We start from the raw sequence: 72,089 nt of genomic DNA, 5'->3' as shown, positions 1-72,089 counted from the left end.
GTGATCAGTGGGAAGAATGTCCCTTACATTGGTGATCAGTGGGAAGAATGTCCCTTACATTGGTGATCAGTGGGAAGAATGTCCCTTACATTGGTGATCAGTGGGAAGAATGTCCCTTACATTGGTGATCAGTGAGAAGAATGTCCCTTACATTGGTGATCAGTGAGAAGAATGTCCCTTACATTGGTGATCAGTGGGAAGAATGTTCCTTACATTGGTGATCAGTGGGAAGAATGATCCTTACTTTGGTGATCAGTGGGAAGAATGTCCCCTACATTGGTGATCAGTGAGAAGAATGTCCCTTACATTGGTGATCAGTGGGAAGAATGCAATGGAGGCTGGACCCTGGGATCTCTGTGGCCTCATCCAGCCCACAGTAAGTTCTTATTATTCATTATTTATCTCCTCCAGTGAGTCCTTCAGCCCCATCCTTGGCTCCCTTCTCACCCCTCCTTTCCTCATCCTCACTCAATACCACTTTCATTTTTTTTTTGTTCCCATTCAGGTGTCACTGATAGGCTTCATTATCCAGAGGCCAGCTTGGGGTCCAACACGGTCCCCTTCCCTACTTGGTTCATCATCATCGACACTCCCTGCTGAGGTTACATGTGGTTTTATGCACATGTCCCAGTTTGGGCTCTCGTTCTCGGGGCTCCTACACGCATCACTTATTATCTTGCATCCAAGGTACATATCCTTCACCCCCCTCCCCTTTCCTTACTTCACCCCTCAGTCCTCCCCCCCCCCCTCCCTCTCCCCTGTCTCACCCCACCCCCTTTTCTTTTCAATCACTGTCCTTTCCTTCACCCTCACATCACCTCATTTAGACGTTTCATCACCGGTTTGACATCACATTTTTTGCACCCCCCAGTCCAAGGTCTGGGCTTCTTATACTAACGATTATTCTTCCTTATATAGCCGGGAAGTAGGTCCCTCCATACATAAGCGTGCCCCCTGGTTGCCCCACCCCCTTCTCTTTGGCTCTTTGGTTTGGAGACCTTAGATCCAATTGCTCTATATTCAAATTCTGGATGATGGTACGACTTCTTTAAGTGTCTATGGATCTTCACTTTCAGAGGTTATATTTCAAATAAATGGAAGGAAAGTGCAATTGTAATAACGATGGGTTAATGTAATGTTTTGAAATGAAACCAATAATGTTGCAGTAATTGGAAACGTTGTAGCAACAATAAACCATCATACTCATGAAGGCCAAGAAGATACTTCAGGTTGCTCAACCAAGGAAAGGACGTGTGGAAAGAGGTCCAGAGGTTTCAAACTTCTGATTCTCTTGGCAAACGAAGACTTTTGTCATCTCACTAATTGGAAAAAAAAAAAACTGAAGGATGTTTTGTAAAGCCTCGTCCACGTGATCGGTCCATCCGATGAGAACGGTCTGAAGGACCGTTTTCATAGGTTAACCGAAGAAGCTGACTGATGGTCCGTCGCGCCATAGGGGGAGTCCAAAAATCAGGAAATAGGAGCTAGGAGGACTCCGGTGGAGCGCGATCGGCAGTCGGCACACAATTTGTACAGTGCCACTGCCGTTGCTCGCGCTATGTACAGGTCTGGCGGCCAGTGTGTGTGTCTGGCGGTCTGCGTGTGCATAAGAACATTGCCCCCCTCTCGTAAACTAAATGGTACCACCCACAGCTACATTATCAGCAATTTTACTGTGTTTCGGTAGGGACCCAAAAATGCTAATTTCGGCCGATATGTATCGGCCGCCGATAATCGGTGCATCCCTAGTTTTTTCCCATCGGTTAGGAATCCATCGGTTAAATTTAAAACAAGTTGGCTTTTTTTTAACCGATGGATAAATAACCTATGGGGCCCACACACGATCGGTTTGGACCGATGAAAACGGTCCATGGTGGAGGGAGGGGGGGTAATGAGTGGGTACAGTGGGGGGAGGGGAGGGGTGATAAGTGAGGAAGGTGGGGGGGGTAATGAGTGGGTATGGTAGGAGAAGGGTTCATAAGTGAGGGAAGGGAGGGGGGTAATGAGTGGGTATGGTAGGGGGAGGGGTGATAAGTGGGAAGGTGGGGGGGGTTATAAGTGGAGGAAGGTGGGGGGGTGATAAGTGGTGGAAGATGGGGGGTGATAAGTGGAGGAAGATGGGGGGTGATAAGTGGGTACAGTGATGGGAGGGGGGTGATACGTGGGGAAGATAGGAGGGGTAATGAGTGGGTACGGTGAGGGGAGGGGAGGGGTGATAAGTCAGGAAGGTGGGGGGGTAATGACTGGGTATGGTGGAGGGAGGGGGGGTGAAAATTCAGGAAGGTGGGGGGGTAATAAGTGGGTATGGTGGAGGGAGGGGGGTGATACGTGGGGGAGGGGAGGGTGGTAATGAGTGGGTATGGTGGAGGGAGGGGGGTGATAAGTGGAGGAAGGTCAAGGGGTAATGAGTGGATATGGTGGGGGGAGGGGAGGAAATTAGTGGGTACAGTGGGGGGGGGGAGTACTGATAATCATCCTTTGTATTCCTGATTCTCTCTGTAGAAGATGGAAAATTTGAGTTTTGGGGACAATCAGCCTTTTGCATTCACAGAACTTTCACAACAACATCTCTGCCGAGGTGACGTGAGGATACCACTCCGACCCGGAATCCCCGGCCAAGTCCCGCCGCCTGCCAAGGCTCATTTCATAAATTACATTGGAACGCTGAGAAGTATTGTCCAGGAGGATGCTGGGAACTCGCAGCCCATCCATTCTCACGCCTCGCAATGTTTTGTCAGGAGATCTATAATTTGTATATATAAGTGTGGAGTCCATCGCTGGCTTCTGGATGCTTTTTAGAGTCTTGGGTGTCATCTAGCCCTTTTCTCCCCAGCCTGTCTGTCCCTGGCCCTCCCCTCTTCATTCATTGGTTTGCAGTTGTTTGAAACGCCCACTCCTCCAGGCTGACACCCACCAATCAAGGCATTGTGATATGTGCATAACTCCTTAAAGTGTACCGGTCTCCTCTGCAAAGCTGGTAAAACACCCCCCCACGCCGCAAACTGCGACTGGGGCAATAAAAATAAAGAAAGAAATTGTCTGGAGTTTCCCCAAAAAAACGCCACACTGGGTTTGTTTAGCATTTGTCACCTCGGTCACCGACCCCGCCCCCAACTTGTGATTGGACAGAGAAGGAGAAGCAGAGAACTGAACTCATCACTCTCCTTCTCATCCTGGTTCTGGGCACATGTGCTCTGCGGGACACCTGATTGGCTCATAGATACCCATCAGTAAAGCTTGATCACCTCCCCACCCCCAATTTGTGATTGGACAGAGAAGGAGAAGCAGAGGACTGAGATCATCACTCTCTTCTGCAGAATAAGTTATTCTACAGGATACCTGATTGGCTCCTAGCTGTCCATCACTTGGTCACAGCTCCGCCCCCCAACCTGTGATTGGACAGAGAAGGTGAAGCAGCAGACTGAGCTCATTACTCTTCTCCTGATCCTTGCTGTTGGCACATGTGCTCTGCAGGACGCCTGATTGGCTCCTAGCTGCCTATTAGTAAAACTTGGTCCCACCCCTGACCTGTGATTGGACAGAGAAGGAGAAGCAGCAGACTGAGCTCATTACAAAAAAAATAAAATGTTTGTTTTCCTTTCTTAGAGCCGGCCGCTGACGTCTTCCATCTGTAGGGCGCCGCAGCGTCATGTGTTTTGGTTTCACGCTGATGGCGAAAAAAAATAGACAGACGCCAAGAGGGACGGAATCCAGGGCCAAAAAAAAAAAAAGAGATTACCATTAAAGGGCAAGAAAAATATAAAATAAATAACCGCATCATAAAAGAAGGCAGCCAACAGAACGTGCAAACATTTTTATTTTTTTTATCATGGATAGAATGCGGAAGGGTTACAATCTCAGGCAGTCTGTGTCCCCAATGTGAAGATTCTTCCTCACATCCTGTCCCAGTGACACCCTTCTTCAGTTATACACAGGCTGCCAACAAGCACGCAAGCGTAGAAAGAAAATGCAATCTATTTTAGGCCAATATGTTTTTTTATATCATTACTTTGTATATAGATGGCCACTGGAGGGAGCATATACATTACTTTGTATTAAATACAGTAACCAGAATGAATAACAACCAGCAGAATTTAAGGCCCAGATTCACGTAGGACCGCATATCTTTGCGCGGGCGTAACGTATCCTATTTACGTTACGCCTCCGCAACTCTGACAGGCAAGTGCCGTATTCTCAAACCAAAGTTGCGGCGGCGCAGCGTAAATAGGCCGGCGTAAGCCTGCCTAATTCAAATGTGGTAGATGTGGGCGTGTGTTATGTAAATTTAATGTGACCCCACGTAAATGTCGCTCTTTACGAACGGCGAATTCGCCGTCCGTGAAAGTATCCCAGTGCGCATGCTCCAACATGCTCCAAATTAACCCGCAAGAAGCCAATGCTTTCGACGTGAACATAAATGACGCCCAGCCCTATTCGCGAACGACTTACGCAAACAACGTAAAACGTGAAAAATGTTACGCTGGCCCGACGTCCATACTTAACATTGGTACGCCTCATATAGCAGGGGTAACTTTACGCCGGGAAAAGCCTAACGTAAACGGCGTATCTGTACTGCGTCGGCCGGGTGTACGTTCGTGAATTGGCGTATCTAGCTTATTTACATATTTTAAGGCGTAAATCAGCGTACACGCCCCTAGCGGCCAGCGTAAATATGCAGTTAAGATACGACGGCGTAAGTCGGATCTAATACAAATCTATGCGTAACTGATTCTAAGAATCAGGCGCCAAGATACGACGGCTCGGACTCAGAGTTACGACGTCGTATCTGGAGATACGCCAGTGTAACTCGTACGAGAATCCAGGCCTATATGTGGAAACATTCTGGATCTGTGGCTTAGTCGGTTAAACACAGGCTAGCTGCAAGCATGTCGGCATGAAAAATAATGCAATCTGTTCTAGGCCAAAATAACTTTCTTTCAGAAAGGAAAATAAGAAACAGTCAGCAAAATTATGACGCAAACATATTCTAAAAAAAAGTGACTGGTGGGTAAATGTTACAATATTACAATAATGTCCCGAAAAAAAATAAACCAGTCTTAATTTAATTATTGCTGCCAGCATTCCAGTGTTGGGGCGCCCCCTGTCTAAAGGCTGCCATCAGGAATTATGGGGCCCCTTACACAGCCTCAGGCATGGGCCCCCTGGAGCAGGGAACCGGGGGGGGGGGGTGCTGCCGCCCTAAATTGAGAAGCGGGGGGGAGCCACTAATTGATTGAGAAACGGGGGAGGCCATGAATTGAGAAGCGGGGGATGCCACGAATTGGGGGGGGGGGGTTGCCATGGGCACCTCTGGGCCCCTTACAAAAAAATATATATAAAAAAAAGGGGGGGTAGCCATGTGGGGACCTCTGGGCCCTTTAATAAAAAAGGAAAAAGAAAAAAAATATATAAAAAATATGAAAAAAATGTATATATAAAAAAAAAGGGGGGTGTAGCCATGTAGGGACCTCTGGGCCCTACATGGCTACATAAAAAAGAAAAAAGAAAAAAAAAATATATAAAAAAATTTATAATAAAATGAAAAAAAAAAGAAATAAAAAAAATATATAATTAAGAAAAAAAAATAAAAAAAGGGGGGAAGGTTGCCATCCGGGACCCTGGGGACCTCTGGCCTGTTTAATAAAAACAAAAACAAAATATAAAAAAAATTAAAAAAAAATATATAAAAAAAATTATAATAAAATGAAAAAAAAAAGAAATAAAAAAAATATATAATTAAGAAAAAAAAATAAAAAAAAGGGGGGAAGGTTGCCATCCAGGACCCTGGGGACCTCTGGCCTGTTTAATAAAAACAAAAACAAAATATAAAAAAAATTATAAAAAAAAATTACAAAAAAGGGGGTTGCCACCTGGGGCCCTGGGGACCTCTGGGCCCTTTAATAAAAAGAAAAAAAGAAATAAAAAAAATATATAATTTAAAAAAAAATAAAAAAAGGGGGGAAAGTTGCCATCCGAGACCCTGGGGACCTCTGGCCTGTTTAATAAAAACAAAAACAAAATATATAAAAAAAAAATTTATAAAAAAAAAATACAAAAAAGGGGGTTGCCATCCGGGGGCCCTGGAGACCTCTGGGCCCCTTACAAAAAAAAGGGGGGGTTGCCATCCGGGACCCTGGGGACCTCTGGCCCCTTACAGGGGTACTGCCTGTACCCCCCTGATGCCGGTCCTGGCTGCCATTGTACCCGGCCATAGACCTTTTTGGAACTTGTGTCCCCCAATATTCCTCTTCTTCTCACACGCTGCAGCGTTTGTAGCGTCTCCGCAGTGCCAAGCCCCTTAGGCGCCTCCATCCGTGGCCTCGGGGGCCCGTGGCTGGGAAAGGCTTTTGATGGAACTCCAAGATACTCCAAGAATGTTGGGGGATGGAACTTTTTTTTTTAATTTCGGCGAGCCAATCAAATTGTTATTCTGCACAGCTGCTGAGAATCGGCCTCTTTCTTTCTGTAGAGCAATCTCCTCCAATACAAACATAAACACACATATTTGTCTTTAAAATAAAAGTTTTTTATTTTTTTTGTATCCCACGCGGTTTAAATTTAGATCGCAGTTTCGGTCCTCCGTTTAATGATGAAGCGCAGTGTAGTAAAAACGTATTCTTAGAGTTATTGTTGTGTTAACCACCTAAGGACCGGGCGTTTTCTGGCACTTTTTGTTTACAAGTAAAAAATCTGTATTTTTTTTGCTAGAATATTACTTAGAACCCCCAAACATTTTCTATATACAGTATCTCACAAAAGTAAGTACACCCCTCACATTTTGTGTAAATATTTCCCAGGTAGTTCCCAGGTCTGTACACCTGTAGTGCCCATTATGAGGGGTTCCCACCATCCCTGTGCTGAGTTCCTGGGTCTGTACACCCGCTGTGCCCATTATGAGGGGTTCCCACCATCTCTGTGCTGAGTTCCCAGGTCTGTACACCTGCTGTGCCCATTATGAGGGGTTCCCACCATCCCTGTGCTGAGTTCCCAGGTCTGTACACCTGCTGTGCCCATTATGAGGGGTTCCCACCATCCCTGTGCTGAGTTCCCAGGTCTGTACACCTGCTGTGCCCATTATGAGGGGCTCCCACCATCCCTGTGCTGAGTTCCTGGGTCTGTACACCCGCTGTGCCCATTATGAGGGGCTCCCACCATCCCTGTGCTGAGTTCCTGGGTCTGTACACCCGCTGTGCCCGTTATGAAGGAATCCCACCATCCCTGTGCTGAGTTGCTGGGTCTGTACACCAGCTGTGCCCGTTATGAGGGGTTCCCACCATCCCTGTGCTGAGTTCCCGGGTCTGTACACCACCTGAGCCCATGAGGGGTTCCCACCATCCCTGTGCTGAGTTCCCAGGTCTGTACACCCGCTGTGCCCATTATGAGGGGTTTCCACCATCCCTGTGCCGAGTTCCCGGGTCTGTACACCCGCTGTGCCCATTATGAAGGGATCCCACCATCCCTGTGCTGAGATCCCAGGTCTGTACACCTGCTGTGCCCATTATGAGGGGTTTCCACCATCCCTGTGCCGAGTTCCCGGGTCTGTACACCCGCTGTGCCCATTATGAAGGGATCCCACCATCCCTGTGCTGAGTTCCCGGGTCTGTACACCAGCTGTGCCCATTGTGAGGGGTTCCCACCATCCCTGTGCCGAGTTCCCAGGTCTGTACACCTGCTGTGCCCATTATGAGGGGTTCCCACCACCCTTGTGCCAAGTTCCCGGGTCTGTACACCTGCTGTGCCCATTATGAGGGGTTCCCACCACCCTTGTGCTGCGTTCCCGGGTCTGTACACCTGCTGTGCCCATTATGAGAGGTTCCCACCATCCCTGTGCTGAGTGCCCTGCTGCAAGATTTTTTATTTTTTATTTTTTTTTTATGCCTTGAGTTGGTCTTTAAAAGTGCATAAAGTAAAAAGTAAATTGATTTCAGGATGAAAGTTCTCTCCTTAAACAAAACGCCAAATGCCAAGGGGCCCCCCGGGGTCGGAGATTGGCATGGAGTGGCACAAAAATCCTGTGTTTATTCATCCAATCGGCAGCCAAGTTTCCGTGTGGAGTCAGGTGACTCCCCTCAGGGCGCCGGGGGAAGGAAAAGTCACACAACGTTTGGCTAAAAAAAAATTTGGTTGTAGCCAAAAAGATTTCATTCAAGTTTTACAAGCGGCTCATTGCGACTCGGGGAAGAGGGTGAGATCATAGAGGACGCTGGTGGGGCTAGTGAGGACCCGATGGGCATTGCGCAATCATTTATTTGCCTTTTTTGTTATTTGTATACAAAGAACTTTTCAAAGGATACAAATAATAAAAATAATTATGATACTTTTTACAATGTGTTTATTTTTCATCCTAGGAGGGAAGGAAGTATGGAGCTTACTTCTTATTGGCTGACAAAGAGATCTAAAGCTTCATTCACATCTCCACTACAAATCGCCTGAAGATCGAAAAAGTTCTGGAGCTTTTATTTTGGAGCTCAAATCAGGCAGATTGATTGATAATAATAAAAATTAACAAATTAATAAAATACTTAAATAATGAATAAAATGATAATAAAAAAAACCCTAACCCCAACCCTTATCCCTTATCATAAACCCTAACCCCTTAGCCTAATATTAACCCCTAACACTAATTTTACCCCTGACCTTAATCCTAAACCCTAACCCTAATATTAATCCCTAACCCCAACACTAATATTAAGCCCTAAACTTAATCCTAAACCATAGCCCCGATATTAACCCCTAACCCTACCACTAATATTAAGCCCTAACCCTAATATTAACCCATAACCTTAATCCTAAACCCCAACCCTAATAACCCCTAACCCTGAGACTAATTTTAACCCCCTAACCCTAATATTAACCCCTAACCCTAACTCTAATAATAACCCTAATTCTAAACCCTAACCCAAATATGACCCACTAACCCTAATGTTAACCCCCAACCCTAATAACCCTAACTCTAATATTAACCCATAACCCTAATCTTAAACCCTAACCCTAATATGACCCACTAAACCTAATGTTAACCCCTAACCCCAACCATAGGCGTGCGCACAGGGTGTGCCAGGTGTGCCTGGGCACACCCTAATCACCCTGTGTGGTGCAGATTGCATCAAAATATACTGCGTTAAACATCCAGTAACGCACAGAAAAATACAGCATTAAATGGCACAGAACACACCGAAATATACAACGTTAAACATGCACTAATGCACAGAAATATGCTGCATTAAACGTACAGTAACACACTGGAATATACTGCTTTAAACATGCACTAATGCAAAGAAATACACCAAAGCTCCCTAATGGGGCTCCTAAAATAAAATAAATATATAATACAAATAAAAAACTACCAACACTGTCCACTGCCCTACTGACACCATCCACCGCTCTGATGACACCATCAGTATACTGTATATACACACGCAAATATGTTTGAGCTTTGGGTGCACACCCTAATGCAATAGGCTGCGCACACCTATGACCCCAACACTAATAATAACCCATAACCTATAACCCTAAACTCTAACCCCTAACCCTAATAATATCCCCCTAACCTTAATCCTAACCACTAACTCTAATATTAACCCCTAAACTTAATCCTAAACCCTAACCATAATAACCCCTAATTCTAACACTAACCCCTAACCTTAACCCTAAAACAAACCCCTACCCTTAATCCTAAACCCTAACCTCCAATAACCCCTAACCCTAACACTAATATTAACCACTAACCCTAATATTAACCCCTAACACTAATATTAACCCCCTAACCTTAATCCTAAACCCTAGCCCCAAAATTAACTCAAAACTCTGCCACTAGTATTAACCCCTAACCCTAATCTTAAACTCTAACCCCAATATTAACCCCTAACCTTAATCATAAACCCCAACCCTAATATTAACCCCTAACTTTAATCCTAAACCCCAACCCTAATAACCCCCCAACCCTGAGACTAATTTTAGCCCCCTAACCCTAATATTAACCCTAACCCTAATGTTAACCCCTAACTCTAATAATAACCCATAACCCTAATCCTAAACCCTAATATGACCCATGACGTCATTCTACGCAAATCCCTATTCTCGAACGACTTACGCAAACGACGTAAAAAATTCAAAATGGCGGGAACGACGGCCATACCTAACATTGAGTACGCCACCATATAGCAGCCTTAACTATACGCCAGAAAAACCGAACGCAAACGACGTAAAAAAATGCGCCGGCCGGACGTACGTTCGTGGATCGCCGTAACTAGCTCATTTGCATTCTCGACGCGGAATTAGACGGAAACGCCACCTAGCAGCCCCCGAAAAAAAGGCATCTAAAATCCGACGGCGTACTAAGACGTACGCCTGTCGGATCGATCCCAGGAGCCGTCGTATCTTGTGTTGTAGATACAAAACAAAGATACGACGCAGGAAATTTAAAATTACGCCGGCGTATCTATTAATTCTTTTGTGGATCTGCCCCAAAGTGTTTGGCTGCGCCAAGTGGTAATATTTATGGGAGGTTTTGGAGACATATGGCTTGGGAGGAGGATTTGTGAGGAGGCTCAAATAACGGCTCTATATCAGATTTTTTTTTATTTTATCCAGAGGAACTAGGCATGGGTGCCCGTTATCTCCATTGTCGTAAAAAAATATATATTTTTTTTTAAAAATAAAGGAAATAAAAGCTTCTCTTTAACGACCTGTGTTCTTTTTTTTTTTCAAGAAGCCAACTTTCCCAACCATTGATGCTGGCTATCAGACCGATGACACCTAGTGGCAGAAAATGAGTACTGCAGCCATATCTCCATTGGTGACTATTGCAGCAAAAGCATTTTTTTTTGTTGTTTTTAGTTATTTCAGGACTAGATGGACAGAAATATAAATCTTTTGGCAAGCAAAAGACATCTCATATTCGTATTTTATCTGCGTATTTAGTTGTTTGCCTTGAGGTGGTGCAGGATTCTGCTGAAAGAAGAGGATTCTGCCATGTCCTACAGAGCACTGATTTCCTTTCATGGAAAAATAAAAAAAGTTTGGTGAGTGACATGTCAGTTTAGGTGGAGGGTGCGCACTCAGTAATATGAAGATATACTGGAAATAAAGACTTTCATTTGTGACATTTATATATTTTTGTGAAAGCAAATTTCCTTTACTACGTTTGCATTGGATACAATTCAGTGGCGGCTGGTGCTCAAAATTTTTGGGGGTGCAAACAAACTGGAAAGAAAAAGTGCAGCCACTGTGCCCATCAAGCGCAGCCACAGTACCCATACATTTCTGCCAGTGTGCCCCATCAATTGCTGCCACTGTGCCCCATCAATTGCTGCCACTGTGCCCCATCAATTGCTGACAGTGTGCCCCATTAATTTCTGCCACTGTGCCCCATCAATTGCTGCCAGTGTGCCCCATCAATTGCCGCCAGTGTGCCCCATCAATTGCTACCAGTGTGCCCAACAATTGCTGCCAGTGTGCCCCTTCAATTGCTGCCACTGTGCCTATCAATTGCTGCCAGTGTGCCCATTAATTTCTGCCACTGTGCTCATCAATTGCTGCCAGTGTGCCCCATCAATTGCTGCCACTGTGCCCATCAATTGCTGCCAGTGTGCCCCATCAATTGCTGCCACTGTGCCCATCAATTGCTGCCAGTGTGCCCCCTCAATTGATGCCAGTGTGCCCATCAATTGCTGCCAGTGTGCCCCATCAATTGCTGCCACTGTGCCCCATTAATTTCTGCCACTGTGCCCATCAATTTCTGCCAGTGTGCCCCACCAATTGCTGCCAGTGTGCTCATCAATTGCTGCCAGTGTGCCCCATCAATTGCTGCCAGTGTGCCCCATCAATTGCTGCCACTGTGCCCATCAATTGCTGCCAGTGTGCCCCATCAATTGCCGCCAGTGTGCCCCACCAATTGCTGCCAGTGTGCTCCATCAATTGCCGCTACTGTGCCCCATCAATTGCCGCTACTGTGTCCCATCAATTCCCGCTACTGTGCCCCATCAATTCCCGCTACTGTGCCCCATCAATTCCCGCTACTGTGCCCCATCAAATGCTGTCAGTGTGCATCTCCCGCCCACCGAGCACTTACCTGTCTCGGGTCACTGTGCTGTCCTCCATGCTCCGAGTCCTCATGTCTTCTCCCGTCCTCTGCTATGATTGGATGCCTGATAGTCGTCCAATCACAGCACCTGTTGCTTCAGCCAATCAGGTGACAGGTAACCAGACCCGAACACCTGATTGGCTGAGAGGCGGGTCGGTGTTAGAGCCGACAGCTCTAATCAGGCACTATTAAAAAAATGCTGCTGTAATTCAGATGCCCGGTGCCCGACAAGGGGCCGGACACCTGAATAGGGGGCAGCAGTAGCAACAATAGATAGATTCATGCAGTGCATGAATCTATCTATTGGTGATAGAGTGGTGCAGGAGAGAGGGGGGCTGTGCTCCTGCGCTCTTTATGGACGCACCGCCAGTGATACAATTAAAGTGGTTACATAGTTACACAATGGGAGAGATTTACTAAAACTGGAGCACACAGAATCTGGAGCAACTGTGCATGGGAGCCAATCAGCTTCTAAATTCAGCTTGTTCAATTAAGCTTTGATAATAAAACCTGGAAGCTGATTGGTTACTGTGCAGATTTTTTACACTCTCCAGTTTTAGTAAATAAACCCCATAGTTACATAGTTAGTCTGGTTGGGAGAAGACACAAGTCCGTCTAGTTCAACCAATAAACCCAAAAGCAAAAATATAATATATTGCAGCTCACCATTAGATGTGGTGGCTGCATTCGTTTTCTATTTTTTTATTTATTCCCACCCCCCTTCTGTTTTCACCTGGTGATCAGGCCAGTAACACACCTTCCTGAATTACAGCGCCCCATACTCTGCATTGTCAGTCTGGGGTTTAGCCAAAGGACGTTTGGTGGATGAAAAAAAAAAGGGTACCGGGAGGGGCAGCTGCAGCCACGATCAGGGTATTAACTGCATGTTGTCAGGTCGTTTAAATACGTACAACATATGGGAAGTAGATAAATAAAATGTTTCCACATATAAAATGCAACGTACGATTTGGAACGATTTGAGATGCGATTTGACATGTCAAATCGCATCTCAAATCGGCGGCAATTGTCGGCAATGGCACTGTCCTAATCAGTGCGACGCCGCATCTGCGATTTCAAAAAGTAGTTCCTGTACTACTTTTTGCGATTTCGGGCCGCGATTTACATTAAATTGCGGCCGAAATCGCGGCAAAATCGTGGCAAAATCCCGGCCGCGAAATCGCGGTAAAATCGCGATTTTGAATTCGCAGCAGTGTGAACCTAGGCTCAACTTTGCTGCTGCAGTTTCAACTACAAAGCGTGACCCCGTCCTGCAGTCTGCATATAATGGGCACAGAGGCTGCATTTCATGGGCACAGAGGCTGCATATGATGGGCACAGAGGCTGCATTTCATGGGCACAGAGGCTGCATATGATGGGCACAGAGGCTGCATTTTATGGGCACAGAGGCTGCATATGATGGGCACAGTGTCTGCAATTGATGAGCACAGAGGCTGCATATGATAGGCACAGAGGCTGTATTTCATGGGCACAGAGGCTGCATATGATGGGTACAGTGGCTGCATATGATGGGCACAGTGGCTGCATTTGATGGGGAACGGTGGCTGAATTTGATGGGCACAGTGGCTGCATTTGATGGGGCACAGTGGCTGCATTTGTTGGGGCACAGTGGCTGCATATGATGGGCACAGAGGCTGATTTTATGGGCACAGAGGCTGCATATGATGGGCATAGTGTCTGCAATTGATGGGCACAGAGGCTGTATATGATGGGTGCAGTGGCTGCATTTGATGGGCACAGTGGCTGCATTTGATGGGGCACGGTGGCTGCATTTGATGGGGAACAGTGGCTGCTTTTGTTGGGGCACAGTGGCTGCATATATACACTGTATATAAATATATTTTTTTAATTATATATTATTTGTTTTTTATTTATTTTTTCCACTGTATATAAATATATATATATTTAATTATATATATTATTATTATTATTATTATTATTTTTGTATATAAATATATTTTTTAATTATTATTATTGGTTTTTTTTTTAGGAAAAAGCGTGGAAACTTTTTGAAGAATATACTGTACAGTAAAACCTTGGTTTGCAAGCATTATTCGTTCCACAAACGTGCTTGTAATCCAAAGCAATTGTATATCAAAGCATTTTTTTTTTAACATGGTATAAGAGAAATGAGGCGCCTTTAAGGCCCCTTTCACATTGAGGAGTTTTTCAGGCGGTACAGCGCTAAAAATAGCGCTGCTATCCCGCCTGAAAAACTCCTGCCCAGCTACCTCAATGTGAAAGCCGAAGGGCTTTCACACTGAGGCGATGCGCTGGCGGGAGACAAAAAAATCTCCTGTCAGCAGCATCTTTGGAGCGGTGAGAGGAGCGGCGTGTATACCGCTCCTTCACCGCTCCTTCCCATTGAAAACAATGGGAAACCGCGGCAATACCGCCCGCAATGCGCCTCTATATAGGCGCATTGCGGGCGGTATTAACCCTTTATCGGCCGCTAGCGGGGGTTAATACTGCACCGCTAGCGGCTGATTTCCACGGCAATCCCAGCGGTATAGCGCCGCTACTTTTAGCGGCGTTATACCGCCACCGCGGCTCCCGCCCCAGTCTGAAAGGGGCCTAAGTGTAGCAATAAGTTGCTAAATGTTGTACCTTTGTTAAATGTAACCGTATTGCTACACTTAGAGGCGCCTCTCTTCTTTTTTTATACTCAGTTGTGACATGACGCTGCTCTTATATCAAGACATCGCTTGTATATCAAGGCATAATGTATTAAAACATTTTGCTTGTCTTGCAAAACGCTCTCAAACCAAGGTTTTACTGTGTGTGTGTGTGTGTGTGTGTGTGTGTGTGTGTGTGTATATATATATTATTTTTTTTTTGCTGGAAACTACAAGGGTAATTGCTTCTCCTTTTCACAGAAGAGCTAGAGGAGGACAGAAGTTGGAAAAGTTTTGTCTAGAATAAGGGAAGTAGCTTTTGGGAGGGGGAGGCAGGCAAAAAAAGAAAAAGAAAAAAAGAGGGGAACCAACTCCACCCTTTCTGTAGTAAACTCCACCTATGGAGCTGTTATAAAACTCTATCAAAAGTAAAGAAACTTCATTGCACAGCAGGGAAGGAGTAGAGACAAGAGTAAAAAAAAAAAAAAAAAGTTCCAGCATTTGGATTTGGCTACCTGTCCTGTGACGATGGCAATAACAAGGAACAAGGATTATCTCATCTGGTCCATTGTTAGCCTCATCTGTTGCTTCTGTCCCATTGGGCTGGCTGCCTTGATCTTCTCAATAAAGGTATGCTGCTAATATTTTAAAGATACACTCTGAACCCTTTTTTTTTTCGAACCTTTAAGATACGTTTAATCTCTCTCTGAATTTTTTATTTATTTTTTGCAAAAACAAAGTATTTACTACAAGTTTAATAAAAGTTACATTTTATATCAGCAAATCTATGTTTGCTTCAAAGAATGTGACATTGATTCTCCATTCCTGGCCACAAACCCATCAATTGTAGAGGCTTTTTTTTTTTTTTTTTTTTTTTTTTTTTATTTATTTATTTATTTTTTCAAATTAAGCTTGAATTTTCCTTGTATTTTGTAGTATTTATTTTTATTTTTTTATTATTATTTAAATGAGAATCACAAATTAAATGTATGGTTATTTTAGAATTTGTTTTCACAATAAAAAAATAAAAAAACTTATATTGATGACAAAAGAAATGTATTTTTTTTTTTTTTTTTATTTAAATGAGAATCACAATTAAATGTATATTTTTTTTAGGATCTGTTTTCACAATAAAAAAAAGAACTTACATTGATGACAAAAGAAATGTATTTATTTTTATTTTTATTTATTTTTTTATTATTTAAATGAGAATCACAATTTAAATGTATGGTTATTTTAGAATTTGCTTTCACAAAAAAGAAAAACTTACAATGATGACAAAAGAATCAGACAATGGCTGATTGCCCAATTTTTACATAATTACAAAAATAATAGTTACATTTTTATGAAAGAAGTTGGTACAAAAATGACTTTTAATGGTTACATTTTTATAAAAAGAAGTTGGTACAAAAATTACTTTTAATGGTTACATTTTTATGAAAGAAGTTGGTAAAAAAATGACTTTTAATGGTTAAATTTTTATAAAAAGAAGTTGGTACAAAAATGACTTTTAATGGTTACATTTTTATAAAAAGAAGTTGGTACAAAAATAACGTTTAATGGTTACATTTTTATGAAAGAAGTTGGTACAAAAATGACTTTTAATGGTTACATTTTTATGAAAGAAGTTGGTACAAAAATGACTTTTAATGGTTACATTTTTATGAAAGAAGTTGGTACAAAAAATTATTTATAGTTTAATGGAACTATGTTAGTGTAAAAATAAATAAATAACTAAAGTATCACAGACAGTACTGTATTTTCTCTAGTTTAATGGAAGATATTTTCATTTCCATTCTATTTTGCCTATTGTGGCTATTTTGGAGCATTTTCTGCACTTAGATTTTTTCTTTTTTTTTTTTCTTTATCAGACTCGCAAAAAAACATTTACAGTGATTTTAGACTTTTTTTACAATAAAAAAAAAAACTTTAATGACAAAGGACATTTTATTTTTCTCCATATGACAGTTATTCAATGGCTATTCCTCATAATATTGGTATAAAAAGAATTGAATTTTTATGAAAAATATTACTTAAAAATTATCTTCTAGCTTGTTGGAAGATTGATTATTCAATGGTGATGCTCATTTTCTTTGTATTTTAGAACTTTTTTTTTAATTGTACCTGATTTTTATTTTTTAAATCAGAGTTGCAATCACATTTATTTTTATTTTTGAACTGATTTTTACAAAAAAAAAAAGTTTTGCTACTGACAAAAAGTTTTTGTCCCATCTGACCTAGTTTATTGGAAGATAAGTCACTTTTGATTGCCATTTTCTTGTATTTTGGTGCATTTTCTGCACTTGGCTTTTTTATTTCTTTATCAGAATGGCATTTATGTTGATTTTAGAATTTTTTTACAAAAATTATTTTTTTACAAAAATTATTTTTTTTACAAAAATGTTTTTTTTACCAAAATTATTTTTTTTTAATGACAAAGGATTTTTTTTTTTTTTGATCCATATGACAATTATTCAATGGTTTATTCTCATAAGGATTGGTTAAAAAAAAAAAAAGATTTGACAATGGTTGACTTATTTTTATGAAAGATGCTGGTTTTAAAAATGACCTCATAGATTGTTGGAAGATTATTGTCATTTAAAAAATAAAATAAAAATTAGAACACGTGATCATTTAGATTACTTGGGATCTACTATCTATGACTTTTTTGGTTAGTCTGAAAAAAACAGGAAACGACACCCAATCACGTTACAATCATATTATTAACAGATCATTCTCTGTTGATGGTAATTTTCCTTGTATTTTGGAACCATTTAAAAATAAATATATATATATATATATATATATATATATATATATATATATATATATATATTATTATTGTTTTTTATTATTGCACCTTATTTTTATTGTATTTTTTTCAGAATTGCATTTTCATTTATTATTATTTTAGAACTGACTTTCATTATTCATTATTCCTCCCACTGATACCAACAAGGGGGCACTATTCCTCCCACTGACACCAATGATGGGGCACTATTCCTCCCACTGACACCAACGATGGGGCACTATTCCTCCCACTGACACCAACGATGGGACACTATTCCTCCCACTGACACCAATGATGGGTCACTATTCCTCCCACTGATACCAATGATGGGGCACTATTCCTCCCACTGATACCAATGATGGGGCACTATTCCTCCCACTGACACCAAGGATGGGGCACTATTCATCCCACCGACACTAATGATTGGGCACTGTTCCTCCCATTTTCTACTTTTACTGGCCACTAAAACCTGAAGGACAGTATTATTTACATCAGTCCTTACTCTCAAGGAGTTTACAGTCTGAGGTCCCCATGCATACATACAGGGGTCATTTTAGGCAGTTGCCACTTGGACCAGGTCTTCGGAGCACTGGTTAGTTTGGTTTCTTTTTTTTTTTTTTAAGAAAGGAGAATCCAAATTTTTACTACATAAAAAAAAAATGGGCAACTTTGGAACTGAAAAAATAAAGTTATCCCGAATGTAGGTGGACCTTTAAGTTGTATTTGCCGGACCACTGGTGCCGTTCTGTAGTAAAGTGTCGCCCCCCGAGGGTGGAGAACAGATGTTTATAAGACATGATGGAACTAATATAAAAAGTTTCTAGCAACCAAAAGCAATGTGGGGGTTAAGCTGCACCCTATGCCAAGTGCATCCCATGCCAAACTCATGTTGGGTCACATATTTCCATGCCGGGAAATTTGTTGTGTAAGAGGCATTGTTCTGGCTCAGCTATTTTGGTAAAGTGAAGACAAATTCAGGCTTGCTGGTACATCTGCCGAGAAGACTAGACTTTCCTCACACCTATTAGGTGTACATGTACTATCTGGTGTTGGGTGAAGAAGACGTAAACAAATATGTTCTGCCAAGCTGACACAAGTGTTATGTGAGGGATGGGGCGGATGCTACAGGCACTCCCAATCACAAGGAGAACAATAGAGATCGGTGCAGACATTCTACCTTGGGTATACACTATGGGCCAGATTCAGGTACAAATGCGGCGGCGTAACGTAACCCGTAACCCGTAACCGCCGCAAGTTTTCAGCGCAAGTGCCTGACTCACCAAGCACTTGCGTGTAAACTTACGGCGGTGTAACGTAAAACCGTCCGGCGCAAGCCCGCCCAATTCAAATGGGGCGTGTACCATTTAAATTAGGCGCGCTCCCGCGCCGGACGTTCTGCGCATGCTCCGTTCGCAATTTTCCCGCCGTGCTTTGCGTGAAATTACGGCGCCCCGACGTGTTTGTGAATGGCGACGTGCGTAACGTACTTACGCCAAAAAAAAAAAAAAAAATTCGACGTGGGAACGACGGCCATACTTTAACATGGAGGAGTAATTTTACACCATGTTAATAGCACTCTTAACTTTACGACGGGAAAAACCGTTGCGTACCTTCGTGGATCGCCGTAAAAGCTAATTTGCATACCCGACTCTAGAAAACGACGCAAACTCCACCCAGCGGAGGCCGAAGTATTGCATCCTTAGACACTGCCCTGACGGGTCAGTATTTGGCGCATTATAAATCTATTAAATCAATCAATCAATCCTAAGATCCGACGGTGTAAGTCAATTACACCTGTCGGATCTTAGGGCTATCTATGCGTAACTGATTCTATGAATCAGCCGCATAGATACTCTCAGAGATACGACGGCGTATCAGGAGATACGCTGTCGTATCTCTTATGTGAATCTGGCCCTATATTACCAAAAGTTTTGGGGACGCCTGTGGATGCTGACCCTACATGTCCTTCAGAGCTTAAAAAAATTACACTATATTATCAAAAGTTTTGGGACACCTGCCTTTACATGCACATGAACTTTAACGGCATCCCAGTCTTAGTCCGTAGGGTTCAATATTGAGTTGGCCCCGCCCTTTGTAGCTATAACAGCTTCAACTCTTCTGGGAAGGCCGTCCACAAGGTTTAGGAGGGTGTCTATGGGAATGTTTGACCATTCTTCCAGAAGAGCATTTGTGAGGTCAGGCACTGATGTTGGAATTTGCGAGGTCAGGCACTGATGTTGTAAAAACAACGCCACACCCTAATCCCCCCCCCCCCCACCAAATAATTTGGACCAGTGCACAAAGCAAAGTCCATAAAGACATGAATGAGCGAGTTTGGGGTGGAGGAACTTGACTGGCCTGCACCTTAACTCATAGAACACCCTTTGGGATGAATTAGAGCAGAGACGGCAAGCCAGGCCTTCTCGTCCAGCATTAGTGCCTGACCTCAGTGCCTGGTATAACTGCAAAGGGCGGGGCCAACTCAATATTGAACACTAGAGACTAAGACTGGAATGTCATTAAAGTTCATGTGCGTGTAAAGGCAGGTGTCCCAATACTTTTGGTACTTGGGCCTTCAGGTGGTGAATTGGTTCTCAGCTCCTGGTAGTTTTTGGCTAAGTAACTAGATATCACCCAGACTAAACCCTCCATTTTTCACCCTCTCATACCTGAACACAACCCAACTTCCACAAGGAACCCTAAAACGTAACCAATCATGTGTCATTACTTTTACCATACAACTTGTAACCCCAAACCTTGACCCTGTCCCATAACTTTACCACCAAACCTCTAACCTTGTCCATACCTCTTACCCCCCAAACCTTAACACTGTCCTGTAACTTTTACCACCCAACCTTTATCCCTGTCCATCACGCTTATCCTCAAACCTTGACCTTGTCCCATAACTTTTAGTACTCACCCTTAAACCCTTACCATTACTCTTACCCTCAAACCTTGACCCCAATCCATAACTTTTACCACCCACCCTTAAAACCTTACCATTACTCTTACCCTCAAACCTTGACCCCAATCCATAACTTTTACCACCCACCCTTAAACCCTTACCAATACTCTTACCCTCAAACCTTGACCCCAATCCATAACTTTTACCACCCACCCTTAAACCCTTACCATTACTCTTACCGCCAAACCTTAACCCTGTCCAATAACTTTTAACACCCAACCTGTAACCCTGTTCCATAACTCTTACCCCCATTCTAACACTAATCTCCTACCCTATCATTTAACCCAGTCACATTATCTTATCCAGGGGCGGACTGACAACTCATTGGGGCCCCCGGGCAATAGAAGATTATGGGGCCCCCGGGCTTACAGATGGCCACCAAGCCAGGAGGCAGTACAGAGGCGGGGCAGCTAAAATCTAAGGATTTTCACATCAAAAGCATGTCGGTTTTGGACATATCAGGGACAGATGTAAAAAAAACACAGATTTTTACATACTGTCCCTGGTTTTACTGAGCCTGGCAACCCTGATGGGGCCCCCTAGTAGCATGGGGCCCTCAGGCAGTGCTCGAGTGCCTCAATGGTCAGTCCGCCCCTGATCTTATCCGTAATGACCCTAACCCCACCCCAACTTCAACCCTAGCACTTTATCCAGTTGCTATTACAAAACCTCCCTCCCCCCCCCCCCAACCCCAACCCCAACTCCAAGACTAAACCAGCATATTTCTTCACCCAGTCATATAACGCTGACACATAACCCCCAAATCAACCATAGCACTTAACCTTCTATTACTCTCATTTCCATAACACTCAACTCTTACACTCCCCAACCATAATGATTAATCTTTAACATTGAACTCCTCCAAACCTTAGCCCTTGCATTTACCCCCCCCTCCCCCCATCATTCTAAAATCAAACCATTTTCAATAATTATTAGAATCCCCCGGCCCCAAACCCTCACTCTAACTCTAAGACCGCATTCACATCTAGGCGTTTTTACGCCTGTAGCACTACGCCGCTGCCGCCAGAGGGCTGGAAATACATGTCCCTCTATGGAGATGGTTCACATCTCCACGCTGAACGCCGGACGCCTGACGCCTATCGCCTGAAAAAAGGTCCCGGACCTTTCGGCTGGGAGATGGGAAGCATCTCCATAGAGGGGGTCATTCTGGGGCACATCTGGGCGGACAATACCGGTGTTTTGTCGCCGCAAATCGCGGTACAAAACGCCGCTATTTGTACCGCGATTTGCGGCGACAAAACGCAGCGATTTCGTCCGCCTAGGTGTGAATGGAGCCTTACTCTTAAACCGTCCCATAATGCTTGAGCCACACAATGCCATTATAGTGTGCCAAATAACATGCCCCTAGCCCCTAAAATGGTGAAACCCTTACCTTATAACATACCCCATTCTGAACTGGAAGCCTCTATGCCGACAGCCTGCAGTCCTTTGCCTAGAGCAGGGGTCTCCAAACTGTGGCCCAAGGGCCAGATGTGGCCCTCCTAAAGTCTTAACAACAATAAACTGGCCCTTTGTTTTAAAAGTTTGGAGACCCCTGGCCTAGAGCATGCGGTGCCAAGATCCCAGTGCAGGTTTCTAGACCTTCCATACATGAGATGGTGGTCAGAGGGTCCAACCACCGCAGTCCTTATGTGGAGGCCTCATAACATGAACATGCTCACTGTGGTCAAGCATGCACATGGGAACACTGGAACACGATCCTAGGGTCACAGACGCCTGGGTGCAGAAATATTTATGTCGCCCCCACATGGGCGTGGTCATCTTACCAACTCCTCCCCTTTACACATGTTTCTATGGCAACAACTCAAACACAGAAATGCTCCCCTAAGAAGTCTTCGTTACCCTGGGATCCTCCCATGATCTTTTAGCAATAAAGAAAATACAGGAGGAGCGTACACTAATAAAAACCTGGAGGGGAGTCTCTGATGCACACAAAGAGGGCTTCTGTTAGAGAGTCTGTTAGAAAGAGCCCCCAGACATAGTACAGTAGATGGTCAGAGACTGAAGACATAGTACAGGAGATAGTCAGAGACTGCAGACATGGTACAGGAGATAGTCAGAGACTGCAGACATAGTACAGGAGATGGTCAGAGACTGCAGACATAGTACAGGAGATGGTCAGAGACTGTAGTCACCTTGCGGCTGGTCTATCTCCACACAGAAACAGCCACTCCAATCTCTGACTGCTTCACTCTCCTCCTCTAACAGGAGGAGGGAGGGGGGATGGGCTTGAGCAAGAAACACAGCGACGGCAGCGGCAAAGTCTCTCCTCCTCTGATTCGCTCCTGTCAGTTGCCGGCGGAGAGAGCCACCTCTGGACACAGACAAGGAGAGGAAGAGGAGGAGAGAGGGAAGCACTCTGGTGCCCCCACCTCTGTGGCGCCCGGTTGGGCTGCACCCCGCGCACCTGCCCAGGATCGGCCCTGAACACATCCAAGAAAATTCACTTTTTTTTTACTCTTTTACTGACTGGTCAGCCAGAAGGTGTTAGAAATTATCTTCTGGAATATGTCTCCTGATCTTTTATGGCCTGGAAAAATCTCATATCTGCAGGCAACCTTCCTTAGCTGGATTGTCAGAGGTATAATTATCCTTCATTATAAGGCAATTATCCACCAACATCCTTTCTTGATAATGTTGCCAAACAACCAGTGCAGGCATGATATCTGCACCCGACTCCTTACTCTGGATTCTTCCGTGTGACTGGCAGTTTCCAGCAAGCCAAATAGCAATATGGTGAGTGTTATCTGGTGTTTAAAATGGAGTAATTCTTAGGGGTATAGTCTATGGCAGGGATCCTCAAACTACGGCCCTCCAGCTTTTGCGGAACTACACATCCCATGAGGCATTGTAAAACTCTGACATTCACAGACATGACGAGGCATGATGGGAATTGTAGTTCCTGAACAACTGGAGGGCCATTGTTTGAAGACCCATGGTCTATGGCTATAATAGCTGGATGGTGATGTATCCATAAGTTGGGTGGTTGGGAAAGAAAGGGGTATTAAGGGTTAAAAATGAAGGAAGCCACCATTCAGAGTGTGTCCATAAATCTGCAGGACATGTAAGGGAAAAAAACAGGGAGGGGGAGGCGCCAACCTGAGTGTAGTATAAAAATGATGACTTTAATAGGATAATATTATAAACACTTACAAGATGATAGAAGATGCACGCTCGTCAAAGTAATGTGCAGTCCTGGCATTCCACATGGCTCTGCGTGTCCCACCTGCTGTTCTGGGTAGCTGGAAAGGATTGGGCTGCTGACTGGAATGGATCACAGTGTTTTTCCAGGAACCATGAAACAGGAAGCCCCGCGCTGACCCAGAAGTGACGTCACCGGCGTATGGCTGGACCAACGCATGGCTGGAATTTGGTCAATCAGGGCTGCAGTGGTGAAGGCTACGCGCTCAGAGCTGGCTGCTCCTTCTATTGGCCTCCTTCTATTGGCCAATAGCCTTCACACTGCTGCCCTGATTGACAAGATTCCAGCCCTGCCTTGGTCCAACCCGATGCCGGTGACGTTACTTCTGTTCACAGAGATCGGTGAATGGAGAAGCTACAAGTCCTATCTATATACACCACACTTAGGCTCCATTCCATCGGTGGGGTGCTCCATCGGTCGGGGGGGCAGCAGACAGACCAGACCACAGAAACCCCCCCCCCCCGTTGCCCCAGCTTGCCACACTAACTCTTCCCCCCTTGATGCTCCAGCCTGCCACCCCATACTAACCCTTACCCCCTTGACTCTCCAGCCTGCTACCCCACACTAACCCTTCCCCCCTTGTTGCTCCAGCCCGCCACTTTTTTTTTTTTTTTTCACGTCAGACTCTGCTCACGTATGACCGCGGGACAAGCTCACGGTTCGACCGCCCTTAGCGTCTCTCTTGTGGCTTCGCATCATCCGTGGAGTTTATTTTTCTTTTTTTTTCTTTTTTTCCTTTCATTTCCTTTTTTTTTTTTTTTCTTTATATTAATTATATGTTTAGATTCCTTTTCTATTATACGGTTACAGATTTGATGTTTTTGAGCCATTCATTATTCTTTTACCCATTAACAGGTCTGACTGCGTTACTTACTATTGTAACATAACTAACCTTTTTTTTTTTTTTTTTTTCCCCCCCTTCCCCGGATCTGTGTGCCATGCAATCTTCTATTTGGTTTCTCACCTATCTATGCTTCTACCATTCCCCGGACAAACTTTTCTGTAGATTTAAACACTTTCCATTTTTCCCAAACCGCCCTGTATTTGTCCTCTTCTCCTGTCTCTCCACAGGCAAGATACTCCATCTCTTCTATATATTCCACCCTTTCTATCCACTCTTTAATTGATGGCCTCTTAGGAAGTAACCAATTTTTTGGGATCAGAGCCTTTGCTGCGTTTAGCAACACTGGGACCAGAGTTGTTCCATATTGTTATTTTTTTTTTTCAGTTCTTTTTTCAGACTCTCCAGCCTGCTACCCCACACTAACCCTTCCCCCCTTGTTGCTCCAGCCCGCCACCTTAGGACATACCCACACCAACCCCCCCAGTCCCCGGCTTGCTTGTTTTCTCACCCTTGCCCCCCCCATCAGCCCTGCACTTAACCCATGCAGTCAGCGGCTTCCCCGCCCCCCCCGCTGTCTCCTCCGTGTCCTGGCCATCGCTTCTCCTCCCGGCCAATGGGGTCTTAGGACTCCCAGCCACACTTCCTGATTGGCCCGGGAGGAGAAACAGGAGGACAATAGCGAATATGAATTTGCTATTGCCACACAACTGGGTGGGCTCAGGGCGCAGTGCTCTGCGCCCCGAGCCCACCCCTTTTTTGAAGCCAAATAGAGCGTTCGGCTCCAATCACATGCTTAAAAAAAAAAAACATTGGAATCCATGCGCCCGATGCCCTGCATGTAGATTAGGGGCTGGGCGTGTGGATTAGGGGGGTCTGCGCCCCTGCACCCCTTAGTAGCGGCCACCACTGCTCTATTCACACCTATGCATGTTGCTTTTGAGTGATTCTTCAGTGCTTTTTGCTGTGCTTTCCACATTTTCAGACACACGTTTTGCAATTTTTATGCAATTTTTTTGGGCAGATTAAATAATGCAAAACACATCAGAAATGTGCTATAAAGCACCACATGCTTTTCTGCAGCTTCTCCGTTAAAGTCTATTTAACCAAAAAAAGCAACAACAAAAAATAAAAGCAGCATTTTACGTTTAAAAAAGTCCCTGACCCTTTCCAAATATGCGCAAAGAGGCACAAAAAAATGCATTGATTTGATCCATAGCGACCCCTTGACTCTAGCGGGTGTCCCCCGGGTGCGGACCGCACCCCCCGCACCCCCCTAGCAACGCCTCTGCCCCTTGTTAAAAGACATGTTCTGTGTTTCTGCAGAAAGCATGTAAAAACGCTTTGGTGTGAATAGAGCTTTATAGTCCATTGATATTGCGTTCAGCTCCATAGCCAATGGAAAGTCCTGTGGCTGAAAGAATAGTCTGCAGGAGCCTGAGCTTTGCACTGATTGCGGTTTTGATGCTTTGAAGACTCCAGAAAGCGATTAAATTAATAATTTAATGATAACAAAAATATTTGTTTAATTAATATAGGTGTATGTATTATTTATTTTTTGTGGACCACACCTTTAGGCTTCATTTCCATGGATGTTTTTACAGCCACTTTCTTTAGCCTTTTTTGAAGCTTAAAAACGCCTGTCCATGTTTATTTATTTATTTATTTATTTTTTGAGCTAGAGCTCAAAAACGCCGCGGTAGCGTTTTTGCGCGTTTTTGAGCGTTTTTTAACGTCTGGCGTTTTTACAGCTCTACTATGGAAGCTTCAGAACGCACTGGTCCTGGTTTTTTTTTTTGCAGCTTAAAAACGGCTCAGCCATCTACAGCTCAAAAACGTCATGGTGGGCATGAGGCCATAGACTAACATGGAGAGCTGTTTTTAAGCTGCAAAAAACGCTCAGAAAAGTGGCTGTAAAAACGTCCATGGAAATGAAGCCTTATTGTTTTAAATTTTTGCTGAAGCTGGAGAATTTGCAAACTGGAGGAATGTCACCTCTTGTCACTGTTGGAATGTAACAGCTGGACATCCTCCTCCATGTACATGGACATTTAATGGTCTGTTGACTGCCAAGGGTTGCCATGGGATTAGGATTAATGGTCTGCTTGCTACTTCTTGCGTAACTTGAATCTGTTTAATTTGGTTATCTTGAAATTTAGAGGATTAAATGATAAAAGCTATACAATATATATATATATATATATATATAACATTTATTTTTTTATATAATATTTTTTTTTCAGAAATATATAAATATATACACACATATATAATTATTTTTTATAAACTTTTTTTATGCTTTGCAGCCATGCAGCCATAAACTACAGAATGCAAAGCACACGTGAACGGGTCCTTCATTTTTTATATATATATTTTATTTGTTTATATCTTCGTTTTTTTGTTTTTTTTTCGATTTTTCTTTATTGTTTTTTTTAACTGCCCTTAATCTACATGGATTCCAATGTTTTGTTTTGTTTTGAAGCACATGATTAGAGCCTGAAGCTCTAATTGGTTTAAAAAAGGGTGGGCTCGGGGGCGCAGAGCACTGCGCCCCGAGCCCACCCTGTTGGGTGACAATGGCGAATTAATATTCGCTAATATCTTCTTGATTCTCCTCTTGGCCAATGCCGGCTCAGGAACCGGGTTCTGAGACCTAATTGGTCAAGAGAAGAAGCAATCCTATTGGGCCCCGAGGAGGAGGAGGGAGGATGTTCAGGGAAAGCCTCGGCTCCATGAAGACGAGGAAGGAGTAGATGCAGGGTGAAGCTGCCACCCAGAGGAAGCCTGTGACCTAGACGGGATAAGTACAGACCCGGCTGACTGACCGGGGGGGGGGTAAGGGTGGCGTTGGATGGATTGCCGCCCCCCGCCAAACAAAAATATACCACCAGCCGCCACTGCCTGATGTCCTACATTAAAGACTGAGAAAGTGACAGATGACAGGATGGGGGAGCAGATGCTAGAACTGATCCCCTGCAGGGCAGCCGGAGGGGGGAAGAGGAGAAGACGCCATTAGCGCTGCAGGGGAAGGAACAAGAGTATCGGTATCTGCAATGAGGCAGCACAGCCCAGGCCCCCCTTTTAAACACAAGGACACGGGCCCGGTACAGGAGGACAGGCTGTACTGCCTTATAATAATTGGCTTTGGCGTACGGGGAAATTCGGGTGTGTCCAGGCCCACCTGGCACACCCCCTGGGCATGCCTATTTTAGAGTGTAAAATTAAGCATTGTCTCAGTCTGCAACCCCCATCCCCCAAACAGACCCCCCCTTACTGAATCTGGGCATCCTTTCCCCTGCAGGCTTCTGTCATTTATTTTGGTAGGCAGATCCACTAAGAGCCACATCAACCGTTCACAGAGATTGGTGAATGGAGACGCTACAAGTCCTATCTGCCACCACACTTATAGTCCATTGACATTTGGTTCAGCTCCAAAGCCAATGGACAGACCTGCCGTTGGAGGAATAGTCTGCAGGAGCCTGAGCTGTGTAATGATTGTAGCTGCAATGCTTTGAAGGCTTCAGAAAACGAATACATTTAATGATATTAAAAATATTTTTTTACTCAATATGGGTACATGTATTATTTTTTATGCAGAAGGTGGACCACACCTTTAATGTTTTGGATGAAGCTGGAGGATTTGCGAGCTGGATGAATTCCAGCACCTCTTGTCACTATCGGAATGTAACAGTTGGACATCCTCCACCATGTACAGGGTGTAACTGACATGTATTGTCTGTTGACTACTAGGGGTTGCAAGTGCAACCAAACTGATAAGAGGCATGGAGGAGCTCAGCTATAGGGAAAGATTAGAGGAACTGAATTTGTTCTCTCTTGAGAAGAGAAGATTAAGGGGGGAAATGATAAACATGTACAAATACATAAGTGGTCCATATAGTGAACTTGGTGTTGAGTTATTCACTTTACGGTCAACATTGAGGACTAAGAGATTTCATCATTAAATACGGAAAGGTTTCTTCACAGTTAAAATAAACGTAAAACAGAACTTTATAAAACTAAGCATATGTGGTGGCCTACCATAAGCTCGGCCTAGGAAAGGGGACTTATGTGACTTTGTACAGATGGATAAATATGTATAAAGAAATGTAAATAAATAAATAGGTAAAAGAGGGAAGTATGAACGCATTGTTGTTATGTTCATGATACAGAGAGTTGTTTATGTGTGGAGGTGGACATTGGTGGAGTTTGACACTGTCTTGTAAAGATGGATAATCTGAGCTGTACGGATGGACAACAAGACTGGACAATGTACTGGAAGATATTATGGGTGATATACTGTTGAAAGTGGATCATATGATAGCGTTAGTTTTGATTTCTTCATTGAGTCCAAACTGAGTCCGAGTATTTAGGGTAAAAATCCAGTATGTTTCTTGCTCGCACAGTTTTTAGAATCTCTCTGCTTCGGAGCCTATACTGGGGATGTGGTCCAATATCCAGACTTTGAGGTCATCTTTGGATTTGTTATAAGTGGCTTTGAAATGTTTGGGCGCACTCTATTTACCTTTATCTTGTTCAATGGAACGTCAATGTTCCCCAACATCAAATTGTTCTACTAATATATAATAGGCCACGGGGACATGTGAGAGCGTAGATCATGAAGTTGGTGGAGCAAGAGTAAAACTGGGAAATTAGATATCCTTTTCCATTAGATTTGAAGGATTGTTGGTCATTTCTTCATTGAGTCCAAACAGAGTCAGAGTATCTAGGATAAAAATCCAGTATGTTTCTTGCTCACGCAGTTTTTAGAATTTCTCTGCTTCGGAGCCGGTACTGGGGATGTGGTTCAATATCCAGATTTTGAGGTCATCTTTGGATTTGTTATAAGTGGCTTTGAAATGTTTGGGCACACTATATTTACCTTTATCTTGTTCAATGGGACGTCGATGTTCCCCAAATCTAACATGTAAAGATCGATTTGTTCTACTAATATATAATAGGTCACAGGGACACGTGAGAGCGTAGATCACAAAGTTGGTAAAACTGGGAAATTAGAAATCGTTTTCCATTAGATTTGAAGGATTTTTGTCCATGTTGTACTAAGGAACACGTCAAGCATTTTTCTTAAAACATTTTGGAGGGGGTAGTGAGGGTCCAAGTTCTGGATCCTGAAGCGATATTTCCCAGTGACTTTTGATGACTTTTTTTATGTTTTTTGTATTGCAAATGAAATTGTGTGAAATTTGTGTGTATGTTGAAAATGGATGATATGATAGCGTTAGTTTCGATATCTTCATTGAGTCCAAACGGTGTCAGAGTATTTAGGGTAAAAATCCAGTATGTTTCTTGCTCGCACAGTTTTTAGAATCTCTCTGCTTCGGAGCCGATACTGGGGATGTGGTCCAATATCCAGACTTTGAGGTTACCTTTGGATTTGTTATAAGTGGCTTTGAAATGTTTGGGTGCACTATATTTACCTTTATATTGTTCAATGGAACGTCAATGTTCCCCAAGATCAAATTGTTCTACTAATATATAATAGGCACAGGGACACGTGAGAGCGTAGATCACAAAGTTGGTAGAGCAAGAGTGAAACTGGGAAATTAGATATCCTTTTCCATTAGATTTGAAGGATTGTTGGCCATGTTGTACAAAGGAACATGTCAAGCATTTTTTCTTGAAACATTTGCACATCCCTATTAGATTGGGGAATTCTTTGCTTTATAGTCTGATGTTATTTTCTTTCTTTTGAAGTTTGCTGGGGGTGATCTTGCTTTTAATGTTGCAAGCTCGACAATACGTGAACTTGGGCTTGATGGGGGGTAGTGAGGGTCCAAGTTCTGGATCCTAAAGCAATATTTTCCAATGACTTTTGACTGACTTTTTCCATGTTTTTGTATTGCAAATGAAATTGTGTGAAATTTGTGTGTATGTTGAAAGTGGATCATATGATAGTGTTAGTTTCGATTTCTTCATTGAGTCCAAACAGAGTCAGAGTATTTAGGGTAAAAATCCAGTATGTTTCTTGCTCGCACAAATGTTTTAATCTCTTGGGAGCCGGAAAATGAAATTGTGTGATAAAACAGATAGGATTTCTCTCTTCCTGTAAGGGTAGTCTGGTTGGGGGGGTTGATGTATTGGTGGACAGTTTCTTTATACGGGCTCAACAGAATATCATTTGTCCAAGAATTTTTGTTTAAATATCTTACTCTGATTTAGGTAGTCGCCATCTAGTGTACAATTTCTGCGAAGTCGGTGGAACTGGCTTTTAAGGATATTTTGTTTCCATCTGGGATGATGACAACTGCTGGAATGAATGTAGGAGTTGCCAGCTGTGGTTTTGAAGTGGTTTTTCGTGATTATATTGGAACCTAATGAACCGAGGACTAGGTCCAAGAATACCAAGGAGTCAACAAAGGAATGATAATTTGGTTAATTATAACTGCACTTAAATAGTGTCACTTCCCGTACTTTCCTTTTCAGATGTAAGGAGCATTCTTCCCATTGACCTTTGATGTAAGGGACATTCTTCTCACTGATCACCAATGTAGGGGACATTCTTCTCACTGATCACCAATGTAAGGGACATTCTTCCCACTGATCACCAATGTAAGGGACATTCTTCTCACTGATCACCAATGTAGGGGACATTCTTCTCACTGATCACCAATGTAAGGGACATTCTTCCCACTGATCACCAATGTAAGGGACATTCTTCCCACTGATCACCAATGTAAGGGACATTCTTCTCACTGATCACCAATGTAAGGAGCGTTCTTCCCACTGATCACCAATGTAAGGAACATTCTTCTCACTGATCACCAATGTAAGGAACATTCTTCTCACTGATCACCAATGTAAGGAGCATTCTTCCCACTGATCACCAATGTAAGGAACATTCTTCTCACTGATCACCAATGTAAGGAACATTCTTCCCACTGATCACCAATGTAAGGGACATTCTTCTCACTGATCACCAATGTAAGGAACATTCTTCCCACTGATCACCAATGTAAGGAACATTCTTCCCACTGATCACCAATGTAAGGGACATTCTTCTCACTGATCACCAATGTAAGGGACATTCTTCCCACTGATCACCAATGTAAGGGACATTCTTCCCACTGATCACCAATGTAAGGAACATTCTTCCCACTGATCACCAATGTAAGGGACATTCTTCTCACTGATCACCAATGTAAGGGACATTCTTCTCACTGATCACCAACGTAAGGGACATTCTTCTCACTGATCACCAATGTAAGGGACATTCTTCCCACTGATCACCAATGTAAGGGACATTCTTCTCACTGATCACCAATGTAAGGGACATTCTTCTCACTGATCACCAATGTAAGGGACATTCTTCCCACTGATCACCAATGTAAGGGACATTCTTCCCACTGATCACCAATGTAAGGGACATTCTTCTCACTGATCACCAATGTAAGGAACATTCTTCCCACTGATCACCAATGTAAGGAACATCCTTCCCACTGATCACCAATGTAAGGGACATTCTTCTCACTGATCACCAATGTAAGGGACATCCTTCCCACTGATCACCAATGTAAGGGACATTCTTCCCACTTATCACCAATGTAAGGAACATTCTTCTCACTGATCACCAATGTAAGGGACATTCTTCTCACTGATCACCAATGTAAGGGACATTCTTCTCACTGATCACCAATGTAAGGGACATTCTTCCCACTGATCACCAATGTAAGGGACATTCTTCCCACTGATCACCAATGTAAGGGACATTCTTCTCACTGATCACCAATGTAAGGAACATTCTTCTCACTGAGCACCAATGTAAGGAACATTCTTCCCATTGATCACCAATGTAAGGGACATTCTTCTCACTGATCACCAATGTAAGGAACATTCTTCCCACTGATCACCAATGTAAGGGACATTCTTCTCACTGATCACCAATGTAAGGAACATTCTTCTTACTGATCACCAATGTAAGGGACATTCTTCTCACTGATCACCAATGTAAGGAACATTCTTCTTACTGATCACCAATGTAAGGGACATTCTTCTCACTGATCACCAATGTAAGGAACATTCTTCCCACTGATCACCAATGTAAGGAACATTCTTCCCACTGATCACCAATGTAAGGAACATTCTTCTCACTGATCACCAATGTAAGGGACATTCTTCTCACTGATCACCAATGTAAGGAACATTCTTCCCACTGATCACCAATGTAAGGGACATTCTTCTCACTGATCACCAATGTAAGGAACATTCTTCTCACTGATCACCAATGTAAGGGACATTCTTCCCACTGATCACCAATGTAAGGGACATTCTTCTTACTGATCACCAATGTAAGGGACATTCTTCTCACTGATCACCAATGTAAGGAACATTCTTCTTACTGATCACCAATGTAAGGGACATTCTTCTCACTGATCACCAATGTAAGGAACATTCTTCTTACTGATCACCAATGTAAGGAACATTCTTCCCACTGATCACCAATGTAAGGAACATTCTTCCCACTGATCACCAATGTAAGGAACATTCTTCTCACTGATCACCAATGTAAGGGGCATTCTTCTCACTGATCACCAATGTAAGGGACATTCTTCTCACTGATCACCAATGTAAGGGACATTCTTCTCACTGATCACCAATGTAAGGAACATTCTTCCCACTGATCACCAATGTAAGGAACATTCTTCTCACTGATCACCAATGTAAGGAACATTCTTCCCACTGATCACCAATGAACTGGTCTTAGCTGGGATTCCCTGAGACCTGAAAACTATTTCCAATGATTCCTCTGATGGCGACACCCAGAACCAGTCTTCGGGCTTTGGGATGTTTTTAACATACATATTATACATCACATGACATCTTATAGGAATATTGTAGTTGGAGTGAATAATGACAGGGTCTCTTTTCCTTTTTTTTTCCGGTGGTAGAACAGTCACATGTGCTCAGCGTTACATTTCTGAGAGTCTGCGTTTCATAAAAATAAAACATTAACTCTTCTTAGAAGAGACATAAATAAAAAAAATGGCGCTCGTCTTTCCCAAATGTTTCCATCCAGTTTAACAAAAACAGGATGTGTGTTCGCATGCCATCCGGAGAACGGTCCCGGCGACTCATCCCAGGCTGGGACCCCTCCGGGGGGCGATTTAAACCCAACCTGGCAGCGCTTTGGGTAAAAGGCCGCGCCCAACTTTCCCACCGCCCAGACCGAGAACAACCAACACAACATTTAAAGGGTCACTCTACTTTCATGGGGGAAAAAAATATCAAATAAAAAAAGAATAATATTATAACGTATACAATTACTACGCAATTGTAATTGAATGTTATTTTTTTTTTACTGTTCTGAGGTCCAGTGCATTTTTTTTTTTTTTTTTTTTTACTGTTCTGAGGTCCAGTGTAGTTTTTTTTTTTTTACTGTTCTGAGGTCCAGTGCATTTATTTATTTATTTATTTTTACTGTTCTGAGGTCCAGTGCATTTTTTATTTTTTTACTGTTCTGAGGTCCAGTGCATTTTTTTTTTTTTTTTTTACTGTTCTGAGGTCCTGTGCATTTTTTTTTTTTTTTTACTGTTCTGAGGTCCAGTGCAGTTTTTTTTTTTTTTTTACTGTTCTGAGGTCCAGTGCATTTATTTATTTATTTATTTTTACTGTTCTGAGGTCCAGTGCATTTTTTTTTTTTTTTACTGTTCTGAGATCCAGTGCTTTTTTTTTTTTTTATTCCTTACTGTTCTGAGGTCCAGTGCATTTTTTTTTTTTTTACTGTTCTGAGATCCAGTGCTTTTTTTTTTTTTATTCCTTACTGTTCTGAGGTCCAGTGCATTTTTTTTTACTGTTCTGAGGTCCAGTGCGTTTTTTTTTTTTGTTTTTTTTTTTACTGTTCTGAGGTCCAGTGCATTTTTTTTTTTACTGTTCTGAGGTCCAGTGCATTTTTGGTGCATTTTTTTAAGCATTTTTGATGTGTTCCAGTGCGTTTTTTAATGCATTTTACCACGTTCCAGTAGAGTTCAGTGCAGGAAAAATGCAGCATGGTCTGGCTGGTTCACACCAAAAAAAAAGTGCGCCCCAGATCCATTCTGTGTGCTTTTAATGAGTTTTTGATGCCCAACACTGCATTTTTAGTGCGTTTTCAGATTCTTTTTTTCTTCTTTTTTCATTATTTTTTTCACTGTACTGAGATCCAGTGCATTTTTGATGCATTCTTGATACGTTTTTGATGTGTTCCAGTGCGTTTTTGATGCGTTTTACCGCGTTCCAGTACAGTTCTGGTTTACACATCAAAAAAGCGCACCCCAGATCCATTCTGTGAGGTTTTTATCGCCCATCACTGCATTTTTAGTGCGTTTTCAGATGTTTTTTTCTCTTTTTTTTTCATTTTTTTTTCTTTTTTCATAATTTTTTTTTACTGTACTGAGATCCGGTGCCTTTTTGATGCATTCTTGATACATTTTTGATGTGTTCCAGTGCGTTTTTGATGCGTTTTACTACGTTCCAGTAGAGTTCAGTGCAGGAAAAATTAGGTACTGCAGGCCAATGTTCGGCTTTTCTCAGCTCCTGCGCCCCCGTACCTCAGACCAAATGAGGTACTGCAGACTTATTTTCGGCTCTGCTCGGATTCTGCGCCCCCGTACCTCAGGCCAAATGAGGTACTGCAGGCTTATTTTCGGCTCTGCTCGGCTTATGCGCCCCCGTACCTCAGACCAAATGAGGTACTGCAGGCTTATTTCCGGCTCTGCCCGGCTTCTGCGCCCCCGTACCTCAGGCCAAATGAGGTACTGCAGGCCAATGTTCGGCTCTGCTCGGCTTCTGCGCCCCCGTACCTCAGGCCAAATGATGTACTGCAGGCCTATTTTCGGCTTTGCTCGGCTCCTGCGCCCCCCGTACCTCAGGCCAAATGAGGTACTGCAGGCCAATGTTCGGCTTTTCTCGGCTCCTGCGTCCCCGTACCTCAGGCCAAATGATGTACTGCAGGCCTATTTTCGGCTCTGCTCGGCTTCTGCGCCCCCCGTACCTCAGGCCAAATGAGGTACTGCAGGCTTATTTAGCTTGAATTCTGCTCGTCTTGCGAGTTAACACTCGCAAACCAAGTCCGAATTAAAAAAAAGAAAAAAATGTTCGCCAATCAAAACGCTCTCAAACCTATATATATATTTATTTTTTTATTGAATGCATTATTTTTTTAATATTTTTGGGGAACATTTATTATAGCAGAAAGTAAAAAATGTATTTATATTTTTTCAAAATTGTCGCTCTTTTTATGTATATAGCGCAAAAAAAAAAAAAAACGCAGAGGTGATCAAATACCACCAAAAGAAAGTTCCATTTTTGGGAAAAAAAAGGACGCCAATTTTATTTGGGAGCCACGTCGCACGACCGCGCAATTGTGAAAAGTGACGCAGCGGCGAATTCGTAAGAACTGGCCAGGTCAGGAAGGGGGGGGGGGGACTTCCAGATGTGAAGTGGTTAATTTAACCTTTTGGCTGAAATATATTTTTTCCAGTCTGGGAATCTTTTTTTTTTTGTTTTGTTTCTTTTTTTTATTTTTTTTAGATCTTAATCACCAGACTCTTCACAGATCAATTAAAAAATAAATCGTAATTTACGAGAGCCGCCACGTCCGGAAAACAGATTCCCGACATCTGTGTCTGGCGCGGGAAAAGTTTTCCCCCCCCCCCCCCCCCCCCCCCCCTCTCTCGCTTTTATATCCAAAAGATAATCGTTCGCTGAAGTGCGGCCAAAAAAAGATTTTTGTAAATTTTAACTAAAAAAAGTAATATGTCTGCGGTTTTTGTTTGTTAAAGTGATAATAAACCCAAAAGCAAACATTTATCATACTGCAGCTCACCGATTCTTAAATGCGATGGCTGCATTAGTTTTCTTTTTTTTTTAGGTTTTCTTTCTTTTATTTTCATCTGGTGATCCGGCCAGCATGTCTGTTGTTTTTCGACAGAACAACCTCTCCAGCAGAATGTATCAGTTTACATGGATGAGACAAACCATCTACCCACTGGCAGGGGATTTATTCACGTAAAACCTTTGTCCCATAAGGGAAAAGAACAACTGATTATAAAGTGTGAGCCAGCGTTTGGCTACAATTTGTTAGTGTATTTAAATCTGCTAGTCCATCTAACACTCCCCTCCACCCTACCTAGACTGACAATGCTGCTGTCTGCTGTGCCTCCTGAGCTCCTTCATCCAGGGTGTAGGGGGCGCTCTAATACAGGAGGTGTGTTACCGGCCAGATCACCCCCAGACTGACAATGCTGCTGCCTGTTGTGCCTCCTGTGCGCCTTCATCCAGAGTGGGTGGCGCTTTAATACAGGAGGTGTGTTACTGGCCAGATCACCCCCCAGACTGACAATGCTGCTGCCTGTTGTGCCTCCTGTGCTCCTTCATCCAGAGTGGGGGGGGCGCTCTAATACAGGAGCTGTGTTACTGGCCAGATCACCCCCCAGACTGACAATGCTGCTGTCTGCTGTCCCTCCTGTGCTCCTTCATCCAGGGTGGGGGGGGCGCTTTAATACAGGAGGTGTGTTACCGGCCAGATCACCCCCCAGACTGACAATGCTGCTGTCTGCTGTGCCTCCTGTGCTCCTTCATCCAGAGTGGGGGGCGCTCTAATACAAGAGGTGTGTTACCGACCAGATCACCCCCCAGACTGACAATGCTGCTGTCTGCTGTGCCTCCTGTGCTCCTTCATCCAGAGTGGGGGGCGCTCTAATACAAGAGGTGTGTTACCGACCAGATCACCCCCAGACTGACAATGCTGCTGCCTGTTGTGCCTCCTGTGCGCCTTCATCCAGAGTGGGTGGCGCTTTAATACAGGAGGTGTGTTACTGGCCAGATCACCCCCCAGACTGACAATGCTGCTGCCTGTTGTGCCTCCTGTGCTCCTTCATCCAGAGTGGGGGGGCGCTCTAATACAGGAGCTGTGTTACTGGCCAGATCACCCCCCAGACTGACAATGCTGCTGTCTGCTGTCCCTCCTGTTCTCCTTCATCCAGGGTGGGGGGGGGGCGCTTTAATACAGGAGGTGTGTTACCGGCCAGATCACCCCCCAGACTGACAATGCTACTGCCCGTTGTGCCTCCTATGCACCTTCATCCAGAGTGGGGGCGCTTTAATACAGGAGCTGTGTTACCGACCAGATCACCCCCCAGACTGACAATGCTGCTGTCTGCTGTGCCTCCTGTGCTCCTTCATCCAGAGTGGGGGGCGCTCTAATACAAGAGGTGTGTTACCGACCAGATCAGCCCCAGACTGACAATGCTGCTGCCTGTTGTGCCTCCTGTGCGCCTTCATCCAGAGTGGGTGGCGCTTTAATACAGGAGGTGTGTTACTGGCCAGATCACCCCCCAGACTGACAATGCTGCTGCCTGTTGTGCCTCCTGTGCTCCTTCATCCAGAGTGGGGGGGCGCTCTAATACAGGAGCTGTGTTACTGGCCAGATCACCCCCCAGACTGACAATGCTGCTGTCTGCTGTCCCTCCTGTTCTCCTTCATCCAGGGTGGGGGGGGGGCGCTTTAATACAGGAGGTGTGTTACCGGCCAGATCACCCCCCAGACTGACAATGCTGCTGTCTGCTGTCCCTCCTGTTCTCCTTCATCCAGGGTGGGGGGGGGGCGCTTTAATACAGGAGGTGTGTTACCGGCCAGATCACCCCCCAGACTGACAATGCTACTGCCCGTTGTGCCTCCTATGCACCTTCATCCAGAGTGGGGGCGCTTTAATACAGGAGCTGTGTTACCGACCAGATCACCCCCCAGACTGACAATGCTGCTGCCCGTTGTGCCTCCTGTTCTCCTTCATCCAGAGTGGGGGGGGCGCTCTAATACAGGAGGTGTGTTACTGACCAGATCACCCCTAGACTGACAATGCTGCTGCCTGTTGTGCCTCCTGTGCTCCTTCATCCAGAGTGGGGGGGCGCTCTAATACAGGAGGTGTGTTACAGGCCAGATCATCCCCCAGACTGACAATGCTGCTGCCTGTTGTGCCTCCTGAGCTCCTTCATCCAGGGTGTGGCCCTCTAATACAGGAGGCGTGTTACCGGCCAGATCACCAGGAAAAGGGGTGGAAAGCCTAAAAAAAAGAAAACGAATGCAGCCATCACATTCAATACTTGATGGGTTTAGTACCGCTTCGCTTTAAATCTTTTACGTGTATTCATCCCAGGAGCACGTGCATCAGCTCCTAAGTCACGCGGCGGCCGTGGGCGCGTGGGCGCGCGCCTGCCAAGTCTATTTAAAGGGCTGCATTATAGCTACGGCGATGTGCCAAGGAGAACCAACCTGCCGCAGTATAATGACGGCGGCAGATTGGCTATTGGTTAAACACCAGTGACTCCTAAAGTCCCGGCTCACTTTTCCATATATGGAGACATCTAGTGGCCAGTCCAGGGAACTACAGAAGACCCCGTGTTTCACCCTACTTTCCTATATACACCTTCCTTCTGATCCCAGGTCGATATTTGACAAGCACTAGCGATCACAGGAGAGTCCATCCGTGCCGTTAAGGCGATACTTGTGTATGTAATCAAGCCTCGCCCCCACGCGTTTCGTCACGTGACTTCCACTGGGGACACAGAGGATGTTTTAAAGATAGAGAACTCTCACGCAAGGTCTATATTCCTTATTTGGGTTGTTAATGCAATTTTGGTATTTGGCTTCAGGCTAATGGGTTTTCAGACATACTTAGTGGGCACTTAGCGGGAAAATGTTCTCGCTGGAGTATTAGAGATAACGGTAGCCGCTGTTCATAGTGCGGATCATCCCTTCACCGAGCCAAATGAGAGGAACGCCGCTCCCTCACCAAAGAAAATGATGCAGAATGTTTTCTTGCTGGTGAGGGAGCGATGCCTCATCCATCCGGCGAGGGAACGGAGCCTCGCTCATCCATCCGGCGAGAGAACGATGCCTCGCTCATCTATCCGGCGAGGGAGCGACACCTCGCTCATCTATCTGGTGAGGGAGCGACGCTTCGCTCATCCATCCGGCAAGGGAGTGACACCTCGCTCATCCATCTGGTGTGGGAGCGACACCTCGCTCATCTATCTGGTGTGGGAGCGACACCTCGCTCATCCATCTGGTGTGGGAGCGACACCTCGCTCATCTATCTGGTGAGGGAGCGACGCTTCGCTCATCCATCCGGCAAGGGAGTGACACCTCGCTCATCCATCTGGTGTGGGAGCGACACCTCGCTCATCCATCCAGTGAGGGAGCGACACCTCGCTCATCTATCTGGTGTGGGAGCGACACCTCGCTCATCCATCTGGTGTGGGAGCGACACCTCGCTCATCTATCTGGTGAGGGAGCGACGCTTCGCTCATCCATCCGGCAAGGGAGTGACACCTCGCTCATCCATCTGGTGTGGGAGCGACACCTCGCTCATCCATCCAGTGAGGGAGCGACACCTCGCTCATCCATCTGGTGTGGGAGCGACACCTCGCTCATCTATCTGGTGAGGGAGCGACGCTTCGCTCATCCATCCGGCGAGGGAGTGACACCTCGCTCATCCATCTGGTGTGGGAGCGACACCTCGCTCATCCATCCAGTGAGGGAGCGACACCTCGCTCATCCATCTAGTGTGGAAGCGACACCTCGCTCATCCATCCAGTGAGGGAGCGACACCTCGCTCATCCATACGGCGAGGGAGCGACAACGATCATCCTGTTGCTGATAAATTTTCTCCGTGACATCAACCTAACTGTCTGTATCCATTGTGGAGGTTTTACTTCACTTTCCGTTACAATGTATCAACAGGAAGTGAGCGAGAATACAGTAGAACCTTTGGATTGCGAGCGTAATTCGCTCCAGAAACATGCTTGTAATCCAAAGCACTTGTATATCAAAGCAGGTTTCCCCATAAGAAATGATGGAAACTCAGATGATTCGTTCCACAACCATTTATTCATAAGTCATTCAGTTTACAGTCCATATAAAAAGATTATAGCTAGGGTTGTCCTGATACCACTTTTTTAGGACCGAGTACAAGTACCGATCCTTTTTTCAAGTACTCGCCGATACCGAATACCGATACTTTTTTTAAATGTGTCCCCAAATGCAGCCATGTCCCCCCACAAATGCAGGGATGTCTCCCACATATGCAGCCATGTCCCCCCCATATGCAGCCATGTCCCCCCACAAATGCAGCCATGTCCCCCCCATATGCAGCCATGTCCCCCCCATATGCAGCCATGTCCCCAAACATATGCAGCCATGTCCCCCACATATGCAGCCATGTCTCCAAACATATGCAGCCATGTCCCCAAACATATGCAGCCATGTCCCCAAACATATGCAGCCATGTCCCCAAACATATGCAGCCATGTCCCCCACATATATGCAGCCATGTCCCCCACATAAATGCAGCCATGTCCCCCCACATAAATGCAGCCATGTCCCCCACATAAATGCAGCCATGTCCCCCCACATAAATGCAGCCATGTCCCCCCACATAAATGCAGCCATGTCCCCCCACATATATGCAGCCATGTCCCCCCATATATCCAGCCATGTCCCCCCATATATGCAGCCATGTCCCTCCATATATGCAGCCATGTCCCCCATATAGTATATGCAGCCATGTCCCCCATATATCCAGCCATGTCCCCCCATATATCCAGCCATGTCCCCCCATATATCCAGCCATGTCCCCCCATATATCCAGCCATGTCCCCCCATATATGCAGCCATGTCCCCCCATATATGCAGCCATGTCCCCCATACAGTATATGCAGCCATGTCCCCCACATATATGCAGCCATGTCCCCCACATATATCCAGCGGCCATGTCCCCAAACATATGCAGCCATGTCCCCCATACCTGATCATGATGCCGATGACGCCCCCCCCCCCCGCCGCTGCCGCCGCGTTAATCATTGTGCGGCGAACATTACAGGCAGCTTTTGTTTCAATAGCTGTTTTCCCTGCCACGCCGTGTAAAGGACACTCCTCCTTGCTCGGAATTGGACAGATCCGTCCAAGGGGGAGTGTCTATACACGGCGCGGCGGGCAAAACAGCTATTCAAACTAAAGGTGCCTGTAATGTTCGCCGCACGGTGATTAACGATATACGGCGACGGCGGTGGTGGCGGGGGGGTGGGGGGAGTATTCTATTTCGGTATCGGGGGTATTTGCGGGAGTACGAGTACTCCCGCAAATACTCGGTATCGGTCCCGATACCGATACTGGTATCGGTATCGGGACAACCCTAATTATAGCGATGTGATTGGTTGTGTGACCATAAAATGTCCATCCACAAATGGAAGCCTCCACAAGGGGATTCGATGCAAAATCCAGCAGGAGCTCCAGAGTATAAAAGAGAAAAGAGGCGTCTCTAAGTGTAGCAATATGTTGCTTTAACTGACAATTGCGCGGTCGTGCGACGTGGCTCCCAAATAAAAATTGACGTCCTTTTTTCCCCACAAATAGAGCTTTCTTTTGGCGGTATTTGATCACCTCTGCGTTTTTTCTTTTTTGCGCCATAAACAAAAATAGAGCAAAAATTTCGAAAAAAAAAGCAATTTTTTTTTTACTTTTTGCTATAATAAATATCCCCAAAAAATATATAAAAAAAACATATTTTTTTCCTCAGTTTAGGTCGATACGTATTCTTCTACATATTTTCGGTAAAAAAAAAAACCCAATAAGCGTTGATTGATTGGTTTGCGCAAAAGTTATAGCGTCTACAAAATGGGGGTAGTTTTATGGCATTTTTATTACAATTTTTTTTTTTATTATGACTGCGACATCATGGCAGACACATCGGACACTTTTGACGCTATTTTGGGATCACTGTTATTTATACAGCGGTCAGTGCTATAAAAATGCACTGATTACTGTGTAAATGATACTGTCTGGGAAGGGGTTAACCACTAGGGGGCGCTGAAGGGGGTTAAGTGTGTCCTAGGGAGTGATTCTAACTGTGTGGGGGCGTGGCTTACTGTGACACGACACTGATCGCTCTTCTTGATGAGAGAGGGAACAGACGATCAGTGTCCTGGTACTAGGCAGAACAGGGAGTTGCCTTATTTACACTGGCCTCTCCCCGTTCTGCCGCTCCGTGACACGATCGCGGGACACCGGCAGACGTCGAGTCCGCGGGTCCCGCGGGCACGATCAAGGAGCTTGCGGCAGGGGCACACCGGGTCCCTGCAATGTCATGTTGGTTTTTATGGAATTTTAATAAAGAATTCTGGGGGTTCCGGCATTTTTCTACAAGCAGTAAAAACTTGACAGGGGTCCTAACCTTTTATTACTATTAGCTATAAAGTTAAGAACGCCTGATAGAAATGGTCACAACTGGTGTGAAAAGTTTATTGAATAATTGAATAAAATATTGCCAACGCGTTTCATGGGAAGGGCCCCTCCCTTCTTCAGGGTTTAACTGCCATTAACTGCCATTACACCTCCTGAAAATGTCAGTTTCCTGGTCTTAATCCATGTACTTCTTCCAGGGTAATGATTAAGGGCCATATTCCCGTAGATTTTGGGCGGGCGTCGCGTAAGCCATTTACACTACGCCGCCCCAACCTACAGGAGCAAGTGCTGTATTCCCCAAACACTTGCTCCGTAGTTTGGGGCGGCGTAGTGTAATTGGCCCGGCGTATCCCCGCGTAACTCCAAGGGGGCGGCTTGTATTTAAATTAAGCGCGCCCCCGATTCGAACGAACTGCGCATGCCCCGGGCTTAAAATAGCCCAGTACGCATGCTCCAGTTCTCGGCGGAAAACGTCAATGACGCCGACGTGTGTGTCATTGACGTAAGGTCGTATTCAAGAACGACTTAGGGAAACGACGTACCTGACGGGAAAAGACAACGCGGACACTTAACATGGCGTACGTGGGACTGGCGTAAGGTTACCCCTCATATAGCAGGGGTAACCTTACGCTTACGCAAACGACGTTAGCGACGGTTACGCGACGCAAATTCGTTCGGGAATCAGCGTATCAGGCTCATTTGCATAAACAAATGAGACCTGAAGGTAAACGCCACCTAGCGGCCGGCTGGGTAATTACATTTAAGATCCGACAGTGTAAGTGACTTAAAGCGGTAGTTCACCCACAATCCCATGATGTTACCATCGAGACAGGCATTGTAGCGCGAGCTACAGTATGCCTGTCCCGATTTTTTTAACCCCGTACTCACCTCGTAGTCGTCCATCGTAGATTCCGGCTCCCGCGGGGAATGGGCGTGCCTATGGAGAGGGAGGATGATTGACGGCCGGCCCTGGCACGTCACTCTCCCCGAAGACAGCCGGAGTAGGTCTCGGCTCTTCACGGCGCGTGCGCACAGGCTATGCGCACGCGTCGTGAAGACCAAGCCTATTTCGGCTATTTCCGGAGAAGCGTGACGCGCCAGAGCCGGCCGTCAATCATCCTCCGTCTCCAGAGGCACGCCCATTCCCCGGTATCTTCGATGGACGACTACAAGGTGAGTATGGGGGGAAAAAATTCGGGACAGGCATACTGTAGCTCGCGCTACAATGCCTGATTTAAAGGTAAAAGAAAAAAATTTATTTTTTTTGCCGTCGATAGGGTGAACCCCCGCTTTAAACATGTCGGATCTTAAGCGTATCTATGCGAAAATGATTCTAAGAATCACTCGCATAGATACGCGGGCCAAAAAAGAGAGATACGATGGAGTATCCAGAGATACTCCATCGTAACTTCTCTCAGAATATGGCCCTAAGAAAGTATTGAAGCCGCTGATTCAGCATGACTGCCAGGGATTTAGTATGAGTAGTAATAAAAGGAGGGATCAGTAGTGGTGGGCTCTATACTTCCTCACTACAGATCTTCTTTAAAAAATTATATTTCTGTCAGGAAAAGGGAAAGGATAAGGGGAGAAGGCGAGGGAGAGGGAAAGGGGAAAAGAGAAAAAGAGGATGGATGGGGGAAAGGAGAAGGAAAGGGAAAAAGGGGGGGGCAAAAGAAAAGAAAAAGGGGAAAGGAGAAGTCAAGGAAAAGGAAGGGGGAAAAGGAAAGAAAAAGAAAAAGGGGAAAGGAGAACGAAAGGTAAAGAAAAAGAGGAAGGTAGAAGGAAAAGAAAAAAAAAGGGGGAAAGGAAAAGGGGAAAGGAGAAGGAAAGGAAAAGGAAAAGGAAGGGGGGGGAAAAGGGTGGAGAAGAAAAGGAAAGACAAAGAAAAAGGGGAAAGGAGGACGAAAGGTAAAAAAAAAAGAGGAAAGTAGAAGGAAAAAAAGGGGGAAAGGAGAAGGAAAGGAAAAGGAAAAAGAAGGGGGAAAAAGGGTGGAGAAGAAAAGGAAAGAAAAAGGGGAAAGGAGAACGAAAGGTAAAGAAAAAGAGGAAAGTAGAAGGGAAAAAAAGGGGGGGAAAGGAAAAGGGGAAAGGAGAAGGAAAGGAAAAGGAAGGGTGAAAAAAAGGGGGGAGAAGAAAAGGAAAGAAAAAGGGGAAAGGAGAACGAAAGGTAAAGAAAAAGAGGAAAGTAGAAGGAAAAGAAAATAAAAAAAAAGGAGGAAAGGAAAAGGAAAAGGGGAAAGGAGAAGGAAAGGAAAAGAAAAGAAAAAGGGGAAAGGATAATGAAAAGGAAAAGTAGAAAGGAGAAGGAAAGAAAAGGAAAGCAAAAGAAAGGAAAAGAAAAAAGGGAAAGTAAAGGAAAAGCGGAAAAGGAGAAGGAAAAGAAATAGGGGAAAGGAGGAGGAAAGAAAAGGAAAAAGGGGAAAGCAGAAGGAAAACAAAAAGGAGAAAGGAAAGGAAAGGAAAAAGGAGAAAGGAGAGGGAAAGGAAATTAAAAGAACAGAAAGGAGAGGAGAAGGAAAGGAAAATAAAAGGGGAAAGGGGAAGAAAAGGGGGGAAAGGGGAAGGAAATTAAAAAGGGAAAGGAGAAGGAAAAGGGAGAATGAAAGTAAATGAAAAAGGCAAGGTAATGAAAAAGGGGAAAGAAGAAGGAAAGGTAAAGAAAAAGGACAAAGAAGAAGGAAATGAAAAAGGGGAAATGAAAAGGAAATTTAAATTAGCAGGGAGAAGAGATGGAAATGAACTGAAAAAGGACAAAGGGAAGGAAAAGAAAAGGTGGAAAAGGAGAAAGAATGGTAGAGAAGGAAAGGAAAAGAAAAGGGGAAAAGGATAGGAAAGGGGGGAAGGAGAAGGAAAGTAAAGGAAAAGAAGAACGAAAGGAAAATATGAAAGGAGAAGGAAAGGAAAAGAAAAAGGGGAAATGAGAATAAAAAGGAAAAGGACAAAAGAAAAGGAGAAGGAAAAGAAAAGGGGGGAAAGGAAAGGAAAGGAAAAAGGGAAAAGGAGAGGGAAAGGAAATTAAAGGAAAAGAGAGGAGAAGGAAAGGAAAATAAAAGGGGGGAAGGAAAAAGAGGAAAGGGGAGATAAATAAAAGAAGGGTAGGGAGAAGGAAAGGAAAAACGGAGAATGAAAGTAAATGAAGAAGGGGAATGGGGAAGAAAAAAAAGGGGGAAGAAAATTTAAAAGGGGAAAGGAGAAGGAAAGGTAAAAGGGAGAGTGGAAAAAATTAAAAAGGGGAAAGGGGAAGGAAATGAAAAAAGGGAAAGGAAAAGGAAATTTAAAAAAGCAGGGAGAAGAGAAGGAAATTAACTGAAAAAGTGGAAAGGGGGGAAAGAAGAAAGAAAGGTAGAGAAAAGGTACAAAGGAGAAGGAAAGGAAAAGAAAGAGGGGGGAAGGAGAAGGAAAGGAAATTAAAAGGGAAACGTGAAGGAAAGGAAAAGAATAAGGATAAAGGAGAAGGAAAAGGGAATGAAGAAGAGAAGGGAAAAGGAAAAGGAAATGAAAAAAGACTAAAAGGTAAAAGTAGAAGTAATTGTGAGGAAAGGAGAAGGACAGAGGAAGTGATGGGGAAAGGGAAAGTATACAAAGTAACACAATCTCTCTTCCAGTGAACATTAGGCGGTGACATTGTAGCTCCTCTGTATGTATAGAAGATTCTCTATATTTCTTTCTGGCACTAATAATTCCTCCTCATTTTCTCTTCCAGTCACGTGATGCAAACAATCAAAACGATGCGGATTCGGCAGCCAAACATTCCCGCACGGCATTCTACCTGAACATCGCAGCCTTGGTCCTCGGCATCATCCTGATCATTATTGTGGTGACCTTACAGATTGTGGCGGCATCCCGCAGATAGCAGAATCCCTTCCCCCGGAGACAGGAGGAGAAGAATCTCACGGATCTCTATTATGGAATCACTGTATGCTCTATATGTACATTACCCAATAAACCCGTCTTTATATATTCACCAGGGATACGTTATTGTTGTTTTTTTTTTTAAATAAATGAAAGTAAAGGATTTTCCACTGAAAACTGCCATTTATATTGGGTGGGGATGTTGTGTTCTCCCTACCATGGTGTCTAGTATTGCTTCTGATTATCAGAGACTACAAAGGATATCAATAAGAAAAACATACTAAGGATAAAGAATAAGAACAGATACTGAGAATTACACCCGACATACAGGACAAGAGAAGTGGTACTGTGCAGAGTCCATACATACAGAATAAGAACAGATACTGAGAATTACACCCGGCATACAGGACAAGAGAAGTGGTACTGTGCAGAGTCCATACATACAGACAGGGCCGCCATCAGGAATTATGGGGGCCCTTACACAGCTTCAGGGGGGGGGTGTTATGAATTGAGAAGCAGGGGGTGCTGCCGCTGCAAATTAAGGCCGAGGGGCTTTGGGTGCTGACGGAAAAAAAAGGAGGGGGTTGCCCTGAGGACCTCTTGGCCCCTTACAAAAAAATTGAAATAAAAAAAAATATAAAAAAAAGGGGGGGGGGGGTAGCCATCCGGGGCCCTGGGGACCTTTGGTCCCTTTAATAAAAAAAATATATATATATATATATAAAAAAGGGGGGTTGCCATCCGGGTCCCTGGGGACCTCCAGGCCCCTGGGCCCTTTAATAAACAATATATATACCGTATTTATCTTCCTATAACGCGCCCCGGCGTATAGCGCGCACCCCCAACCTAGAAGAAAAATTCCTAGAAAAAAATAAATACTTACAGTTTTGATGGCCCTCGTCGGTGTCTTGCCCGGCGTCCATCGCGTCCATCGGCAGCCTTGTCCGGCGTTCTTCTGCGGCCATCGTGGTGTCCTCCCCGCTGTGTTCTTCAGCCGATCCCCGCTTCCCGCGCTGTGTTTGAAGCACTCCGCCGACATATACCGAGCGCAGTACACTCGGGTATACTCGGGCAGGCTCGGCTCCTCTCGCGTAAAGGACGTACAGGACGCACAGGACGTGACCGCGAGAGGAGCCGAGCCTGCCCGAGTATACCCGAGTGTACTGCGCTCGGTATATGTCGGCGCAGTGGTTCAAACACGGCGCGGGAAGCGGGTATCGGCGTATATCGCGCACCCACGATTTTGCCCTGATTTTAAGGGCAAAAAAGTGCGCGGTATACGCCGATAATTACGGTATATATATATATGTATATATATATATATATATATATAAAATAAAAAGTAAATGTTATAAAAAAAAGGGGGGGTTGCCATCCGGGCCCCTTACAGGTGTACTGCCTGTGCCCCCCTGATGGCGGTCCTGCATACAGAATAGGAATAGAGATCTCGGTAATGGCAGCCCGCTATCGCTCAGTCCGGGTTCCTTTAATCCCCCCAGAAGGAGAGGAGTGAGATATTGCAGGGATGACATCACAGGGCACGCCATGTTAATGTTCCCTCTGTTCTGGAGTAATAAGACAATGATTCAATCAGGCCTCAGCGAGGAGTCCAGACATCCTCCGGGGAGACATAAATCTTACACTACAGACACTGATACAATAAATAGAAGGAAAGCAATACGAAAATCACATTAATACGTGACATAAATGGCAAAAACCGACACAGACTGACATCAGCATCTCACCAAACCTACATAGATATATATATATATATATTCAGGGCCGCCATGAGGAATTATGGGGCCCCTTACACAGCTGCAGGCATGGGCCCCCTGGGGAGCAGAGAACCAGGGGGGGGGGGGGTGCTGCCTGAAATTGAGAAGCAGGGGGGGGTCCTTTACAAAAAAAATAAATAAAGAAAAATATATATTAAAAAAGGGGGGGGAGCCACCCGGGGGCCTCTGGGCCCTTTAATAAAAATAAAAAAAGAAATAAAAAAGAAATAAAGAAATATATAAAAAAAATAAAAATAAACATTTATAAAAATAAAAAAAAGGGGGGTTGCCATCCAGGGCCCCTGGGACCTCTGGGCCCTTTAATAAAAAAAAAAATATATATATATATATATAAAAACAAGAAAAATTAAAAAATAAACATTTATAAAAAAAAAAAGGGGGTTTGCCACATGGGGCCCTGGGGACCTCTGATCCGTTTAATAATAATAAAAAAACATATATATATATATAAATAAAAAAAAATAAAGTAATATAAAAAATAAATATTTTTTTTATAAAAAAAGGGGGGTTGCCATCCAGGGCCCTGGGGACCTCTGGGCCCTTTAATAATAAACTATATATATATATACATAGAAAATATATATAAATAAAAAAATATATTAAAAAATGTGCCATCAATTATCACCACTGTGCCATGCCATCAAATGCAGCCACTGTGCCATCAATTGTCACCACTGTTCCATGCCATCATACACAGCCACTGTGCCATCAATTATTACCACTGTGCCATCAAATGCAGTCACTATGCCATCCATTCGCACCACTGTGCCATGCCATCAAACGCAGTCACTGTGCCATGCCATCAAACACATCAATTGTCACCACTGTGCCCTTTGTCACCACTGTGCCCATTGTTGCCACTGTGCATGTCACTGTGCCCTTTAATTGATGTCACTGTGCTCTTTGTCACCACTGTACCCATGGATGCCACTGTGCTCTTTGTCGCCTCTGTGAGCGCTGCGGGAAGAGAGAGAGACAGAGGAGCGGAGGGGGGCGGCGGTCTGCTGTCACTGAAGCCGGCCCACTGAGCTATCGGCCCACCGGGAAACTCCCTGTAGTCCCTATGGCCAGTCCATCCCTGCGTCTGCCTACGGCCACTCCCAGGCAGACATACACCGGAAGTGACGTTCACAACATGCATTGATGTGAACATGTTCAATAGGAACCCATGTTAATAAATTTCCCTGCATTTCTGCAAAATGCAACAGAAATCGCGATAGTGTGAATCGAGCCTGAGACTTCTTTACACCTGTCATTATTTAAGCACACCAGCTGCAATTTCCAATCAGCCTCACAGGGGTGATCGACCTCACTCCACGAAAGGGACGAGCTAGCGATACAAATCTGTGGTCTTTTTCCCACCTGCAGCTCTGATAGTGTCGCATTGCAGGCACTGGGTATTGTTCATTAGAGTGTGAGCTCTTCTGGTGCAGAGACTGATGTGACCACCTCAGCGTTGTTAGTACAGCACTGCGGTATATGTCAGAGCTATAACAATGAATGACAATTGTAGTGCGTGACTCTGTGTGTGTGCGGGGGGGGGTGTATAATGAGATTTCTGGCAGCTCGTAAAGCCTGAAAAATTCCTTCCCCCGCCCTCAGACGGACATCTGTGTGGCGGTCTGACTGAATGTTGCCTTTTGTGGGCATCACATTAAACAAATACGAATCTGCCGAGACTGCGGAGCCTCGTTAAGTGAAGATCCGTGCGTGTGAAGGGCCGTGTGTGATCAGGGCCGATCCTAGGGTCACAGACGCCTGGGTGCAGAAATATTTCTGGCGCCCCCACATGGGCGCGGTCATTTTACTAACTCCTCCCCTTTACAAATGTTTCTATGGCTACAACTCAAACACAGAGATGCTCCCCTAAGAAGCGTCAAAAGTGTCCGATTTGTCCGCCATATTGTCGCAGTCACGAACAAAATCGCAGATTGCCGCCATTACTAGTAACAAAAATTTTTTTTTTTTAAATGCCATAAAACTCTCCTCTATTTTGTAAACGCTATGGGCCAGATTCAGGTAGAATCGCGTAACGTAGCGGCAGCGTAACGTATCACATTTACCTTACACCGTCGCAAGTTTTACAGGCAAGTGCTTGATTCACAAAGCACTTGCCTGTAAAGTTGCGGCGGCGTAGCGTAAATCCGACCGGCGCAAGCCCGCCTAATTCAAATGGGGCGGGGACCATTTAAATTAGGCGCGTTCCCGCGCCGAACGTACTGCGCATGCTCCGTCCCTAAAAATTTCCCGACGTGCATTGCGCTAAATGACGTCGCAAGGACGTCATTGGTTTTCGACGTTAACGTAAATGGCGTCCAGCGCCATTCACGGACGACTTACGCAAACAACGCTAAATTTCAAATTTCGACGTGGGAACGACGGCCATACTTAACATTGGCTAGACCACCTAGAGGGCAGCTTTATCTTTACGCCGCGTATCTCTACGGAAACGACGTACATTTACTGCGACGGGTAAAGCGGACGTTCGTGAATCGGCGTAACTAGTCATTTGCATATTCTGCGCCGACTGCAATGGAATCGCCACCTAGCGGCCGGCCTGGAATTGCAGCCTAAGATCCGACGGTGTAAGTCACTTACACCTGTCGGATCTTAGGGCTATCTATGCGTAACTGATTCTATGAATCAGGCGCATAGATACGTCAATCGTATCTCAGAGATATGACGGCGTATCAGGAGATACGCCGTCGTATCTCTTTTATGAATCTGGCCCCATAACTTTTGCGCAAACCAATCAATAAACGCTTATTGCAATTTTTTTACCAAAAATATGTAGAAGAAAAAGTTTGATGCAGTGTGCGGCGTATGGTCTAAACACTGACAGGCTTACCCCCCCACCCCTTCACCCTCTCCAGCAATTCTGGCAGCACTCATACATCTATTTCCCAAAGACAACCTCTGGATATGCCGCTGAGCACGTGACCTCAACTTCTTTGGTGGACCATGGCGAGGCGGGGGGAGGGGAACCTGTCCTGTTATACCGCTGTATGGTCTTGGCCACCGGGCTGCAGCTCAGTTTCAGGGTCTTGGCGATCTTCTTATAGTCTAGGCCATCTTTATGTAGACACACAGGGCCAGATTCACAAAGGGGATACGACGGCGTTTCTCCTGATACTCCGTCGTATCCCTGTTTCTATCTATGCGACTGATTCATAGAACCACCTTTTTCCCACCTGCAGCTCTGATAGTGTCGCATTGCAGGCACTGGGAATTGTTCATTAGAGTGTGAGCTCTTCTGGTGCAGAGACTGATGTGACCACCTCAGCGTTGTTAGTACAGCACTGCGGTATATGTCACAGCTATAACAATGAATGACAATTGTAGTGCGTGACTCTGTGTGCGTGTGCGGGGGGGGGGATGTATAATGAGATTTCTGGCAGCTCATAAAGTCTGAAAAATTCCTTCCCCCGCCCTCAGACGGACATCTGTGTGGCGGTCTGACTGAATGTTGCCTTTTGTGGGCATCACATTAAACAAATACGAATCTGCCGAGACTGCGGAGCCTCGTTAAGTGAAGATCCGTGCGTGTGAAGGGCCGTGTGTGATCAGGGCCAATCCTAGGGTCACAGACGCCTGGGTGCAGAAATATTTCTGGCGCCCCCACATGGGCACGGTCATTTTACTAACTCCTCCCCTTTACAAATGTTTCTATGGCTACAACTCAAACACAGAGATGCTCCCCTAAGAAGCGTCAAAAGTGTCCGATTTGTCCGCCATATTGTCGCAGTCACGAACAAAATCGCAGATTGCCGCCATTACTAGTAACAAAATTTTTTTTTTTTTAAATGCCATAAAACTCTCCTCTACGCATAGATATCCCTAAGATCCGACAGGTGTAATTGTTTTACACTGTCGAATCTTAGGATGCAGTACCGCGGCCGCCGCTGGGGGGAGTTTGCGTCGTAAACCAGCGTCGGGTATGCAAATTAGGAGTTACGGCGGATCCACGACGGTTTTTCGCGTTCGCTACGTCGCCGCTAGTCTAGTTTCCCGTCGCAAAGTTAGTCGTTTTTTTTGGTGCCCTAACTTTAGTCAGCAAGTGTATTGCTGTCTAAAGTATGGCCGTCGTTCCCGCGTCGAAATTCAAAATTTAACGTCGTTTGCGTAAGCCGTCTGGGAATACGGAAGTACGCTACGCGCGTCGCCGTTCAAAAAAATGACGTCACGGCGCGCAAAGCACGGCGGGAGTTAGGAAACGGAGCATGCGCAGTAGGTCCGGCGCGGGAGCGCGCCTAATTTAAATGGCACACGCCCATTTGAATTGGCCCGCCTTGCCTTGAGGACGCGGGCGTAGTTTTCATCGCAAGTGCTTGGTGAATCAGGCACTTGCGATGAAAAATTGCGGCGGTGTAACGTATCTAGGATACGTTACGCCGCCGCGATTCTACGTGAATCTGGCCCACAATTCTTAATTTTTCAGATCCTCAGAGAGTTCTGGGGCCATGTCGCGAGATGAGCGATAACACCAAAATTAACACACCTGCTCCCCATTCACACCTGAGACCTTGTAACACTAAGGCCGGGTACACACGGACAAACATGTATGGTGAAAGCGGTCCGTCGGACCGTTTTCACCGTACATGTCTGCCAGAGGGCTTCTGTACGATGGTTGTACACACCATCGTACAGAAGTCCGCGCGTAAACAATACGCGGGGCGTGTCCGCGGTGTCGCCGCGTCGATGACGCGGTGTCGCCGCGACAATGACGCAGCGACGTGGGCGACCCGCCTTTAAAATGCTTCCACGCATGCGTCGAAGTCATTCGACGCATGCGAGGGACGGCGGGCGCCTGGACATGTACGGTAGGTCTGTACTGACGACCATACATGTCCGAGCGGGCAGGATTCCAGCGGACTGTTTTAAAACAAGTCCAGGAATATTTGTCCGCTGGGAAAAGGCCCGGCGGGCAAATGTTTGCTGGAATTCGGCCCGCTCGCGCCCACACACGACCAAACATGTCTGCTGAAACTGGCCTGCGGACCAGTTTCAGCAGACATGTTTGGTCGTGAGTATGGGGCCTAACGAGTCACATGACACCGGGGAGGTGAAAATGGCTAATTGGGCCCAATTTAGACATTTTCACTTAGGGGTGTACTCATTTTTGTTAGACATTAATGGCTGTGTGTTGCGTTATTTTGAGGGGACAGCAAATGTACACCATTATACAAGCTGTACACTCACTACACAACATTGTAGATACAAAGGCCCAGATTCTCCTACAATTACGTTGCTCCTGGGCAGCATAACGTATGTGATTTACGTTACACCGCCGCAGGTTTACAGCGTTAGTGCATGATTCTCAGAACACTTACCTGTAAACTTGCGGCGGTGTATCGTAAAAGCGCTCGGCGCAAGCCCGCCCAATTCAAATGGGGCGGGCACCATTTAAATTAGGCGCGCTCCTGCGCCGAGTGTACTGCGCATGCTCTATCGGGTAAATTACCCGACGTGCATTGCGCTAAATGACTTCGCCCCAACGTCATTTGCTTAGACGTTAACGTAAATGGCGTCCAGCGCCATTCACGGACGTCTTACGCAAACAACGTAATTTTTTTAAATTTTGACGCGGGAACGACGGCAATACTTAACATTGATTGCCCCTCATAATAGCAGGGGCAACCTTACGCGTCGCTTAGGCTACGTAAACGCCGTAAAATGTCAGCGTCGACCGCGCGTATGTTCGGGAATCTCGCGTAATTACCTCATTTGCATAGACGACGGGGAAAACGACGATGCGACACCTAGCGGCGGGAAAAAAAAATTGCATTTAAGATCTGACAGCGTAAGAGCCTTAAGCCTGTCAGATCTAATGGGTATCTATGCGTAACTGATTCTAAGAATCAGTCGCATAGATACCCGGGGCCAGATTAGGACTTACGACGGCGCAAATGGTGTTGCGCCGTCGTAACGCCATTGAGAATCTGGCCCAAAGTGTCATTTCTTCAGCGTCGTCACATGAAAAGATAGAAGAAAATATTTACAAAAATGTGAGGGGTGTACTTACTTTTGTGAGATACTGTAGATGTATTTATTTATTTTACAGCTTTTAGAAAATGATTTGTAGCAACAAAAATACCAAATACACAAATGACATTTTACATTTTACATTTTTCGTATTTTGATGTTAATCCATTGAGTCCTTTCTCTGCTTGGTAAGCGAATGTTCCGGATGGGATGACCCCGGCCGCGCTCCCTGACTCCGGCTGCCGTCATTTCTGATACCCGGTGAGGACGGAGAAGGTTAAAAAGCTTTCTGATTAAAGTGCTCATTAGTTACAGCGAGCAATAACAACCAGCGCCCCCATTTGTTTTCATTCTCTTTTATTTCGTTTTCTTTCCTCCTCCGCTAATTACATTTCCTTGGTACAGCGAGAACCACAAGAACCGCCCCCCCCCCCGTAGGATGTCTGCAATGTATCAGGAGGAGTGACAATTAGATTGGATCTGTGATTTGCTCATGGAGGACAAAGGAACCGGTTGACTGAAGTGTAGCAAACATTTCTTACACTCAAAACGCATTGAACACCCTTCTAAGGATCCCCACCTTTCCTGCATTCACTATATCTGCTCTCCCCAGCACCCTGCATTCACTATATCTGGTCTCCCCAGGAGCCTGCATTCACTATATCTGGTCTCCCCAGGACCCTGCATTCACTATATCTGGTCTCCCCAGGAGCCTGCATTCACTATATCTGGTCTCCCCAGGACTCTGCATTCACTATATCTGGTCTCCCCAGGACTCTGCATTCACTATATCTGGTCTCCCCAGCACCCTGCATTCACTATATCTGGTCTCCCCAGTACTCTGCATTCACTATATCTGGTCTCCCCAGAAGTCTGCATTCACTATATCTGGTCTCCCCAGGACCCTGCATTCACTATATCTGGTCTCCCCAGGACCCTGCATTCACTATATCTGATCTCCCCAGGACTCTGCATTCACTATATCTGGTCTCCCCAGCACCCTGCATTCACTATATCTGGTCTCCCCAGGAGCCTGCATTCACTATATCTGATCTCCCCAGGACCCTGCATTCACTATATCTGGTCTCCCCAGGAGCCTGCATTCACTATATCTGGTCTCCCCAGAAGCCTGCATTCACTATATCTGGTCTCCCCAGAAGCCTGCATTCACTATATCTGGTCTCCCCAGCACCCTGCATTCACTATATATGGTCTCCCCAGGAGCCTGCATTCACTATATCTGGTCTCCCCAGAAGCCTGCATTCACTATATCTGGTCTCCCCAGCACCCTGCATTCACTATATATGGTCTCCCCAGGAGCCTGCATTCACTATATCTGGTCTCCCCAGAAGCCTGCATTCACTATATCTGGTCTCCCCAGGACCCTGCATTCACTATATCTGGTCTCCCCAGGACCCTGCATTCACTATATCTGATCTCTCCAGGACTCTGCATTCTCTATATCTGATCTCCCCAGGAGCCTGCATTCACTATATCTGCTCTCCCCAGGAGCCTGCATTCACTATATCTGGTCTCCCCAGGAGCCTGCATTCACTATATCTGGTCTCCCCAGGAGCCTGCATTCACTATATCTGGTCTCCCCAGGAGCCTGCATTCACTATATCTGGTCTCCCCAGGACTCTGCATTCACTATATCTGGTCTCCCCAGGACCCTGCATTCACTATATCTGGTCTCCCCAGGAGCCTGCATTCACTATATCTGGTCTCCCCAGGACTCTGCATTCACTATATCTGGTCTCCCCAGGACTCTGCATTCACTATATCTGGTCTCCCCAGCACCCTGCATTCACTATATCTGGTCTCCCCAGTACTCTGCATTCACTATATCTGGTCTCCCCAGAAGTCTGCATTCACTATATCTGGTCTCCCCAGGACCCTGCATTCACTATATCTGGTCTCCCCAGGACCCTGCATTCACTATATCTGATCTCCCCAGGACTCTGCATTCACTATATCTGGTCTCCCCAGCACCCTGCATTCACTATATCTGGTCTCCCCAGGAGCCTGCATTCACTATATCTGATCTCCCCAGGACCCTGCATTCACTATATCTGGTCTCCCCAGGAGCCTGCATTCACTATATCTGGTCTCCCCAGAAGCCTGCATTCACTATATCTGGTCTCCCCAGAAGCCTGCATTCACTATATCTGGTCTCCCCAGCACCCTGCATTCACTATATATGGTCTCCCCAGGAGCCTGCATTCACTATATCTGGTCTCCCCAGAAGCCTGCATTCACTATATCTGGTCTCCCCAGCACCCTGCATTCACTATATATGGTCTCCCCAGGAGCCTGCATTCACTATATCTGGTCTCCCCAGAAGCCTGCATTCACTATATCTGGTCTCCCCAGGACCCTGCATTCACTATATCTGGTCTCCCCAGGACCCTGCATTCACTATATCTGATCTCTCCAGGACTCTGCATTCTCTATATCTGATCTCCCCAGGAGCCTGCATTCACTATATCTGCTCTCCCCAGGAGCCTGCATTCACTATATCTGGTCTCCCCAGGAGCCTGCATTCACTATATCTGCTCTCCCCAGGAGCCTGCATTCACTATATCTGGTCTCCCCAGGAGCCTGCATTCACTATATCTGGTCTCCCCAGGACTCTGCATTCACTATATCTGGTCTCCCCAGGACCCTGCATTCACTATATCTGGTCTCCCCAGGAGCCTGCATTCACTATATCTGGTCTCCCCAGGACTCTGCATTCACTATATCTGGTCTCCCCAGGACTCTGCATTCACTATATCTGGTCTCCCCAGCACCCTGCATTCACTATATCTGGTCTCCCCAGTACTCTGCATTCACTATATCTGGTCTCCCCAGAAGCCTGCATTCACTATATCTGGTCTCCCCAGGACCCTGCATTCACTATATCTGGTCTCCCCAGGACCCTGCATTCACTATATCTGATCTCCCCAGGACTCTGCATTCACTATATCTGGTCTCCCCAGCACCCTGCATTCACTATATCTGGTCTCCCCAGGAGCCTGCATTCACTTTATCTGGTCTCTCCAGGAGCCTGCATTCACGATATCTGGTCTCCCCAGGACTCTGTATTCACTATATCTGATCTCCCCAGGACCCTGCATTCACTATATCTGGTCTCCCCAGGACCCTGCATTCACTATATCTGGTCTCCCCAGGAGCCTGCATTCACTATATCTGGTGTCCCCAGGACCATGCAGTCACAATATTTGGTCTCCCCAGGACCCTACATTCACTATATCTGGTCTCCCCAGGAGCCTGCATTCACTTTATCTGGTCTCCCCAGGACCATGCAGTCACTATATCTGGTCTCTTCAGGAGCCACCTCCTTCACCTCCCCAGCTGTCATTGTGCCCGCATCCTCCATCTCTCCAGCTGTCTTTGTGCCCGCCTCCTTCGCCTCCCCAGCTGTCATCATGCCCGCCTCCTTTGTCTCCCCAGCTGTCATCATGCCAGCCTCCTCCACCTCCCCAGCTGTCCTCATGCCCGCCTCCTCCGTCTCCCCAGCTGTCATCGTGTCCGCCTCCTCCACCTCCCCAGCTGTCCTCATGCCCACCTCCTCCGTCTCCCCAGCTGTCATCATGCCCGCCTCCTCCACCTCCCCAGCTGTCCTAGTGCCCGCCTCCTCTGCCTGCCCAGCTGTGATCGTGTCCGCCTCCTCCACTTGCCCAGCTGTCCTCATGCCTGCCTCCTCCATCACCCCCCCAGCTGTCCTCGTGCTCGCCTCCTCCGTCTCCGCAGCTGTCATCGTACCCACCTCTTCCACTTCCCCAGCTGTCATCGTACCCACCTCTTCCACTTCCCCAGCTGTCATCGTACCCACCTCTTCCACTTCCCCAGCTGTCATAGTACCCACCTCTTCAACCTCCCCAGCGGTCCTCGTGCCCGCCTCCTCCATTTCCCCAGCCGTCCTTGTCCCCGCATCCTCCACTTCTCCAGCTGTGATCGCGCCCGCCTCGTCCACCTCCCCAGCTGTCCTCGTGCCCGCCTCCTCCGTCTCCGCAGCTGTCATCGTACCCACCTCTTCCACCTCCCCAGCTGTCCTCGTGCCCGCCTCCTCCACCTCCCCACCCGTCCTTGTCCCCGCCTCCTCCACTTCCCCAGCTGTGATCGCGCCCGCCTCGTCCACCTCCCCAGCTGTCCTCGTGCCCGCCTCCTCCGTCTCCGCAGCTGTCATCGTACCCACCTCTTCCACCTCCCCAGCTGTCCTCGTGCCCGCCTCCTCCACCTCCCCACCCGTCCTTGTCCTCGCCTCCTCCACTTCCCCAGCTGTGATCGTGCCCGCCTCGTCCACCTCCCCAGCTGTCCTCGCGCCCGCGTCCCAATCTGTCATTGTGCCCGCCTCCTCCACCTCCCTAGCTGGCTGATATGCTCCTTGCTGACACATAGTTAGAGCTCTCCAATTATCAGGAATTGTTAACCACTTCAGCCCCGGAAGGTTTACCCCCCTTTCATGACCAGGCCATTTTTTTGGGATACGGCACTGTGTTACTTTAACTGACTATTGCGCAGTTGTACCCAAATAAAATTTACGTCCTTTTTTTCCCAAAAATAGAGCTTTCTTTTGGTGGTATTCGATCACCTCTGCGGTTTTTATTTTTTGCGCTATAAACAAAAACAGAGCGACAATTTTGGAAAATAAAACAATGGGGTAGATTCAAAAAGCAATTGCGTTTGCGTAACCATAGTTACGCAGCGCAATTGCTTACTTGCGCCGGCGTATCGAATGCTCCTGATTCAGAGAGCTCGATACGCCGACTGCAGCCTAAGATATGACTGGCATAAGGCTCTTATGCCAGTCATATCGTAGGCTGCATTCTTACGCAGGCCGCTAGGTGGCGTTCCCGTAGTGGTCAGCGTAGAGTATGCAAATTGCATACTAACGCCGATTCACAACCGTACGCGCGCCCTGCGTACGCAGTTAACGTCGTTTGCGTTCGTCGGGTTCCGCGTAAGGCTGCCCATGCTATTAGCAGGGGCAGCCAATGCTAAGTATACCTCTCGTTCCCGCGTCGCGAAATTTGAAAATTACGTCGTTTGCGTAAGTGAATCGTGAATGGCGCTGGACGCCATTCACGTTCACTTTGAAGCAAATGACGTCCTTGCGACGTCATTTACTGCAATGCACGTCTGGAAAGTTTCCCGACGGAGCATGCGCACTACGTTCGGCGCAGGAACGCACCTAATTTAAATGATCCACGCCCCCTATGGGATCATTTAAATTGCGCGCGCTTACGCCGGGCATTTTTCCGGAGCGCCCACGCAATTTACGGAGCTAGTGCTCCGTGAATCAAGCGTAGCGCAGGTAATTTACGGAGGCGCAGCGGCAAAATTGTGCGCTGCGCCTTCGTAAGAACTGCGCAAATGTACCTGAATCTACCCCAGTATTTTTTACTTTCTGCTATAAAATATATACAATCTAAAAAGGGGGAGATGTGTACTAGGAGGGGAAATTAGGGGGGGGGGGAGTTCTAAGAGTGGTGATTTAGGGGGATATGAGTTAGGAGGGGGAATGGAATGATAAAGATTTGTGCTAGGAGGGGGGATTTGGGGGGAATTTGTGCTGGGAGGGGCGATATGAAGGGGGAGGGAGAAGATGTTGTACTAGGAGGAAAATTTTGGGGGTAAAGGCTAGAAAAGATGGATTTTTTTGAGGGGAGGGTTATGGGGGGGGGCAAAGATTTGTACTGAGAGAGGGGGATTTGGGGGTAATTTGTGCTGGGAGGGGGGAAATGTTGGGGGGGGAGTGCTAAGAGTGGTGATTTAGGGGGATTTGTGTTGGTAGGAGGATATGGAGAAGATGATTTGTGCTAGGAGGGGGAATTTGGGAGTAATTTGTGCTGGAAGGGGGTGATTGGAAGTGGGGGGGATATGTACTAGGAGGGGGAATTTTGGGGGGGGATGCTAAAAGTTGTGATTTAGGGGATTTGTGTTGGGGGGGATGGGGTGAAAAAGATGTTTGCTAGGACGGGGGATTTGAGATTAATTTGTGCTGGAAGGGAGGATTTGAAGTGGGGGGGGTAGAAAATATGTGCTTGGGGGGTTTTAGGGGATGGGGGGGAAGATATGTACTAAGGGGGGAGATTTTGGCGGTAAGGGCAGAAAAAAACTTTCTAACTTTAGAACCACTTTGGGTTTTGCTGGTTGCTGACCTCTGCAGAGAGACCACTGCTTCCCCACAGAGAGCAAGTCTCCTTCTCTGCAGAATACTGGTAGGGGACAGACTTTTCTACTCTTGCATATATTTTATTTTGTTGCACCTGGAATGTATTTAGCTGATTTAACCTGAAAAAAAAAATCTTGGCCGATGCCCAATGGGGGTGTGGGAGCGAAGAGCGCCCAATGCGTACAATCAGCCCCTGTGAGCTGTAAGGAAGTCTTCGTCCAGCACAAGGTTCCTGAATGCCGTAGGCTCCGCCCTCGTGGCTCACACTGGAGCTCTCCAGCACTTCATCCTGAATAGACGCTCACATCAGCCAGCGGAGGAGAAAGAACGCCAGAGAGAAAAGCGAGCAGATCCTGGAAATGGAGAGCGACACCAAAAATTCCTACGAGCACGCATCCCCTGTGATCAACGTGCAGCCGGAACCGGTCGCCCGTCTTCCCCAGCACAAGGATTACCTGATATGGTCCATCTGTAGCATGATCTGTTGCTTTTTTCCGATTGGGATCGCTGCCTTGATCTTCTCAGTCAAGGTAATTCTTATTCTTATTTTTATTTTGTTATTATTATTTTTTATTATTATTATATTTTTTATTATTATTATTATTATTATTATTATTATTATTATTATTATTATTATTATTATTATTATATATTTTATTATTGTTATATTTTTATTATTTTTATAATTATTATTATATTTTTATTATAACTATTATTATATATTTGTATTTGTATTATTTTATTATTGTTATATATTTTTATTATTATTTTTTTCTTATTGCTATTATTATATATTTTTGTTATTATTATTTTACTATTGTTATATATTTTTTTCTTATTATTATATTATTATTATTATTATTTATTTGAATTATTATTATTATTTTTGTTATATACTTTTATTATTATTATTATTATTATTATTATTATTATTATTATTATTATTATTATTATTGTTATATTTTTATTATTTTTATAATTATTATTATATTTTTATTATAGCTATTATTATATATTTGTATTTGTATTATTTTATTATTGTTATATATTTTTATTATTATTTTTTTATTATTGTTATTATTATATAATTTTGTTATTATTATTTTACTATTGTTATATATTTTTTTCTTATTATATTATTATTATTATTATTATTATTATTATTATTATTATTATTATTATTTATTTGAATTATTATTATTATTTTTGTTATATACTTTTATTATTATTATTATTATTATTATTATTATTATTGTATATTATTATTATTATTTTACTATTGTTATATATTTTCTTATTATTATTATTATTTTACATTTTTTATTATCAGTATTATTATTGTATTATTATTATTATATATTTTTTTATTATTATTTTACTAGTGTTATATATTTTCTTATTTTTTATTTTCATTATTATATTATTATTATATTTGTATTATATTTATTATTATTATTATTATTATTATTATTATTATTATTATTATTATTTTACTATTGTTATATATTTTCTTAATAATATTATTATTATTATTATTACTATTATTATTATATATTTTTATTATTATGTTATTGTTTTTTTTATATTATTATGATTATTTATATTTTTATTGTTATATATTTTTTTTTTTTTATTATTATTATTATTATTTTATATATATTATTATTATTCATTAATAATAGATCTTTTGCTGTATCATCTGTTGCCTCCAATTTTGGCGACCGTGTCGGCGATCTGATTACCTAGCAGACATTTTAGAAACAAATGTATGCCTAAAATTAAAGATATCCGAGAAGAACTATTGCTTTCATCGGTGTTACGCACAGGGTGTGCCAGGTGTGCCTGGGCACCCCCTAATCACCGTGTGCGGCATGGATACCCCTGTTTAGGCCCCTTAAATTTCACTAAAGTCCCCTAATGGGAATCCTAAAAACAAAAAACAAAAAAAAACGTAAAAATAAATAAATAATAAAATAATAAAAACTACTGACATCGTCCTCTGCTCTACTGACACCAATCTCTGCCTTAATGACAATAAACACAGCACCCCACAGCTCCTGACCACCTGCATGTTACACAGACCCCCCCCCCTTCAGTGCAGACCCCCTCTTCAGTGCAGACCCCCTCTTCAGTGCAGACCCCCCCTTCAGTGCAGACCCCCCCTTCAGTGCATATCCCCTCTTCATTCAGTACCTGAGATCAGCGCGGCGGCGGTGGCACATGGACGTCCCCTCCCCTTGTGTACACTATAAACAGAGAGGAGGGGAGGCGGCTTCACTCTGCTTTGTTGTGCCTGTCTGTGTACCTTCTGGGACCGCTCAGACAGTTTGCGAGGAGGGGATGGTTGGTGCAGAGGTGTCACCCTCACCCTATACTGCCCTAGCCTGTCCCTATACTGCCCTAGCCTGCCCCTATACTACCCTAGCCTGCCCCTATACTACCCTAGCCTGTCCATATACTACCCTAGCCTGCCCATATACTACAGTAGCCTGTCCCTATACTACAATAGCCTGTCCATATACTACACTAGCCTGTCCATATACTACACTAGCCTGTCTATATACTACACTAGCCTGTCCATATACTACACTAGCCTGTCCATATACTGCCCTAGCCTGTCCATATACTACACTAGCCTGCCCCTATACTACCCTAGCCTGTCCATATACTACACTAGCCTGTCCATATACTGCACTAGCCTGTCCATATACTGCACTAGCCTGTCCATATACTACCCTAGCCTGTCTATATACTACACTAGCCTGTCCATATACTGCACTAGCCTGTCCATATACTACACTAGCCTGTCCATATACTACCCTAGCCTGCCCATATACTACCCTAGCCTGTCCATATACTACACTAGCCTGTCTATATACTACCCTAGCCTGTCCATATACTACCCTAGCCTGTCTATATACTACCCTAGCCTGTCTATATACTACCCTAGCCTGTCTATATACTACCCTAGCCTGTCCATATACTACCCTAGCCTGTCTATATACTACCCTAGCCTGTCCATATACTACCCTAGCCTGTCTATATACTACCCTAGCCTGTCTATATACTACCCTAGCCTGTCTATATACTACCCTGGCCTGTCCATATACTACCCTAGCCTGTCCATATACTACCCTAGCCTGTCTATATACTACCCTAGCCTGTCTATATACTACCCTGGCCTGTCCATATACTACCCTAGCCTGTCTATATACTACCCTGGCCTGTCCATATACTACCCTAGCCTGTCTATATACTACCCTAGCCTATCTATATACTACCCTAGCCTGCCCCTATACTAGTCAAGCCAGCCCCTATACTGCCCTAGCCCAGGGGTGGACTGACCATTCGGGCACTCGGGCACTGCCCAAGGGCCCCATGCCACTAGGGTGCCCCATCACGGATGCCAGCCTCAGTAAAACCAAGGACAGTAGGTAAAAATCTGTGTTTTTTTTTAAATTCCAAGATTATAACTGCCCCGCCTCTCCAGTACCTTTTTTCGTGTGTGTGTGTATTCTGTGTGGCCCCATAATCTATTGCCCGGGGGCCCAATAATCTCCTATTGCCCTAGCACCAGTGCTCATCAATGCAGCCTCACCAGCGCTCATCAATGCAGCCTCACCAGCGCCCATCAATGCAGCCTCACCAGCGTCCCCATCAATGCAGCCTCACCAGCGCTCATCAATGCAGCCTCACCAGCGCTCATCAATGCAGCCTCACCAGCGTCCCCATCAATGCAGCCTCACCAGCGCTCATCAATGCAGCCTCACCAGCGTCCCCATCAATGCAGCCTCACCAGCACCCATTAAATGTAGCCTCACCAGCACCCATCAAATGTAGCCTCACCAGTGCCCATCAATACAGCCTCACCAGCGCTCATCAATGTAGCCTCACCAGAGCCGATCAAATGTAGCCTCACCAGCGTCCCCATCAATGCAGCCTCACCAGCACCCATTAAATGCAACCTCACCAGCGCTCATCAATGCAGCCTCACCAGCACCCATCAATACAGCCTCACCAGCGGCCATTAAATGCAGCCAACCAGGGCCCATCAATGAATGTTTGCTTGCTTCCATTTATTGGGGATTCGGGACACAGACCACAGTCCTCCGCCTCACCAGCGCCCATCAATGCAGCCTCACCAGCGCTCATCAAATGTAGCCTCACCTGCGCCCATCAATACAGCCTCACCAGCGCCCATTAAATGCAGCCTCACCAGTGCTCATCAATGCAGCCTCACCAGAGCTGATCAAATGCAGCCTTACCAGCGCCCATCAAATGCAGCCAACCAGGGCCCATCAATGCAGCCTCACCAGCGGCCATTAAATGCAGCCAACCAGGGCCCATCAATGAATGTTTGCTTGCTTCCATTCATTCGGGAGTCGGGACACAGGCACAGTCCTCCGCCGCCGCAGCGCCTCTGACACCGAGTGTGTATGGAGTGGCCGCTGCCTGCTGATGCTGAGACTTAGTTGCTTGCTGCAGAGAGAAGAGAGTAAGAACACCAGTGGCCGGGCGCCCTAGGCAGGATGGTGCCCTAGGCGGCTGTCTAGTTTGCCCGTTTAAATATTTTGATGGCGTTTAACATTCGATTTTGGAATGAAAGTAAGGAAAACGACATTCGTTGTTCATTCGAGATTTTTTTTTTTTTCTGCTCCTTTAAATTTTCTTCTCGTAAACGAACCCAACTAATGATTAAAAAAATTCAACAAATGTTGAAATTGAAAATTCTTCAGATCCCAGATGAACTTTTCTAGCGAAGAATGGAATTCGGCGTCCGTTATTTTGTCACCTTCCCTTTCCCTTTCCTCCGGCGTGGTCAGCGGAGGTCATCGCCTTCCATTCCCCCGGTGTGGTCAGCGGAGGTCATCGCCTTCCATTCCCCCGGTGTGGTCAGCGGAGGTCATCACCTTCCATTGGGTCACGTGTTCCCGGGATTTGGCGGTATTTGTGTGAAAGTGTCTTTTTAGCTAATTTTGCGTTTTATCGGTTTGGCTCGTTGCCTCTCAGCTGGAGTTGCGCTCGCCCTGGCCCCATGGGCGTCCGCTGACATTTTTTCAGGGGGGGGGGGGCGCTTCGGCAGCGGCGATACACAGTCGCATTTAAGCCTTTCTTCAAATGCTAGCGGGGGTTAAAAGCGACCCGCTAGCGGCCGAATAGCGCAGCTAAAACAATGCCGCTTTAGCGCCAACGTGGCCAGCTGGCAGTGTGAAATAGCTCTTGAGATAATTCAGCTTCACTCCATGCCCATATAAATATAGCCTAGAGAATGTACAGACCCCCCTTCAGCACAGATGGACCCCACCTTCAGCACAGACCCCCCCCCATTCTGCACAGACCCCTCCATTCAGCACAGGTGGACTCACCCTTCAGCACAGACCCCCCCCCCATTCCGCACAGACCCCTCCATTCAGCAAAGATGGACCCCCTTTAAGCACAGACCCCCCCTTCAGCACATACCCCCCATTCTGCACAGACCCCTCCATTCAGCACAGATGGACCCCCTTTAAGCACAGACCCCCCCTTCAGCACATACCCCCCCTTCAGCACAGATGAACCCCCCATCCCATTCACTACCTCAGATCAGCCATCAGCGTGGCACAGGCACAGCAGGTTCCCTCCCCTTGTGTACACATAAACACTGGAGGGGGAGGCGGCTTCACTCTGCTTGCTTTGCCTGTGTGACATCCGACCCGGGACCGCTCAGACAGCCCGCAGCCGCAAAACTCTTCAACACCTTCTTGATTTTTTAGGGGGGGTCAATTGCCCCCTCTTACCCTATGGAGCAGACGCCCATGCCCCGGATGTATTATACTTGGCTAACTTCAACTATTCATCTGTTAAAGCCCCCTCCCCTCATCCCCAGGAGAGGTTTGTCATTTTTGTCCTGGGTGCTGGGTGACCTGGTCTCCGGTGACCCCAGTGATTCTGGGACCTCGCCACTTGTGTGCCTCTAGTCATAACAAGGGGAGGGGAGGGGATTTGTGTTGAGAGGGCATTTGTGTTGGGAGGGGGGGTGGGGAGATTTGTATTTAGTTTTTTTTTGTGCTAAGTGGCGGAATATTTTTATTGGAGCTGGGGGGGGGGGGATTTATTATGAGAGGGTGGATTTGCTGGGAAGAGGGGAGGTTGAGGATTAATTCTAGGATGGGGGATTTTTGCTGGGAGGTGTTATTTGTGCTAAGAGGGGGGTTATTTATTTTGTAAAGGGGATTAGTGCTGGGAGGGGAGAATGGGAGGGGTGTAGAATTTGAGCTGGCGTGATGGATTAGGGTTTTGAGCAACGATTTGTGCTTGAAAGATTTATGCTAGGAGAGGGGGATTTGGGGGGGGGGGGGGGGGGTTGTGCTAGGAGGGCAATTTAGGGCAATGGATTTGCGCTAGAAGTGATGACTTTTTTTGGGGGGGGTGAATTGGTGCAAGGAGGGATAAATGTGTAGGATTTGAGCTCGGGGGGTTGAGGGGGGGGACAAAGATTTGTGCTTGGAGGATTTATGCTAGAAGGGGGGAACTGGGGGGAGTGTTTGTGCTAGGAGTGTAAATTTGGGGAGAGGATTTATCTTAGGAGGGGTGATTTTTTTTGGGGGGGGGGTTAGTGCAAGGAGGGGTAAATGGGGGTGAGAATAAGAGCTGAGAGGGGGGATTGGAGGCAAAGATTTGAGGATTTATGCTTTGAGGGGGAACTGGGGGGAGTGTTTGTGCTAGGGGTGTAAATTTGGGGAGAGGATTTATCTTAGGGGGGGTGATTTTTTTGGGGGGGTTGGTGCAAGGAGAGGTGAATGGCGGGTTAGAATTTGAGCTGAGAGAGGGGATTGAGGGCAAAGATTTGCGATTGGAGGGTTTGTGCAAGGTGTGCAAATTTGGGGAGAGGATTTGTGCTAGGAGGGGTGATTTCTTTTTTTGGGGGGGGTAGGAGATTGGTGCAAGGAGGAGAGAGTGGGGGGGGGGGAGAATTTGAGCTGGGAGGGGGAATTTGGGGGAGACAAATTTTTGCATGGAGGGTTTATGCTAAGTGGGGGATTGGGAGGAGAGTTTGTCCTAGGAGAGCAAATTTGAGGAAACAATTTGTCATAGGAGGAGTGTTTTTTTTTTGGGTGGGGGGGGAGATTGGTGCAAGGAGGGGTGAATGGGGGTGAGAATTTGAGCTGAGGGGGGGGATTGGGGGCAAAGGTTTGTGATTTGAGGATTTATGCTGGGAGGGGGGATGAGGGGGGGAGTGTTTGTGCTAGGAGTGTAAATTTGGGGAGAGGATTTGTCCTAGGAGGGGTGATTTTTTTTTTTGGGGGGGGGTGATTGGTGTAAGGAGGGGTGAATGAGGGGTGAGAATTTGAGCTGAGAGGGGGCAAAGATTTGTGATTGGAGGATTTATGCTGGGAGAGGATTTGTGGGGGGGTGTTGAAGCAGCTGGTCCCCCGAAGCCCCTCCCCTCTGGCGTTCCGTCCGGCGGTCGCACTCCGACACCATTGGGGTAGATTCAGTAACATTTGCGCAGTCTTTACGTAGGCGCAGGGCAACGTTTTTGCCCTGCGCCCCCGCAAATTTTCTGCGCTACCCTTGATTCACAGTAGCTCCGTAAATTGCGTGGGCGCTCCGGCAAAATGCCCGGCGTAAGCGCGCGCAATTTAAATGATCCCGTAGGGGGCGGGAATCATTTAAATTAGGCACGTTCCCGCGCCGAGCGTAGTGCGCATGCTCCGTCGGGAAACTTTCCCGACGTGCATTGCAGTAAATGACGTCGCAAGGACGTCATTTGCTTCAAAGTGAACGTGAATGGCGTCCAGCGCTATTCACGATTCACTTACGCGAACGACGTTAAATTTTAAATTTGCGACGCGGGAACGACGGGCATTGGCTGCCCCTGCTAATAGCAGGAGCAGCCTTACGCGGAACCCGACGGACGGAAACAACGAAAACTGCGTACGCAGGGCTCGCGTACGGTTGTGAATCGGCGTTAGTATGCAATTTGCATACTATATGCTGAGCACAACGGGAACGCCCCCTAGCGGCCATCGCAAGAATGCAGCCTAAGATATGCGGGCATAAGAGCCTTATGCCGCGCATATCTTAGGCTGCAGTCGGCGTAACGAGGTTCCTAAATCAGGAGCATTCGTTACGCCGGGGGAAGTAAGCAATTGCGCCTGTGTAACTATGGTTACACAGGCGCAATTGCTTCTTGAATCCAGCCCATTGTGTACAACGCAGAACCGTCAGTCCTGCATTGTAAGTGAGGACGCTTAAGCCCCGCCCACAACAGGGGGAAAGAAGAAGAGGGCGCCATCTGCTGGGAGAGCGGGGAATAAAATGACCATTTAACCCTTGCAGTGCGGGGGGAGGGGCGTTTACAATCTCCGCTGAGTTTAGCTTTAAGGGTCTCAAAAAAGACGCAAAGAAGTCAAAATTTCCACAACTTTCCGCCCGTGGAATTCCACAAATTTCCTTCTGCTGGGAGAAAAAAAATAATTCCTGGGATCATCGCAGGGACATGTGGAACCATTCAGGGGCCGGAGACCACCGAAAGGTCTACCAGAGGCGGCCGGGAAACAATGGCGGCCTTGTTTAGCGCCGAGGAACGGGGGAAAAAAATGTCCCATCGTCCGTGTTTTCATGGAATTTTACGAGTCGCTGGTTAGAAGGTTCTGTGCGATCTTTGTCCTCGGGCGGAACAAGTGCGCGGCCAGCGGGCATTTCCAGGGTCCAAGGAGACAAATCCTCTTTGTGTGCGAGAGACGATCGTACAATCTACAAAGATACCGGTGATATTTCCAAAATATCTACAGAAATATCTACAGAATTATCTATATAAATATCTACAGAAATATCTACAGAGATATCTACATAAACACCTGCAGAAATATATATATTAATATCTATATATATATATATATCTATATATATATATAGATATATATATATATATATATATATATATATATATATATATATATATATCTATATATATCTATATATATAGAAATATCTACAGAGATATCTACAGAAATGTCTACAAACAATCTACAGAGATATCTATAGAAAATCTAAAGAGATATCTACAGAAGATCTACAGAATAATCTACAGAGATATCTATAGAAAATAGATAGCTACAGAAACACCTGCAGAAATATCTATATAAAAATATATAAAAATATCTACAGAGATATCTACATAAATGTCTATAGAAAATCTACAGAAATATCTACAGAAATGTCTGCAGAAATATCTGTAGAATTATCTACAGAAATATCTACAGAGATATCTATAGACATATCTATAGAAATATCTATAGAAATATCTACAGAGATATCTACATAGATGTCTACAGAGATAGCTATAAAAAACCTATAGAGATATCTACAGAAAATCTACAGAGATATTTAGAGAAACACCTTCAGAAATATCTATATTAATATCTATAGATATATATATATATATATATATATATATATATATATATATATATATATATATATATATATATATATAGAAATATATATATATATAGAAATATCTACAGAGATATGTACAGAAATGTCTACAGAAAATCTACAGAGATATCTATAGAAATATATACAGAGATGTCTACAGAGATATCTATAGAAAAGCTACAGAGATATCTACAGAGATTTCTACAGAAATATCTACAGAGATATCTACAGAGATGTCTACAGAAATATCTACAGAGATATCTACAGAGATGTCTACAGAAATATCTACAGAGATGTCTACAGAGATAGCTATAGAAAATCTATAGAGATATCTACAGAAAATCTACAGAGATATTTACAGAGATATCTACAGAAAATCTACAGAAATATCTATATTAATATCTATAGAGATATATATATATAGAAATATCTACAGAGATATCTACAGAAACACCTGCAGACATATCTATATTAATATCTATAGAGATATATATAGAAATATCTACAGAGATATCTACAGAAATGTCTACAGAAAATCTACAGAGATATCTACAGAAATATATACAGAAACACCTGCAGAAATATATATTTTAATATCTACACAAAAAGATATATATATAGAAATATCTACAGAGATATCTACAGAAAATCTACAGAGATATCTATAGAAATATCTACAGAGATGTCTATAGAAAATCTAAAGAGATATCTACAGAAGATCTACAGAATAATCTACAGAGATATCTATAGAAATATCTACAGAGATATCTACAGAAAAGCTACAGAGATATCTACATAATTATCTACAGAAATATCTACAAAGATATCTATAGAAATATATATAGAAATATCCACAGAGATATCTACAGAAATGTCTACAGAAATATCTTCAGCGATATCTATAAGGATATATAAGGAGATATCTATAGAAATATCTACAAAAATACCTGCAGAAATATCTATAGTAATATTTATAGAGCTATATATAAACATATCTACATAAATAGCTACAGAAATGTCTACAGAGATATCTATAGAAATATATCCAGAGATATATCTACAGAGCGCAGATCTTGCATCGGAGGTAACATAGCCCTGTCACCATGAATATTTTCCTGACATGCCCCTCGTATACAGAACAGGATAATTGTTCAGAAAAACTCCGCCTTTTATTTTATTTATATTTTTATTTGTTTATTTATATTTGATGTATATTTATTTTATTCATATAATATTTTATTTATGTATTATTTTATTTATATATTATTTCATTCATATTTTTCTTTATTTACTTTTATTTTATTTATATTTTATTTAATTTGCAACTATATTTAATTTCATTTCATTTAATTACATTTTTTTTTTATATATTTATATTTACTTTTTTTTTATCATTAAAAACCCTTCATAAGCTACGGTTAGTGCCTCTATCCAGGCTGTGATGGTGTGATCAGTCTTCTGCAGGCAGGAGGAAGCATTTCCCCATGCCCATATAAATATAGCCTAGAGAATGTACAGACCCCCCTTCAGTACAGACCCCCCCCTTCAGCACAGACCCCCCCTTCAGCACAGACCCCTCCATTCAGCACAGACCCCCCCCTTCAGCACAGACCCCTCCATTCAGCACAGATGGACTCCCCCTTCAGCACAGACCCCTCCATTCAGCACAGATGGACTCCCCCTTCAGCACAGACCCCCCCTTCAGCACAGACCCCTTCATTCAGCACAGATGGACTCCCCCTTCAGCACAGACCCCCCCCCTTCAGCACAGACCCCCCCTTCAGCACAGACCCCCTCCATTCAGCACAGATGGACTCCCCCTTCAGCACAGACCCCCCCCATTCCGCACAGACCCCTCTATTCAGCACAGATGGACCCCCTTTAAGCACAGACCCCCCCTTCAGCACATACACCCCCCCCCCTGATCACTCAGACTGTACATTGTATATTTGTCTCATTTCCTCAGTCTCCTCCCCACCGATGATCACTCAGACTTACATTGTAACTTTGTCTTGTTTCCTCACTCCCCTGTCCCCCGGGGATTACTCAGACTTCTCCTCTCTCTCATTGTAACTTTGTAGTAAGT

General features: G+C 45.0%; 2 protein-coding genes across 2 annotated transcripts in view; both read left to right on the top strand.

Moving 5' to 3' along the window:
* The first annotated feature begins 15,135 nt into the window (after nucleotides 1-15,135).
* On the top strand, nucleotides 15,136-46,738 carry LOC120916242 (dispanin subfamily A member 2b-like). The gene is made up of 2 exons (XM_040327112.1): nucleotides 15,136-15,348; nucleotides 46,473-46,738. The coding sequence occupies exons 1-2, from the start codon at nucleotides 15,247-15,249 to the stop codon at nucleotides 46,620-46,622; spliced, it is 252 nt and encodes an 83-aa protein (XP_040183046.1). The 5' UTR covers nucleotides 15,136-15,246; the 3' UTR covers nucleotides 46,623-46,738.
* Nucleotides 46,739-60,818: 14,080 nt separating this feature from the next.
* Nucleotides 60,819-72,089, top strand: part of LOC120915960 (dispanin subfamily A member 2b-like) — an 11,744-nt gene continuing 473 nt past the window's right edge. Inside the window, exon 1 of the mRNA XM_040326802.1 lies at nucleotides 60,819-61,110. Within this exon, the coding sequence (XP_040182736.1) occupies nucleotides 60,940-61,110 (171 nt within the window). The 5' untranslated portion in view covers nucleotides 60,819-60,939. The remainder of the gene's footprint in view (nucleotides 61,111-72,089) is intronic.

Source organism: Rana temporaria, chromosome 10 (genome assembly GCF_905171775.1).
Source record: "Rana temporaria chromosome 10, aRanTem1.1, whole genome shotgun sequence".
NCBI classification, from domain to species: Eukaryota; Metazoa; Chordata; class Amphibia; order Anura; family Ranidae; genus Rana; species Rana temporaria.
The sequence above is the reverse complement of the archived record's forward strand: the minus strand, read 5'-3'. Positions and strand labels throughout refer to the sequence as shown.

What these genes read in the sequence shown, in the direction of transcription:
- LOC120916242 (XM_040327112.1), top strand. Translation starts at nt 15,247, where the DNA reads ATGGCAATAACAAGGAACAAGGATTATCTCATCTGGTCCATTGTTAGC. An exon ending in CCTTGATCTTCTCAATAAAG is followed by an intron (nt 15,349 to 46,472) that starts GTATGCTGCTAA and finishes TTTCTCTTCCAG; the next exon opens with TCACGTGATGCAAACAATCA.